Here is a 72,089-nt window from a genome sequence, read left to right on the forward strand (position 1 = left end):
ATTATAGTTAAATCCCTTTAGATTTGCCTCGGTCATCTGTTCCTCTAATGAATTTGATTCTGTCAAATGAGATTATGTGAGTATGGTTCTCTCTGAATTTATGTTTTCTCTTGTTTTTAGGATTTTGTCAGATATGTCATGTAAAGCCCTGTCTAAACTCCCTTTGGGGATCTTTTACCTCCTGTTCTGGACTGCAGAGCAGAGATCCACCTCACTCATTCTGTGCAATGAATTGACTTTTGTAAGTCTTTGCCAACAATGGTTGGAAGAACAAGCATATTGGAGGATCTTTCATATCCTGTAATATGGTTGTCAAACCTTGTGGATTAAAAGGTAGTTACTTGCTATGTTAGCAACATCTTCCCTATGAGAAGGGCTTACCTAGATTGTTTGGTTTGGAAGCCCCGTGAACACAGAAGAGAAGCATTTATGCTCACAAACAAAGGAATGCCAAAAGCCATTAGATGTGAGAAAATACAAAAAATAAAATCTTCTCTTAGAGCTTTCAGAGGTAAAAAGTTTATTTCTGTTTTCTATAAGAAAACTAAAATTTCTCTTTGGCCTGACAATATTTTGATGTTTTAAACTTGCTTGCAATTTCTACCTGTGTTTTGAATTCACCTATGCCTGGCTATCCCTTACCAGATAGCAACCCTCTCTAAAACTTTACTGGTGCCTCATAAATTCTGGCTCCCACTGACCCAATAACAATTCTCTCTAAATCTCAGTGGCAGCTCATAAATTCTAAGTCTGGAGCTGAATTTATTCCCTCCCTTGAAATGTTAGCCATGTAGATCCTTAACCTGCTATCTGCCTTTATATTATGATTTTCAAAATCTTGTTAGCTGTAAGTACCTTAGCACCCACCTCCTTTGTAACTTTTTGTGCTGTACAAATATTTTCCTGAAAATCAGGGGGATGATCTCTAGCATGGGGTCTTGTAAGAGACAGTCCTGGCCAGCTTTTGTCTACACAATACAATCTTGATTTAATTTGATTTAAAATTGGAGTTGGTGGTCTTTACTTTGTGTTTTATTTTAAGATTAACCTTTTTTTTTAAGTTTACTGTAAATAAAACCAAAGAACACAACAAAACTCCTGTTAATGAGCCAGGTGCATAAGAATAGTCATTCCTTACTGAAAGCACAGTATTCATTATAGAAATGATATAAAAGATCTCTCAAATATCAAGAGAGTTTAGGAGGTAGAAATTTTATTTCTTTCAGAATATAGGTAGTAAAATAGTACAAAAGAGAAAATGTGAAGCATGAATATATTAAGTAATATGCAAAAAAAGTCACCAAAATATTTATTACAAAAAATCATATCTACAGAAATGGTTCAAAGAAGCTGTCTTTTTGTCAGGAATAAACACTTGGATAAGAATGGAAGTTTTGGTTCTCTTTTTAAGTAGTTTTACTCACAGTGAATTATCTTTACACTATTTCTGCATTTTACTGGTTGGAACTAATTATAATTCATATACCTTCAAAAAAGGTACTGAATGCAGAAAAATATTATTGCTCATGTTTGAATCACCTACATTATTTGATCTTTCCCTTTTTAAACCAAAAATCTGCATAAAACCATCTCTTAATAAATATCTCTATCTCTGTATATTAGCAGCAACTGAGTTATAAAATTTGCTATGATAACTTGTCTCTTCATGTACTTAAAGACTATGAATTTGCTGCTTAGCACTTAGGTATAATTCTCTATGGTGTTCTCTAGTTATTTTTGTCTCTATGTTTTATACCAAGCTCTTAGTGTGTGCCTTAATTACTCTGTGTAGCAATGTAGGATTTATGTCTTATTTGTGACACTTTGTTTCCAGAACTGTGTCTAAAGGGAAATATTTACAAAATGATTATCGAGGAAAAAAAATCTATTTAATATTATATTTTATTTTATATTTATTTATATGTTTATTTATACATATTTTATTATTTAGAAACACACTTTGATCTGAAACTATAGTGCTACTAGTGTACGTTAGCTTGAATTGGTTGTGAGAAACAAACTAAAAAGACATTTCTCTGTGTTGGTTGGTGATTTCTGGAACCTCAGGAACCTAGTGAATAATGGCAGAAATAAGTAACTCTCTAGTTTGAGACAGAACCACCAAACTAGATGATGTTTTGCTCCTGCTTTCTATCTTGATCATTGGAATCATAACTTTAAATATACATGGAGGACTTTTGGAATTCTGTACTGTTACTTCTTTTAAAAAAACTCAATGAAAGTGAAAAATAATGCAGGAAAGATAGATAATTAATTTCAAACTATTCATTTGTTAAAATAAATATTTTTTTTTAAATCACCAGAAATTCTGAAAAGTTAGAAAAGTTGAAAGCTTTAGAAATAGCCTAAGGCAATTTCTCTTTTCTCAGGATAGTAGACTGTTTCTCTTTTCTCAGGACAGTATACTATGTCTCCAACTCATTCCTCTATAGAATTGGACTGTGTGCAAATATGAAAAATAAGTGCTAAGATGCCCCACATGGCTTAGAAGTTTAAAATCCTGACAGAAGCTCAAATCTGCCATTTTTCTACTTTACAGAATACAAAATCTTAAATTTATAAACTTCACAAACATTTGAAGAAGTGTAATTCAAAATGACCTAAAAAATGAAAAAAATCATTGAAAGATGACCCATTGAACATGAGGACTTATAATATTGAAGCCCTTATATTAAATGTCTTCTTATCATTGTCAAAATTTTCCATGTTCATATTATCAATATATTCATCAAAATTTTGATGCATTTAATAACAAATATCTAATTTCCTATTTTATTCTGTCTTTTAAAAAATTAGTAGTAATCAATATTAATAATTTAATGCTCATTCTTTTAAAGTATGAAACATATACTTTAAAAGCTATGACTATAGCAAGTGAAAAATCCAGCCTAATTTTCATTTAAGACTGGAAGCCATCTCATCACAAAGGCATGAAAAGTTAATTTCTGCTTCATTATAAATTACCTTGATTTGTAACCTTGCTTGGAATGCATTCCAGTGCCTTGAACTCATCCATGTCTGGTTTTCCCTGATGAGATAACAACCCTCGCTGAAACTTTAGTGATGACTCATAAATTCTGGCTTTCCCTGACCAAATAACAACTCACTCTGAAACTTTAGTGGTGCATCATAAATTCTGATGTTGTTATCTAAATTTAATCCCTAGGTGCTGAACCATTTAGACCATTAAACTACTACCTGCATTTGTATTATGCTTATGAAAATCCTGTTATTCGTGTAAGTTCTCAAGACACCCCCCTTTTGCAACCTTTTGTGCTATAAAACTACAGTCCTAGAAAACTGGAATGGTGTCTTCTTTTACCATGGGTTCCAGGAGAGACTGTTATGCTCAAATATGGGACCCCCAAAAGACCACCAGAGACCAAGATCGATGTAAGCACCAAAGAGATGTTTATTGCAATCTAGCTCAATCCTCCACACATACAGCAACTGGTGGCTTAGAGGCCCTGAGCCCAGGGTTAGCAGTTTTATAACTCTTTTGGAGGGCAGGAACCCCACATACATCATAGCATCTCTTAGCAAATCATCACACACCTTGGGAAAATCATAAACAACTGTAAAACATGATTAGGACATTCACTGGTGGGAACAAGTTGGGTAAGCGTGATTAATTAGTACAAGATGGGTATTCATTTGAACAGACTGGCTTAGGCCACAAGGGGAGTGTATGCTGAATTGTATGGTTTCCCAAAATGTTATCAACCACCATAAACTACTGTAAGGGTCATTTGGAATACCAGGAATTTTCCCTGCTTCATGCTGATTGGTGGCTGCTAAGGGGTTGCTATGGATCCCCACCTAGCCTGACTGAGTCACAGACACCAGGCCCAGCAGATGTCGTCTGTTATTTGTAGATAAACAACTCAGCAGGTTGGGTATGAGCCTAGGAGTGCTCTGTGTGTCTTTCCAAGGAAAAGCGTCAAGCCCCCTTCCTTCAACAGTGTTTGCACTGAGGTAGAGGCTGGTTTCTCACCTTATACCTTATGGGTTTTTTATGTATTTTTTTTAGCTGTAGCTGGACACAATACCTTTATTTCACTTATTTATTTTTATGTGGTACTGAGTATTGAACCCAGGGTCTTGCACATGGGAGGTGAGCACTCTACTGCTGAGCCACAGTCCCAGCCCCTTATGTCTTATTTTTATTGGGCATTTTTACTTTAGGGGGTTTCTTCCCAGTTCAAACTTCAATCTGTCACCTAAAAAGAACAGAGATCAATCAATCAATCAATAAAATTTTATAATTATTGTCATCATTTTATATTAATTCCTGAATAATATACAAGCATATGTAATTCATAAACTGAAATAACTTTATATGTAAGTTTAAATTTAAATTAGTTTCCACTTATGGGAAAACAACCTTGTCTTAAAAATAACAGCAGCCTGAGACACTGGGGTACATTTCTCAGATTAAAAAAAAAAAAAAAAAAAAAAAAAAAAAAAAAAAAACAGCACTCAATGACCTGAGATTCTATCCCTTATTCTTGCCTGGATTGGATAATATCCCCTGTCACTCAAAAAAGGGCTCACTTCTCTCAGATCCAATGTTCATGATCTGAAGTCCCTTCCAATCAAGAGAATTTTGTGGGAACTGTCCAATCCTGTGTGTCATAAGGGAGTAGGAGGGTGGGCTTTCGCTTCTTATCTCCTGAGTCCTCCATTTTTGCCATCTGTAGTCTTATACTTTAGAGTCACAGGTTGTTCTGCTATGCAGGAACTGAGGATCCCAAATAGTCCTACTTCTGAGAACCATGAAATGGTGAGTGTGCATTGGCCTAGTAAGGGAGGCTGGGGGAGGAAGACTATTGGAACCACAAGACTGGCTGTGTTGAAAACAGGAGCTAGCAGATTGGGACCTTGGGCAGTCTCTGGAGTGTGCAGGCTTAAGTCCTCCACTGGGCCACTATGTCCTAAGTCCTACTGGGCAACCAGATGGGGAACATGTCACTGGCAGAGACTCTTTGCTGCCTTCCTTAAGCTCAGAGGGCATCCTCAGAATCTGCATAAAATACTATGTGGCAGGTGTGTTCCTGCAGCCCAGTGTCTTACCAGATGCTGGAGATTGACAGGTGAAATAATTAGCAAAATCAAATCTCCAAGGGCAATTTTCCTGCAGGAGAGGGGCTGTCATTTTGTCATTATGGTACCTAATTTCCTTTTGGGCTAGCTAATTTTCATTTTGACATTCTTTTATTTTTACTTTCTTCATTATTATTATTTTGTAAAAGTTAGGTGAACTCAGGGATACTTTACTACTTAGCCATATCCTTGGAAGTGGAGCCAGATTTACAGATAGGTAGTTAGTGTATTTAGGTAAATTGGGTCTAATAGCCAGTAAGATCAAGAATGAACACCATATTGAGGATGGAGTCAAGAATAAGGGGAATTGAAAATGTCCCCAAGGCCCTGAGCCCATCGCAAGGAAATTTTAATGAAGCAGCTCACAGCAAACATGAGGATGCTAATCCAAAAGCCCTTCCTGACCATATTACTCCTTCAGCCCACCTGTCCTCCACACTTTGGGTCTTCCCACCTACATTCCAACACTGCAAGATAACATAACAAAGGACAGGAATGTGATAGAAATGAGGGATAGCTGAAGGAAGACCTTAGCTATAAAAAAGCTAAAAGACCTTAGTTTTAAAAAAAAATACCTTTCATGGATTCTACCTCTTTGGCCCCCCTTTTTCTTCTTGGGAGAAGTCTTTTCTACTGTCCTTTAATAAAGCTTCTACTTTTCGCTCTAAACCTGCCTTGGCACAGTTCTCTGGTGTTATACTTCAGCATTTGGGAAGCAAGGACTCTTCACCCATAAACAGCCCTAACAGGTTTAAATTTATTTTGAGAAAGGCCCTAGCTAAGTTGCTGAGATTATTTTTGTCATGGTTTGATTTATCTAGAATTTTCTATTGCAATAAAGCATACTGTTTTTACATATATATGTGTTCATATGGGGATCTTATTTATATTGTGATTCTTTGATGATTATTGTAATATTATAATTTCAGAATATCTATGAATAGTAGGTCATGATAAGTTCGTTTTTTGCTCTTATAATTGAAAAGGTTTTTGACTAAAGTTACATATAACTTTGTAGATGAATTTTTAAAATTTATTCTTATTGCATTATTGCTGAATTTAATAGTCAGGTTTATTTTGACATAACCATAAAACATGGAATATAATTTGCCCCCCTTAGGTATCCAGTAGTTCCCTTTTGCCTATTCTCCTATTTTCTTCTATCTTATATTTATTTGTCATTTTTTAAAAAATTATTGCTTTATAGAATACACATAAAAGTAGACTTCATGTGATATGTTCATATTTGTACATAGAAATTTGGTGAGATATATTGTTTAATTTGAAAGAAAATTATCATCTTTATAATGATGAGTTTTATCCTCTGTACATGGGATGTATAATTCAGTCTTTTATGTGCTTTTTGTGACTTTAATTTTCTCATAATTTTTACATATTTAGTTTCTAAAAATGTACACATATGAAATACCACTTGCATAAGGCACCTATGTAAAATTTATGCATAGTGTTTTATGCTCTTTTGTAAACTGGATATATTATGGAATGTAACTGGCTCTAGTTACCAATTTTCCTACAGATTATTATTTATCTCTTCCATGATCTATATTGTATTGAGCCGTGTCCTTGGGCTTCAAGTGTTTGGGTGAGTACCATTGAGTACTTATATGTTATTATGATCACATATGCTCTAATTTCAGTAAGTCTCTGTGATGGGGAGTATCATGTATATTCAATAGCAAACTAGTTTCCACAAATAGATACTAATTTAAACTCCTTTTGAGTTAATGATTATTGATTTGTTTTAAATGTTTATCAATAGTACTTAATTTTTCCCATGATGGTTTTTTTTGTATTTCTTAAGTTTCTAAAGTTTTTGAATTTTATACTTAATAAACATATCTCATGTATAAATTTGTAGTTCAAACTTCTGTCATTTATATCTTTTTGGCTTAAAAGATGAGAAAAGAATGTAAAAATGCAGCTAGCGATTGATTTCAAGAAAAAGAAAAAGTTTTAAATTATTTTTTTAAATTGACATTTTTCTTTCCTCATCTTTTATTATAGATTTTTTTGTATGATGTTGTCCATGGCCCAGATCTCCTATTTTGAGTAAACCTGTGGCCTGCAGCTTAGAAAAATGGCTTGCTTTCTATAAAACTTAGAATTGCATGGCTTGGGGGAGTTTTTTAGAGGGAGGTTTTAAAGAAAATCAGGATGAAAGAAAAAGAAAGTAAAAACTTGACCCCTTGCCCCCCATCTTGCCAATGTGGTCCAATCTATTCAAGGAGGGGGGGGAGGGGAAGAATACTTAGGAAAATACTACAGACTAATTTAACAGAGAGGAAACACCAAGCTGTTTTTCACTCAAACAATTATTAGTGTGCCTAACAATTTATTGAAAGTTATTAGTGTTATAATCTCCTTTATTTGAATTGCTGTATACTCTAAAGAAAAATGCTTCTAAATATATCTATTATGCTATCTCATTAATAGATATATCGAGAAACCTATTTAAAGGAGACCTACTGGTTTACTACATTTTGACAAATTTTACTTAGATTTTCCCAGGCAGTCTTGTCCCACCCACTTTATCCCAGCTACCCAATAAACAACTACATTCTCCAAGAGTGACAACCTGATGTGAAAAAGAGTTGGGTTTGCTATCAGTGAATCTTCCTTTGGGAATTTTTTTTAATGTCTGGAAATAGTTGCATCCTGATAAGAAATGATGGGATAATGTGTGCCTGCCAAGTAGCCCAGTGGATTTTCACAGGAGGAACACATGGAGCATGACCTGCACTTTAGAATCCCCCATGATGCTTCAATCCAGAGTACTTATTCCTTCCCAGGTCACCACAGCTCCCTTCTCTTGGGTGGTGAGATGAGACCAATATTCTCTTTTCTCTCTGGTTGTTTAGATGCAGCTACATAGATCTATGTACATAGTTTTGTCATTTTAATGTCCCAATAGTATTTCCGTAAATGATTATACCACTTATTCATTGATGAGTTTTACTGAGACAGACATTGAGTCCTCTGGTTTTCAGCTGTGTAAATCTTGTGGTCGATGCACACACACATTTCTGCAGGATAAGTCCATTCCTAGGGGTGAAATAATTGGTGATAGATGATGCTTATTTTGTGCCTTAGTGGAGACTTCTGGACAGTTCTCCAGAGGGGTTGCTCCCATTCACACTCCTCCTAGCAGCAGCTTCCACACTGTCAGCAGAACTTGAAAACATTCATCTCTGTTGCTTTACAGCTCTCCACACATGGTGTGCCATGTGATGTCCTTTGACCTGAGTTGAACTTCCCAGGTTTGCAGATGGAATCTGCCTCACATGTACATTCCTTATTACCCTGAGTTGGGTTTACATCCTGGAGAACAAAGGTCATGTGTCAGGCAGGTCTTATCCCTTGAAGGCTTAAGCAGGATTGGGCAAACCTCTGTTAAGGTGAATCTTGCTTCTATGAAGCGATGCATTAAGACAATAGATGAGTTGGAGATAGAAAGGGCCAGAAAAGTACAATATAAATACATGTTACTGAACCATTTACATATTTATCTACTTTAACAACATTTTGGTGCTTAAAAAAATCAGTGGCTCCCATTTTCTACATAACTTAGTTTATTGCTTCTTTTTCCAACATTTTTTTAGATTTAATTTAATTTTATTATTGGTTCCTTTTTGTTATACATTACAGTAGAATCCATTTTGACATAATTATACAAGCATGGAATATATTTTGTTCTTATTGAGGCACCAGTATCTCTCCTTCCCCTTCCTTCTCCCCAGCCCCTTCTCTCTATTGATCTTTCTGTCATTTACCCACAGTTATTTTATCTTATTTTTAAAAATTAATTTCTTGTGGCATACATGATGGTGAGGTTCACTGTGGTACACTCGTATACTTAGAAATGGTGTGTCCTCTGAACATAAACCTACATTTCTTTAGGAAGATAGTTTGATTTCTGTGACCTGGCTGAGCATTTCTGTCTCTCCCGCTATCTATACCTGAAGTCAATAGAAGCCACATCCTGATACCAAACTCTCCATTACTCCTTCAAGAGACAAGACCAGCGGTGTGCTGAAATGGTACATGCAGATATCTAAAGACTCAGGAGAGCCCTGTTATAATTCTCTTTTACCCAACTGTTTTCAAAGTAAGAAATAAAGGTAGGGAGAATAACAGCCTCATCCCCAATGTCTTGGTGGCATTTAACATCAACAGATTTTTGCTGAAAATTAAGATTTCCATAGAAATGATAATCACCCTCCTGTGACAATATGGAACTCAGAAAACCTGCAATGGTCAGCAAGCATTGAGGGTTTCATCCCTGGAATAAATTTCTAAATAACCCTGAGGAGAAAGAGGGAGGGAGGAAAAGAAGAAAGTTTAGAGTGTGGAAAGTAAAATCTGCAAACTTCACAGTTTCAGGATTATCTTTTAATTGTGGCCATCAATCAGCACACATCTGGTCTCTCCCAGTGCTCAAGAAGTTCCATCCAAAGCCATATGATCCAACCAACAGAGAATCTGTGGCCTATTAAGAATCCTCAGGGCAGGGAGCAATATGGAAGGAAGTACCCTGTAGGTAGTTTTAGGAAATTACCTAAAAATAGGATAACAGATCTCCTTTCAACATATTCTAGGAAAACCCAAGAGGAAAGCTACGCTTTTAATTAACAAGATAAATGCTGCTGTGTCCTGTACCAGGTCAGGCATCAACTGCTAATCTTTTTCGAAGGGCTTTGCTTTTCCAAATTATTTTATTTCAATCTATATTTTTACTAATGCATGAAACCGACCTGCAGTTAGTCATTTTATGAACATGATTTTATATTCTCTTTAAATGAAGACCGTTTAAAGTTGAGCATTTAGAAATATATTTGCTCCATTAATTGGTGCTGAGGGACACCCACAAATGTCTTTATGGATAGCTGATATTTTTAAGGTTTAAAATGTTTCCATTTCTTCTTATTGAGGGGGTTCATTCTGACTGTTCCTAAAGTTCTGCAGCTGAGGAATTAAATGGCATTAGTCTTTTTGAGCTCCAATGTGTTTAGAACAGTGTTCAACTGTGGTAATCCCTGTGTCGCGCTGCATTTATTTCCCATTAGATACCTAAATGGTTTCTGCTTCTTCTCAGGCAGATAATTGCAGTGGGGTTGGAACCAGAGAAAACAGTTGAGCTGATGCTGAGCGGTGGATATAAAATAAGTGTCACCCTGGTGGAAGTAAATAGACTCTGAGACTATAATCTCTGCCCTCATTTATTTTTGAAACCATAAATGCCCCTGGGGAAAGCTAGTCATTTATTTGTCTGCAGAAATATTTATCTGCAGTCATGTATGGTTTTTAACTTGGTGTTATTTCTGTTCATTCCCTTCTTGCATCCTCTGTCTAGTCCCACTTTAGTTTTTACTCTAAAGACAGATTCCGTCGCCATGTGTTTCTGGGCCATAGTCTCCAAAATTCTTTGTGTTTTAAAAATAGCGGTGTGTCCATCACTGGTTTTCCCAACAGAGTTCCTCAGGTGATCTAATGATCAGAAACATCCAGCTGACGCACAGCGGGAAGTACGTCTGCATGGTGCACACGGGAGTGGACAGTGTCTCCTCTGCCGCCGAGCTCATAGTGAGAGGTAACAGGAACGCCTCCTGGATTTCCTACCTTCACATCTTAGCTGATCATTCCTTACTGGAGGGAGAGCCGTGATGAGAGGGAATGTGAACATGCAAATTATAGTGTTGATTTGAGTCCTCCTCTTGCCAGCAAATACGACAATTCAGATGAGTGTCAATTCAGAGAAACAAGATTCTTGACTCTGCCCTTCAAATAGCTCTCACTGTGACGGGGATGGCTGCCAAGCTGATATGTTCTTGAGCATGCCATCAATCATCAATCAGCATATGGATTAAATAGGAGAGAGAATATGGGGTGTGTGTGTGTGTGGGTGTGTGTGCTTGCGTGAGAGAGAATATGGTGTGTGTGCGCGTGCAAGTGAGTGTATGTCCTTCTAAAAGAATCAGGATTATTTATTCAGGATTCCTGAGAAAATTTGCCAACCTAGGCTACTGTCCAGAGTACTGTTGCTATTGGGATGGAAAATGACCAGAGTGAATCATGAATTAAAACATCACTAGATAACAAGCTGAGAACTACAGAGGTAAACCACTGGGTTTAAGGGAAAGTCAGTGTATCCAAAGCCAGGGGCACTGCATTTGGGAGGAGCAGGAATCCTACATACAGTCACAAGGGAGCATGGGGGATTATGGCCTTCTATCCAGATTTAAGATCTAACAATGGAAATATGTGTCAGGGGATATTATTACTAGGTACCTGGCCTTTGTCACTAAGCACTTTCTAAACGGGGACCTCATGGAGGTACTGAAGTGGTCACGGGACATACTCTTCACTTTGGTGGAAGTGGGTGACAGTGGTATGCGTACTCACCTTCTTTAGGTTCACCTGGACCACCAGGATATGTGAAGGTAGAAGAAATCACAGACACCACAGCCCAGCTGTCTTGGAAAGAAGGCACAGACAACCACAGTCCAGTTATCTCCTACGCTATCCAAGCAAGGACACCTTTCTCTGTGGGCTGGCAAACTGTTACAACAGGTAAGGGGAGAGGCAACCACTGTCCCTGCTTAGGAAAGGATTTCAAGGCCTTGCTGGGCACCACAGACTCTGACAACTCTGAACTGTTCCTTTGTAGTGCCTGAGGTCATCGATGGGAAAACACACACAGCTACCGTAGTGGAGTTAAACCCCTGGGTGGAATACGAATTTCGGGTTGTAGCCAGTAACAAAATCGGAGGTGGAGAACCCAGTTTACCCTCAGAAAAAGTAAGAACTGAAGAGGCAGGTTAGTGTTTCTGTTTTCTGAGTAATGGGTGAAGAGATGTCCCTGGGTGTGCATCTCCAGTTCCCTTGGCCCTGGTCTCCAGGCCCAGTGGGGACTCCATATCCATAATGCAGTGTCACAATTATCTGACTTTTCTAATGAAATCTGCCATATGGCTTTAGTCAACCCATGTAAGTGACTCTGATGTTGTATGACATTTCCAGGAGTTCAATCCCTCCTAAACTATCATTAGTGCATGTTGAGTGAATACATTTTTGTCATTTAAGGTTATAATTACTATCTGACATCATTACCCTGTTAGTAGGGAAGAGCTGTTTTCATTTAAAACAATCATTGACAAATTGGCAAAACAATGGCATTTGGAATTTTTGCTGCTAGGAAATCTCATTCTGTCACTGAGCTCAGTGAACACACACGAGCTCAAACAATTGATGGGTATTATATTTTGGCTTTTCAACTGTTCAATTAAGTAAGAATTATTGTTATTAATTTCCATGTAAGGTAACTATTAATATAAATGGCTTTATGATCCTAAAATTATCCTAATTTTAAGACTTAGAAGTGGAATGCATACCCAGCATCACATTATTGAGACAGCTGAGGGGACGTAAACTTTCCTTTTCATAATCTGCATATTAATTAATATTAACTAATAGAATATTTGAAACAGCAAGCATGTCACTTTAGGAGCTAACTAAGTCCAGATAAAGTCCAAGGATATGTCTCCACATTTTAGTGACGCCATTTGATTGGCACAGTGCACGTGGTACATGTGGCAGGTACTAGGAGACATGGGGGCCGGTGCCTGCCTACAGCCTGCTCATTTGTTCACACCGCACGTATTCAGGAGTGTCTACTGTGTGCTCAGCACTTTGCAGACTTTGCAGATACAGCTATGGGCATGACAAAGACCCACCTTCAAAGAATTTATATGCTAGCTGTGTCATTGAGTTTACTAAAGGAAAGTTCTCAGCAGAAGTGTGAAAGTCGATGCCTGCCTGAGGTTTATAAATACCTCCTACCAGGATGGGAGGGTCCCAGTCTGTATCCTTCCTCCATAAAGCCACTGTTGTTCTGAAACTCATGTCTCTGCTTGGAATAGCCACAGTTCAGGGTTCATGCTGGAGTGGTTTCCCAGCGTCCCTGGTGAATCCATTTTCCATATTTTATTAGCCTTCACACCAGTCACAATGTCCCTTTCAAATAAGTTTCATTTTTATTACCTCTTGAGAGGTTTTAAATGTTTTATAATTTCAGGTAAAATAAAATCATCTGATGATCTCACCCAAAATATTTCATAATTTCATGCAATATACATTACATTGTTACCTAAGGCATCTGTGAATGTATACATATGGGATATATACACGCACGTGTGTGTGTGTGTGTGTGTGTGTGTGTGTGTACATTAGGTCGTTACCTAAGGTATCTGTGAATGTGTGTGTGTGTGTGTGTGTGTGTGTGTGTGTGTAATGTGTCAATGATGAAGCTCCTTCATGTATTTTAAAAGCAACAATGAGTCTTCTTTTGGATAAATATTGCTACATGCAAAGAGGGTTTCATCTCTTTCTCTCTGACCCACGCAGTTCCAGAAGTGCCTCCCTCTGAAGTCAGTGGAGGAGGCAGAAGCCGGTCTGAACTGGTGATCACCTGGGATGTAAGTGTCCAGGCAGCACTTCCCTCATGAGAGTGCTCCTATTTTCATGATCCTTATGGCCTCCTGGGTGGTGTCCATGCTGTTAGTGATGCTGCAGGGCTGGTACTGATGGTGCTCCTTCTAAGGATGCTATAGTTGACGCTAGTGCTGGTAGCACTGGTGGTTCTGGTGGTAATGGTACTGGTGCTAGTCCTAGTAGTAATATTGGTGATGGTGCTGGCGATGTTGGCGATGTTGGTGATGCTGGTGATGCTGGTGATGGTGCTTATAGTGATGTTCCTGATTTGAACAGTGTACTGATACCGGTGGTGCAGATTCTGGTGCTGCTGATACTAGTAATGGTGTCAGCGCTATTGGTGGTACTGAATGTGATGCTGTTGCCATGGTAGTGCTGGTCCTTGAGCTGGTGGCACTAGTAATGCTGGAGGAATGGTCCTGGTGGTGCTGGTGCTCACGATGCTCTTGTAATAGTACTGATGGCACTAGGGCTGGTGGCGGTCATAACTGTGGTGCTGGTGATGCTAATGGAGATGTTGCTGGGGGAATGAACTGGGTACTGCACATTGAGTCTGTGCAGTTGCTGGGGGTGCTGGTGGTTCTGGTACTGGTTCTAGTGCTGGTACTGGATCTACCAATAACACCCGTGTTGGAGGTGGCACAGGTGGTGTTGCTTCTGGTGCTGGTGCTATGGTGATGCTGATGCTGGTGGTCCTGCTATGAATGAGATAGCTTTGGCTGCTGCTGGCTCCTACCCTGCTGCTGCTGCTGGTGGGCCTGGCGCTTTTGTTGGTGCTTATGGAGGCAGTGCTGCTAATGCTGCTGAGAGTTGTCGGGTTGGTGACAGTGGTGCTGGGGATGGACTGGTGATGTGGGGGCTGGTGGTGGTAGTGGTTGTAGTAGTGGTGCAATTGGTACTGGTTTTTTTGGTGGTGGGTTTTGTGGCACAGGTGCTAGTAGTGGTGCTGAGAACACAGGTATTCATGGTGTCACTGGTGTGCAGATGTAGTTATTCTGGTGTTGGTGCTGATGGTGCTGATGGTGTGTGTGCTCATTTTCATGGTGCTGGTGATACAGCTGGTGGCACAGGTGCCGCTGCTGGAGGTGTTGGTACTGGTGGTGTAGGTCATTGTTTTGGTGGTGGTACTATTGATGGAACAGGTGCTACTGGTTCTCATGTCTCCAGTGCTGGTGACACTGATGCTGGGAATTGTGGTGCCTGTGTTGGTGGGACTGGTGGTACTATCAGTGGTGCTTGTGATGTGGGTTCTGATGCTGGCGTTGCTATTGCTGCTGATAATGGTACCGCTGTTGCCACTACTGGTAGCACCGGTAGCAAATATTTCAGTGCTAATCACTGTTCCTGTCATTTTGCAAAAGTTTTCTTATTTCATTCTTGGAACATTTATATATTAAAACACTGAGGCACAAAGATAGTAATTTGCACATGGACACCTGGCTGCTAAACAGAGGGTGAGAGTCAACTCCTGGCTGCTGACTCTTGAGGTTCCCTTACTGCTCTCCTTGCATTTCTGGAATGTCCTGCTGATGATGTCACACATCCCCACAGGTGCTTGAGTCTATATTTCTTTCCTGACCATCTTTTATCCTTTGCTTTTGTCAAGTTAGGGGGAAAATGTAATTAACATGTATGAAATAGGGGGGGCTAGCACTAAATTTATTTATATTAATTGAATATGTTAACAAACAAATGAAGCATCATGAGCTTGTGATAAATGCCAATAGAATTTTTGGCATGAGTCCATGCATCCTTGAGTTCAGTAAGCTGTATTTACTTTCTTTTGCTTTTCTTTTCTTTTCTTTTCTTTTTTTGCTCCTTTGTACTTAATCACTGTATCAAGGTATGATTTCTTTCCATAAAACCAACACTAGGGATTTGATAATTTTTATTTGACTTAAAATATCTAGTATGTTAGACTCAGAGTATGGGTTATTAGAAACCCAGACGTGGACTTAAAGACACTCATATGTCAAATAATCTCTGAGAAGTCTAGCTCAGTACCTCGGTGCCTGGTAAGAGTATTATATGTCTCTTAAAAATCAGCTGAATTAAATGTGCCCCTGTTGTTCCTCTTCTTTTTAAAATCTCCGACTTGATATGGTGAAGGTTATTATTTGATAATTCATAGGAAACACTAAGGATGAGGACTCATCACTTTGCTATGCCCTTGTCTTTAAGGGTGACACAATGTACCTTTTCTTTACAGCCAGTCCCTGAAGAGCTGCAGAATGGTGAAGGTTTTGGGTATGTGGTTGATTTCCGCCCTCTTGGGGTTACCAACTGGATCCAGACAGTGGTGACATCCCCTGACACCCCAAGATATGTCTTCAGGAATGAAAGCATCATGCCATTTTCACCCTATGAAGTCAAAGTGGGTGTCTATAATAACAGAGGTGAAGGCCCATTTAGCCCAGTGACAACAGTGTTCTCTGCAGAAGAAGGTGCGGGAAACAAGTTTGTATATCGATAAGCTTGTTGTGCTCAAACCTGACTAGAAAATTCTCTGTGGCTTTAGGGGTATGTTTTTTTCCTCAAGTCAACAGTAATCAAACTTGTGGTTATGTCCCCAGGGCAGGTCATAAAGATCAACCATAACTGACTTGAAGTATAAGACTCGAGAGACAGAGAATCTAACAATTGGTTGCAACCCTGTTCTTCTTGGTTGAAGAATAAAATAGTCCCTGGAAGCTACCCTAGTTCAAAGTTCTGTTGTGGTTTCTGCAACTGAGAAACGGTCACTAGCAAGACAGAAAGCGAGGGCCAAGATGCCATCCAAGAGATGTACAATGTGAACCTTTGAGGGATATGAGTACCTGTCATTCTGGCCTCATTGCATCATTCTGCTGTGTGCACACACACTTCACTTGAAAACCATTGAGTCATTCTCTCCTATTAAATCTGCTCCACATTCTGAGACATCTCAAGATCACTCTAGAAAATGATAGCAAATCACTATTTTATAGATGACTGCAACTGAATATTGGCCACCTCATGTGGTTCCACCTAACAAAGATGTTAGGGGCCAACCTGTATTGCATCTTTGCCATCTGCCAGGAGTTACCTAATTAGAATTTTCAAATGAAAAGTCTCCCATCTACAAATTAGAAAATGAAAGCCTGATGAAAGAGATGAATAAATCTGCCAAAACTCCTGTAGTAAGAGCCAGGATTTTAACCCAGGGCCATTGGCCTTAAGCATTCTGAGCTCATGCAGTATATCCCAGTGTCTCTCCTAACCTCAGAACTGGCAGTAAATTGAAAAAAAAAAAGGTCCACAGTTATCATTCCTAAAAATAGACTCCATATTTCTGAGGACGGAGGACGGCCACCCTTATTCTTGTCTTCTCATTTCCCATTGAGTTCTGAAAAGGATAAAAACAGGTATTATAGGCATCTTTGCAAAAGAAAGACTCTTGCATTCATAACCAGACCCCGTTTCCAAGAGCTTCCAGGAATTACAAGGGCAGGTTGTGAGTCTGGGAAGTGATGGAAATTAGCCAGCAGGAGGACATCAGACACTGTCTGCCCTCAGCATCTAGGGCCTGAGAACTGGCTGTGGGAAGTAGGGAACAGACTTAGCCTTTGGCCTATTCCTGTGCCCCTCACCTCCCTTCTCCTGAATCATCCTTATCACTCTGAGGAGTTGGTCAAAGGGCTGTCTGTTCACACATAAGAAAGATATTTAGTTGCCTAAGAAAAAAATGAGGGGCTTGTTGGAAATACACTCAGACATTTCAGTGAATCAGAGGAAGACTTTATCATTGAGCCTTATGAGATTCCCATGAATCCCCAAGAATGTTCATTATAAGGGGGTGTTCTTACTGGAGATCACATGGGCATGTCTACCTACTCCTTCAAAAGAGTCAGTATCCAAATTCACACCGCCCCTTGTGTGAAATTAGGCACTCAGTGCTTGCTGAGTAAATGAACTTTACTTGAACTTGACTTTGACTTTGTTTGACCCAAATAAGAAAGTAGTATAGGAGTTCCCAAGCAGCTGGTGTGGGGTGAAAGAGAGGGGAAAAAGGGGTAGAGAGAACAGAGGGAAGAAGGAAATACTGAGAAAGAGGTGCAAGAGAGGAAGGCACAGGTTGCTGTGGGCGCTGAGCAAGGAAAACCCCTGTGGCACTGTGGCCACCTCGTCCTCAGCAATAGATCAGTGTCTGTGTTTTCAAGACATGGTGCTTGTTTTCAAATATTTTTATGGGATGACTATAAAAGTTTCACTTATGTTAAAATGCTTTCTCAAAAATAAGGATGTCAAAGGATTGTTTTATTCAACTGCAGAAATGATCATTGGTTTTCAATTTCTATTCCTAAACAGAGCCTACAATGCCCCAACTGAAGTTTCTGCCCATAGCCTGTCTTCTTCAGAAATTGAAGTTTTGTGGAACACCATTCCTTGGAAGTTGAGCAATGGACATTTGCTTGGCTATGAGGTAAACTAACTTGTGTTTGTATGCTACCACGCTACTTTGCTTCTTTCACTAAAACTTCTTCTGAACAATGACAACTTATATGAATTCTGTTCTGGGTTGCTCTTTTCTTACCCACACATTGTGCCATCTGATTATTAGTACATACCTAATTTAACCCTGCCAGGGGCATGAGTACCACCTTAGTTGGGGTGGAAAAGGAACAAAACAGTGAATATGAAAGGCAGTCATGGGCACTGTCAGCCAGATCTTATGATGGATTCACTGAAAACTGAGGGTGAGATTGAAAGGCTGTGGTCCTATCATTGGATGGCTATGTCAGTAGAAAGTCACCTTCCTCCAGCTATGGTCTTATGTCCTTGGTTGTGAGATTCTCTCCTGAATTCTAGAGAATTCAGCTGCCCGTAGTATAATTTGTGTTTCCAGAGACCTTGATGTATGGTGAAATAAGATGAAATATCCAAAAGAGAGGGCATCATAAGACCTAATATAATGAAGTATGAATAGTTCATCTGAGCAAGAAGTGTTTGAGGAAGAAGGATGACACAGCTTTACAGACTTCCAGATGGTAGGAAGGTTTAACCAGGACTTTGGAGGGAAAGAAAATGAATGTAGAGGTACTGAGAACATTCCAGATTGAGCACAGCATTTTGGAGGAGTAAAGGAGTAGAGGCTGTGTACAAAACCAAGGTTACACTGAAGATGATGCCCACCGAGGCATAGGAGAGCAGGTCACAGATGAATTTGAATGTAAGAGGAACTACGTGAAATGTACCCCATATTTCATAGGGAACAGTGGAATTAGGAAGTGGTGAGATAAACACATTTTAAGACTTATCTAGCAATGCTGTTATAGAGGTCATGGTTGTGACTTCATCCCCACCACGCACTGCTGGCTTCTTAGGAAACTGCCCTCATGTGTAATTGCTGATTCAGTGGCAGACTAACATAGCCATATTAGCATGACACAGCCATGTACCCCTCCACTCCCCAATACAGTCTCCAGTGGTTGTATCCCAGTGACCATGTGACCAAAGTCAACTGGTCTGCACAGTGAGCTGACCCAGTCAGATTCTTGTGTGAGATATTTAAGTAAGAAATACAGAGGTTATAGTTAATGAGGGTCATGTGGTCATATGTCATATTTGTAGCCAAGTTCACACTTCTTAGGCCATTGGCATGTAGGAAAAAGTATGTCTGCAAAGATGAGATAGAGCAGATATCTCCCCACTTCACCCTCACAAGGTGAGAAACAAGGTCCCTACAACCTTACAAGAGTAAAATAGAAGAGCTCTTTGACAACTGCTCAATTCTCAAGTGGACTTCTTACATCCTTTTTCATAGTGCTTTGTCCTTCTTGACAGTGAACTCCCTTTCTATCTGAGCAGCTTCAAGAGAGTTTCTGTTCCCTATAACCACATAGCATTGGCCTGAATAAATATTATCAAATGAAACAGACAGCACTGAAGCAGTGAGGCTCTGCATACAGGCCATTCAGGGGCAATACCTGAATTTGTAATTGAAATTGAGCTCCCAGTTTTTGGTTCTTGGCTTTGTTTCTTGAGCTTTGGGAATCTTATTAACAAAATGAATGCCTGTACACATATTGTAGAGTGTTGTCTGTGTGTTTTCTTCTAGAAGTTGCAATGTTCCTGGTCTTATTCCTAAGTCTTTATTCCACTTTGAGTGGATTTTTGTGCAGGATGAGACATAGACTTCTGTATGGCAAAGGAAGTAACTAAAAACATGGAGAGGTGGGAGAAAGTCTTTGCCAGCTACTTCTCTAACATGGGATTAATAACAAGAATATATAAATAACTCAATAAACTTAACACCAGAAAAAAAAAGGAATGACCCAATCAATAAATGGGAAAATTGACTAAACAGACATTTCTCAGAAGAAATGCAAATGGCTAACAATATGAAAAATATTAAGAATGTTCAACATCTTAAGAAGCAGAGAAATGAAAATCAAAACTACATTGAGATTTCATCTCACTCCAGTTAGAGTGGAAATCATCAAGAATACAAATAATAAATGCTGGCAAGGATGTGGGGAAAAGGTACACTCATATATCATCAGTAGCACTGCAAATTACTACTAACCAATTTGGAAAGCAGTATGGAGATTTCTCAATAAACTAGGAATAGATCCATCATGTGACCCAGATATCCCACTCCTTGGTATTTATCCAAAAGAACTAAAATCAGTATACTGTAGTGATACAGCCACATTAATGTTTATAGCAGTTTGATTCATAACAGACAAGAATGGCTAGAGCCCAGGTGTCCATCAGCAAATGAATGGATAAGGAAAATGTGGAATACATATTCAATGGAGTACTCGGCCTTAAAGAAGAATGAAATTATAGCATTTTCTGGTAGATGGATGGAACTGGAGAATATCGTGCGAAGTGAAATCAGCCAGACCTAGAAAGTCAAGGGTCCAATGTGATCTCTCATGTGAAAGAGAAAAGGGAATTTAAAGAAATGAACACATGTGACTCTCCTCAGTGAAGGAGTTGGACTGAGACACAGTCCCACTATGGATAATTGCCCTGTATGAGCCATAATGGCAGAATCATATCCCCAATCTGGTTGTACCTTGTGAAATACTGGAGAAAAATGAAGGAGAGGTTACATAGAAGAGAACTGTGGGCTTATAAGCATTGTAGGGGTCTTGAAAGTTGATGGTAGTTAATGGAGAGCTTGAGGGCAAGGAGATGCTAATTTTTTTTCCATATCAATTTAAACTGACAAGGACTCATCCAGGTAAAAATATTCTATATGAAAATGGAATGGTATCTCTTAGCCATGTCAGGAAAGAGTATTTGGCTGAAGGACATTAAAGAATGCTAGTGGAAACTCATATTTTCTAGTTAAGGCTCTACCATTTTGGAATTAGACAGTTCTGCATTCAAAACTAGTAGGTTACTGTATAAGCTCCACAAGGGACAGGAACTCTGTGTGTTTGTTTAATGATATCTCCCAAGTTCACAGAGCAATATCGGGCACATGGGTGACATGCACAAACTATGTGTTGATGGAAAAAATGCAGTTTGGGCTTTGCTATCTCACTGCTGCATGTTCTTAAGCAAGTCATTAAAGCTCTCCAAGGCTCAGTTAGAATAGAGTAACAGTCGTCCATAACTCATAGCATCATTTGAGAATTGCAGCCATTGTTAAAACCACCCTGAGAGACTTGCAGCTTCTGCTTTTTTTCTGTTTATATATTGGGCTTCAGGGTGAGATTTCATTGAAAGAAAAAGAAAACTGAAAAGCAGCAAAGAGTAGAAGAATACTTTCTACTTTACACAAGGAAAATACACTCCCCGAGTGACTCTCATGCCTGTTGCCACTAGGGTCAGAGGCAAAAGATGAGAAGGAAATGGAACTTTTCTTGGTATCAATTATGGGTTAAAATGCATTTCATCTTGGGGCTGGGATTGTGGCTCAGCAGTAGAGCGCTCGCCTTGCACATGGGAGACCCTGGGTTCGACCCTCAGCACCACATAAAAATATATAAGTGAAATAAAGTTATTAAGTCCAACTACAACTAAAAAATAAATGCTTTTTTTTAAAAAAATGCATCATAACTTATCTATTTGTATAGAGAGTAGCAGACAAAATATTCAAATGTAACATGTATACTGTATTGAAAGGAAAAACAAGGATTAAAAATTTCTTCCCCAAGTGCTTGGTAGAATATATGAAAAGAAAGAGAAGCTAAGAGAAAGATGTACTAATTAGAAAAAAATCTCAAATAATTTATGTAATTCCACCAAGTTAAAAATATGTCTTTTGTTCGTTTCAGTAATGATTTAAAAATTAACCTAGAAAAATAAATGACTTAGCAGAGTATTTAATTATCAGTCCTGTGGCTAACTTTGTGGGTTGCAGTTTCCCCAGTTTGGCTTTAAAATCGTTAATATCTCCTACCTTTCTCTCATCTTGGCGTGAGTTGATCGTGTGCCTCGCAACATGCTGAGCACACATCATCATTAGCATCTAGACTAATTTTCTTTCTGATTTGACCAACCAGTAGTTGAGCTCATTTCCCTAGACTCCAATTTATTTCATCTGCTGTGCCTTTAAACTCAGGCTCAGATCTTTCCTGGTGCCCTTCTGGATAGGAATAAGAGAGGCAGACCCACAAAAGAGGATCCAGAGCCATTAAGTTCATGGAGAGTGGGCACCAAGAGGAGAGAGCGCTAGAGTTCCTGCCTGGAATATACCATGGCTTTAAAGTCCTTTTGTGCTTAGAAAAAATAAACTCTAGTTCACAATAATCTCTTCGCTGTTTCTATGAAGAACTCCAAGGTTCCAAACAAAAAGAAATGATAACAAGATGGAAAAGATAATTACTCTGATTGATCTATGTGAGGTACACGCAGGCATTAGAGTATTACGCTGCACTCCCTAAATATGTACCATTACTACATGCTAATAAAAGTAAACATTAAGAAAGAATAAACCTTGGGAAGAACAAATTTAATAAGCAAATGAAATAAGTCAACATTTGCAAAATAATAAGAGTTGAATATTTGGGGGGAACCGCATAGGATTATTTTTTATGTGTGACAGAGGAACTTAAGAAATGTAATATATCAGAATGCCAAACCAAACTTTCTAGATGCCTTCCTCCAGCCTCCTGTTCCCACAACTGTATGGAATGTGCACAGGGCCTGATATTTTAATCAGAGTAGAAAAAGATGTTAAATATTTGAGTACCTTTTTTTTTTCTTTTGAGGATATGAAAATTCCACTTGAAGAAAAGCTATGTGTCCGGGATCTCATCTCCTGCTGTCTTGCAGTGAATTCAATTCATTGTGGCATGAGTTGAATGTACATAGGAAAATTGGGTACAGACAGCTGAGATATTCTTACATCAATATCAAAAAAGTAAAATGTGTTTAGGTGAATAAAAGGCAGACTTTGGGAGGGACAGAGGCTTGGTGATACAGCAGGAATGGTTTCCAATACCATGGAGACAAGCAGAGAGGAGAGGGTCCAGTGTGTAGCAGGCTTCACTCTGTGTGGGGGATTCTGGGAATGACCCTCACTGCCCATGTGCTGCTGTGTTCTTTGTTAGAAGGTCCCTACTAAACCCTGGCACAGCACTATAAATGGTGGGGAGTAAACATCCCAGTCTCTCCTGAGTCCTGCTGATTAAACCCAAAGAGAAGTCAGAGGGCAAGGACATACACAATACCTCTCCCCGGGCTGAGAGCAGAGGAGGACAGACCTGGACTTATCTCCCTAAAAGACATTCAGATGCATTTCCCCCTCTGGCTTCTGCTGATTTAAATGTGCCCAATCTAATAGCTAAGTTAAAGTGTTCATCTCTCTAGAAATCTGTAAATATACATAAAATTATTTTAGTCTATTAAAAGAGTTTTTCCAACTTAACACCTGTTTCCTTCAAGCCTAAAAAAAGGTTCTACTTTTAAATACATTAGTTTTATAAGCTATATTTCATTTTATGTTTAAATTAAATGAAAGATCTGATGCAGTGATATTAAGGAGTACTTGGAGCAGGAACATTAGTTTTGGGAATAACCAAATTACTCACAGAAACTGAAATCATATTTTTAGTTTTGACATTCTTCAAGTTTGTCTCTGTTTATTTATCCAGAAAAAAATATATTGACTTGTGAACTGGTTTTATTTTTCTGAAGGAAAAAAAATACCATATTATCTCATCAGAAAATTGAATTACCAGTGTTTATAGATGCAGAAAATTTGAGAACTTGAATACTGAGTTTGGTAGATCTCCATGGTCAGAGGAAGGAAACATTTTTAAACTGTTAAGAGTGAAGCCGTTTAAGTCATTTAGTAATTCGACAATATGGAGGGTTCTATCCCTAGCCACCATTCATCCATAGGAGACATGGTCCAGGAACCCCAGTGGTTGCCTGAAACCACAAACAGTAAAGTTCAACTTGTAAATTTGGCACAATAAAGAGATTAATGGCAATAATTAATAATAAAATAGAACAATTATAACAATATACTATAATAAAGATTTTATGAAAGTAGTCTCTCAAAGTATCTTTGTGTATGTTGTTACCCTTCTTGCCTGTTTTTGAAAGAGGGCAGCTGAGACCACAGAGGGAAAACCCATGGATCAGGGGGACAGCTGTGTGTACAGGTCCGCTGTCAGCAGTAATGACCAGAACCTAGAGGCCCCTGCCCATCACGACCTGCATTATTGCTGTCTACTCTGTCAGGAAATGAGGTCCTTCCCTCCCAGGCCCCAGCCTCACCTGTAAACCCCAACTCAGGGGCTCAGGAACGGCTCAGAGGAGCAGACTGGATCCCTCAGATTCTTAGGGATGAAGCATGGTTGAGAACCTAAGGCTGTCTTAACCAACCTCTCCTGTGCCTTTTATTGTTCCCTCACTAAATTCAGAGTTTGCACCATGAAAATGCTCATATCTTCAGCTCTGGAAAGATCTCAGCCATTTTTTCCTCTGAGCGTTGCCTTTTCCTTTATCTCTCCTTTGGGAACTCTGTTTGGAACTTTGCATTCTGTTCTCAATGCCACAGCTTTGCTTTGGTAATTTTCATTTCTTTGCTCAGGCTATGTCCTGGGCTCATTAATTCACCCTTCCACTATTAGTCTATAGCTTTACTCTTATTACTGATTTCCTTAATTTTTTAATCATTGCATTTTTTCAGGTCTACAAGTCCTACTTATTGTTTTTCAAATTGGGCTGATCTTTTTTCTTTATCTCCTATTCTTACATAATAGATTCAATCTCTTGTCAAACAGACTTGGACATTTTAGGTATAGTTATTTTATAATCCATTACTCATCAGTGTATTTAGCTGCCCTGCCTCTAGTCGTATCTACACTGGCTTTTTTATTAACAGGGTGTGTCTTGTGTTTTATTAACAGGGTGTGTCTTGGTAATGTGCGTCTCTCTGATCATCCTTTGTAGATGCCACCTTCATATTCTGTCAACTTTATATTCACCCTTTTCTGCACAATTACATTTTCAAAGTTTGTTCCTCCAACATAGACATCTTTCCTTTCCCATCCCTGTATTGTGATTGTGCCCATAAAAATCCAAATTAGCATAGAAATATTCTCTTCTCTCAGTTGGAGTACTTTTATTATTTAAATCCAGAACACAACTGAGAGGAAAATGGGATATTTGTCTTTCTTATTTCTTTCTTAACTATTCCACCTTATTAAAAAAACGATCTAGCCCTATAGAAGCATTTTTGAACAAAATTTCTTGGAACATAATGGAATTCTTTCAGAAAATTGGCAATATTAGTGGCACGTCTCTGTTTCCTTATGTTTTAGTTACATGAATATTTATTCAGCTCTTTAAGGAAAGCTGTTTAAAAAGATTATATAATCAGTCTTCACTAACTAGTATCATGTTCAACTTTGTCACAATTTTTCTCTGTGTCTAAATGTTTCTAATACCTCTCAGCAACTAAGATCTAAAAATAAAGCTCTCCTTCTGATGCATGGAGATTGGTTAAAGTACTTTAAAACAGGCCGCTATCAAGAACTTTCAAGTACTTTCTATAAACGGATTTACAAAAAGAGATTCCACATTACCAATTATAAATTATTTTTATGTCTTCTTTAAATCAGCCTCCTAAGAACATTTTCTTAGGCAACTTGTGTTCAACCAGATTGATATGTCAGAAAAGGAACAACCCTGACACTGGAACCTGACAGGGGAGGGAAGATTGGGCGGTCCTGATTTTACCACCTGAATCCTCCCTGCTGCCGTCTTACAGTCATATTTATATGCTACCCCGTCTATGCTGTATCCCAAGATTCAGGTTTTGTGTCTGGTACATTTTATTATAATTATTGATCTGTATCATTCTTAGTTAATAACTAGACAATGCTCTTAGGAGCATGGAAATCTTCTTATCATTTACGGCTCATCTAGACCTAACAACACACAGTGTTTTCTCTTGGTGAGTCTACCATATATAAAAGCTTTTAGTATCCATTAACAGGCTATTTGGCTATGGCATTAGAAAAGAAACCATGTATCCTTTTCAATGCTACTTGTTTGGGCTCACATCCTCCCTTTGAGATTCTTATTAAAACTAATAACCCTTCTCTGAGAGAAATTCACATAAAGGCATCCATAGATCAGCATTTTGTGTGAATATAAGGGTACATATCCTTCCATGTGCACATACATAGGGATATTTTTATCTAGCACAATATATAATTTGCTTTCACTTATCATTTAGGGCCTTAACACTCACCCAGTGGTGTTTTAAGAGAGAATAAGTTGTAGTGTGTTTTGTACAGAGGATTGACACTTGTAATCAGCTGTGGCCCATAAGCACATTTTGTTTGATCAACACAGTATTGGTTTTGAGTCAACCCTAAATTTAGGACATTTTACATGAAAATTAGAACTCTGCTTTTTTAAAATTAATTAATTAATTAATTAAATAGAAAGTCTATCCTCCTCCAATCAGGCAAAGCTGAGTAGCTCCATTATTAAAAATCTGCTCTGTCCTATGTCCAGCTTCCCAGTCCCTTAAGCCTTCTTTCCTTTCCTTTTTCTTTCTTCTTTTTTTCCTTTTTGGCCACTGAGCTATGTTCTTAGTCTTTAAGTTTTTGTTTTTGTTTCTTGTGGTCACAAGCCTTTACCATTTCCAACATTCTGTGCACTCAGAAGCAATTATTGCCAGTTTCATTGAGCTCAAATTGCTTTTTAGTTGTATAAGTTATAATAATTATTTCCTATTTTTATATTTTGCCTTCAACAGTAAAACATAAAGGCCAGAACAAGGTGGCCACATACTGCAATGAAGAGAGTAGAGCTGGGCATGGTGGGCACACCTGTAGTCCCAGCAGCTCGGGAGGCTGAGGCAGGAGGATCGCCAGTTCAGAGCCAGACTTAGGGACCACAAGGAACGTGGCAACTTACTGAGACCCGGTCTCTAAATAAAATACAAAATAGGGCTTGGGATGTGGCTCACTGGTTGAGTGTCCCTGAGTTCAATTCCCAACACCAAAAAGAAGAAGAAGAAGAAGAAGAAGAAGAAGGAGGAGGAGGAGGAGGAGGAGGAGGAGGAGGAGGAAGAGGAGGAGAAGGAGAAGGAGAAGAAGAAAGAACGAGCGAACAGAGATTGTCTATATTTATAAAAGTAAGAAATATGCTTAAGCCCTTGTGAGAACCTAGTAGATCTGCTGTTGTATTTACTATGTGGCCCCTGCTTTAGATCAGCAGATAGTAATACCAGGTCTTATCTACACAAAGAATATGTAAACTTTCCTAAATCATTTATTTGCATAAATTTTTGTATTTACTTTGTTTACTTATAGACAATCTGTATGTTCAAAAAAAGAAAGCATACAAAATTTTATAGTAAAATACTTTATAATGTGAATTGTAAGTACTTAAGAATGTATTTTTATTTTATTCTCTACCTTTTTCCTCCCTTCAGCAAATATTCTCTTATATTCATATTTTTTCACCATATGTTTATATATCTTTCTCTTAATTAATTAATTTATTTTAATCAGGTATAAATGACAGCAAAAGGCATTTTGATTCATTGTTCACAATTGCAGCACAACTTTTCATTTCTCTGGTTGTACACCATGTAGCATCACATCATATGTGCAGTCGTACATGTACCTAGGTTAATGATGTCCATCTCATTCCACCATCTTTCCTGCCCCCATGCACCATCCCTACCCTCTCTCCCCTTTGCAGGACCAAAGTTCCTCCATTTTTCCCATGCCTCCCCCTCCCTGTTATGGATCAGAATCCACTTATTAGAACATTTACCCTTAGCTTTTGGGGATTGGCTTACCTCACTTAGCATGATATTCTCCAACTCCACCCAGTTACCTGCAAATGCCACAATTTTATTCTCTGTTAATGTTGTGTAATATTCCATTGGGTATATATACCACAGTTTCTTTATTCATTCATATATTGAAGGGAATCTGGTTTGGTTTCACAATTTAGCTATTGTGAATTGTGCTGCTATAAACATTGATATGGCTGTGTCCCTATAGTATGCTGTTTTTAAGTCCTTTGGGTATAAACCAAGGAGTGGGATAGTTGGGTCAAATGGTGGTTTCATTCCACATTTTCTAAGGAATCTCCATACTGCTTTCCAGATGGGTTGCACCAACTTGTAGTCCCACCAGCAATGTATGAGTGTGCCTTTTCCCCCACATCCTTGCCAACACTATTGTTTTCTGTATTCTTAATAGCTGCCATTCTGACTGGAGTAAGATGAAATCTTAGAGTAGTTTTGATTTGCATTTCTCTAATTACAAGACATGTTGAACATTTTTTCCTATATTTGTTGATTGAATGTATATCTTCTTCTGAGAAGTGTCTATTCAGGTCCTTAGCCCATTTATTGATTGGTTGGTTGGTTGGTGTTAAGTATTTTGAGTTCTTTATATGTCCTGGTATGTCTAAGATCACTTTGCCTGGCCCAGGATAATGAAATATATGAAAAATATTTTAATGCCCATTCCTATTGAAAATCAGCCCTTTTAACTGCTTTTACTCCCTCTGGTGCAGCTCTGTGTGCACTGTTAGTCACCTGACAGTGGCTGGCACTGCAGGACAGTCAATCTAATAATGTTTTCCTCTGACAGTTCACTTTCTTCCAGGAAGGAACCTCAGCTGTCCATAGAGTTCGTGCCTTTCTGCCAGTGTTCTGGACTTGACCTTGGGCTCAGTTGGTTAAGAGTTGAGAAGGCAGGCAGATTTCCCCTTCCTTCTCCCACTGTGATATTGTAGTCTTATCATGCTCAACACTCTAAATTTATCTGCTCTGTCTGTGTACATGTTTGTCCTTATTCTCCTCCTAGGGTTCCTTTCCTGTGTGTACACTGCTGTGCCACAGAGCCTAATGCAGCACCTGGCACACAGTAGATCCTCTGGAAGTATTTGTCAAATAAAGAAGAAAGTAAATCGCAGTCCTCATTTTAATGAAAACCACAGAATGAGGAAGGTGGTGCTTTGTCCAGCCTTCTCATCTGGTGCATCTTCCTCACCAGGTGCGGTACTGGGTCAGTGTGGAAGAGCAGGAGTCCTCAAGCAAGGTGAGAGTGGCCGGAAACAAGACCTCAGCCAGGCTCCGGGGACTGAAGAGCAACCTTGCCTATTACGCGGCTGTCCGGGCATACAACAGTGCAGGCACCGGCCCCTTCAGTGCCACAGTTAACGCGACCACCAAGAAAACCCGTATGTATTTTCCCACCTTTTGAATATCTAGGAAAATAGTCTGTATTAAAAATGATGGCATCCTTCAACATTTTCAGTGGACTAGTCAGGTCATTAATCCCACTGAGTGATATAAACCTGGTCCAAACCCTTACTCAAGCCCCACATAGTCTAGTCTTCATGATAGCCCTAAATATTTAAGTGGAGGCTCCATATGAAAATGAATAAGCACCTTTTGATAAATCTTATGGTGCACTGTTATTTTTAAATGGGATGCATTTCAATGGGTTCATTTCCATTAAATTTTAGTTCCCCCAAATCTTGGGTGTTATTGATAAGCAGAAATAAGTTTAATAGCAACGACTTGGAAGTGGTATTTTTTTTTCGCTCTTTAATTTTCTTTCTCACGTTATTCAAAAGATGGCAATATACTTTAACAGGTAATGCTCAGAGATTCTGGTGCACACGTAGATATTGATACTTTGAAAACTGAAGCAGAGATAGATGTGTCACCTTCAAAGCTGAGTTTCTGTTGACTGTGTGTTCACAGGTAAAACTCACCTGCAGTAATGAGCAGTTATGATTTAAGTAGCCTATGAGAAATCATCAGTTTACATTTTGGAGTGTTCCACGGAAATTTCAGTTGAAATGTTCTCATGATGCCCAGCTGATCGTGGTGTCTCATTGCTGCTCTATCACAGCACACCCATCTGAGTTGTGCTGTTTATTCTTTTATAGCCAAAAATGACTGAGAGCATTCATGAGCCAAGCCATCCATGTTCAGTTCCTTCTTATTTTCGTTTTACAGGTGATAAGAAAGGGGAGCGAAGAAATTAGGGGATTTTAGCACATTAATATTTTTGCTTGCAGAAAACCATTTCCTTAATTTAATTTTCAAAATTTACTCTAGTAAATTTATCTGCTTAATTGATTTTACAAAGGAGTGAGGCAGTGATTATGTTTTGTCACCAATTTCATTAGTCCACTCCTGCGTTCATATGTTATTTCCAAATTTATTTGAAAGCATACATTTACTGGCTAAAATGTCTAACAACTTTAATTACATGAAGTTGGATATAATGGGCCAGCATTGTTATTGATAGTTTAAAATATATATAAACATAATCCTACTGCTTTAGATGTTAATTGATAAGCATCAATTTTATCAGGGAAGTTTGCACATTTATCTTTGCATTATGTATAAGGGGGGAAAGAGCATGGCTAGTAGCTTACCAGCATAATGAATATCACAGAGCAAAAGTTTAGCAACAAAACATTTTAGTACCTTCACAAGCAGCAGCTCCTATGGCAGTTGAACATTATCCTTGCCTGATCATGAGGGAAGGCTAACCAATATCATGCATATCATGTGGCTGCTCTTAGAAAAAAGGAGAAGATTGGCTTGGAAATACGTACACTGAAAACGTTCTGTATTTACAACTTTTTACTAAATATGTTTGTCTTTCCCAGTAACAGTTCTGAATTAGTAAAACATATAAATACACCATTATTTATATATTGAAATTCTGATTGTGAAGATGTATGCAGACAGCTTTGTTGAGCTCTTTCTTCAGACTTGATAATCGATGTGATTACTCATTGGGAAATATGGTCGCACAAGATGGTTTAATGTCATGATGGAATTGGTGAAAAACAGTGAATTGGGAAGACAGTTCACAAAGGAAGAGGCCGATTATAAGTTAGTGAGAATGTAACAATAACATACAATGAATGAAGTAAAATTGCAAGAAGAAAAAAACCTTTTATAATTTAGATATAGCATATAAATAACCAATTTAAAGTACAAATTTGTCCATAACAGTGATAATGATAATTATACTATGAATGACTAATACTTAGTGAGCAATTTCCAGTCACAGTTCCAAGTACTTTTCCTGTATTGATTCTTAATTCTCACAGCGACTGCATGGCCTGGAAGTGGTGAGGATCCTCACTCTAGAGATGAAAGGGCTGTGGCACATAGGGCTAGATGACTTTACAGAAAAAGCAGAGAACGTGGCAGGACAGCCATACAGACCCAGAAATGCTCTTAAGCACTCCTCTAACCATATGATTAAAATATTCATGACTCATGTGGTGCTAGTATCTATTTTGAGTTTGCTCTGTGCTTAGGAGCTGGGTAAGGTAATCACAGATAGACAGGGTTTCTGTGCTGATAGATCAGTCCTCTGATGGGAATTTCAACAACTGAATAAAATCTCTTCAAAATTATGCCCTCCTGGTGCTTCAATTTGCCTACACTCTACATGGTGACCTGCAGATGTTATTAAGGAAAAGTTTGCTACAATGTGTGGGAAATCCATAAAAGATCATTAAAACCCCTGGGCATATTAAATGGTACATTTAATTTTTAAATTTTATGTTAACAATTGTTCAAACATGTGCCAAAGTAGAAGTAAAACTGACTCTTTTAAAACTATTCCTACTAATCATCCTAACCTTTGACAGGGTCCAGCTCTGAATCCTGTTTAAGAATTATAGTAATGCGCTTGTGAATATTACTAGGAAGAAAATGATCTGTATCCCTGGTGCATAAAGAACTAAGATGGCATTTGTTTTTTACGTGCTCTCTTTCTCACCCTTCGATATGTCACCCTTGAAGGGAAAGAGTCCTTCCAAACTCACTCACCAGTCCAAACCTAGCACTCATTATCTGTGGAAAGGCTGGCTGAGTGGATGAATCCTCAAAACCTAGGTCAACCTGGAAGTACTACCATTAATCGGGTGAGCTTCTTCTTGTCGGCACGTTGCAAATTCGGAACACACACTGCAGCCTTTTACCACCTTGCTTCCAAGGTGCGACTATCACCTACTCAGAATCCTGGAATTCTATATGCAAGGCTTATATCAGCACAGAGCATAGGTGATATTTCTGATTAATGTAAAATAACACAAGGATTCTCAAGGATAGTACTGTAGCTTCCATTAAACACTTAATTTTTTTGATAGCCAAATACTTGGGCTTTTTAAAAGCATTTTTAAGTTAACATTGATTAGCCTCTTGAAGTAATCTAAGTTGTGTTTCTGTCACATGCAACCCAGAGAGTGAGCTCTTGACAACATCATCGTCAGTGAGGCTGATGAGGAATAGTGGCAGATGGCTTCAAAATGGAGAAATGTCGTTACTTTCTAAAAGGAGACTTTGTCAGAGTTTTACATCCAGAATTCACAAGAAAGAATCTGTAGGACCAATATTTTGCTTTGCATAACCGAAAATTCAAGAGGTAACTGTGGTTGTCAGTGTGGATGGATCCAGGCCCTTGACATCCTCAAGAATTATCTAATAAGAACTCAAATTAAACATTTCTTAAATTGAGCTCTCGATTGCACTCCCAGCCATTACAAACCTGTATCTTCTACAATTTCAGCAAAAGCAACCCCCATTATTTCAGTCCCTTGGGCCAGTGGATCCCAGTCGTCATTAACGCTCTTTCTCTCATACCCTACAATGGATGCAGTATCTGACTTTAAATTTGCTGAGAATCTACCACTTACTGCATTAACCCTAGAACACACTACCCCATCTCTCCCATGGATCAGGGTATTGGCCTTTACTGTCGAGATGTTCTGCCCTGGGTCAGAGTGATCCTAAAGGTGTCACACTGTTGCTCAGACCTCTCCAGTCCCTTTCCATCCACTCATTTATTTTTTTTATTGGTTATTCAAAACATTACAAAGATTGCCACTCTTTATATAAATCCTTAAAATACCCAAAAAGGTCTTCTACAATCTATCCCCACTTCCTGTTCCTGCTCATTTTCTCCTGAGCTGACTTGCCATTTCACTTTTCCTGTGGGGCCTTGACCTTTGCTGTCCAGATGGCCAGGAGACACTCCTGCCTCTCTTAGGCCCTCCCTGCAGTATGTCCTCAGTTCCCCCTGAGTCCATGTTTAATCAGCAGCCCTGCGTCTCCTGATATCCCCTTATCCTGCTATGTTCTGGGGCACCACTTAGAGCCACGTGCATACCACATCTTGCATGTGGTCATCTGATTGCTGCCCCCACTCCTTGCTGGAGTCTCATCTCTTTGAGGCATAGACATTGTCAGGTTTGATCATTATTTAACTCCTGAGTTCTCCCAAGTAATCAGAGCTGTTGCCCAATGAGTATCTGTTCAACAGTGACTCTCTCCAGGTCTGTTTCTCTTCCTGGTGGAATTGGTTTAGTTTAGTTCCCTCTTCAGGGTAGCAATATTCCTACCAGAATGTTAAGGACTGTTTTCTATCATCCGAACACTCTGGGGAGAGTGGGCATCTTAGTTTCTGAGTTTTGGATGAGTCATAAAGTAGATGTTTCTGTTTCAAAACATGGTGTCCATTTCCTGTGATCCAAAGATTTAAGTCCATTTATAATACTTGAAGTGATTCTGAAATGAATCTTTCTCCCTGTTGGACAGAAAGTAGCTTTTGATTACTTGATTTCTGCCCAGTGCCACATTTTTGGGCAGCTTGCTTACTAATGTTGATGATCATCTCAATGGAAGTCCGTGCCGAGTGTATTTTTCAGCTACTGCTGACAGCATTCCCTTTCATGAAAGTCATCTTATTACCATCAGGTGTCCAAGAGAAGGAGCTGAGAAACATACTGAGTTCTGTATAATTAATCTCTGCAAGCATATGTTCTTGAAATCCCATATTTTTAAAGGAAATGCCAGGTACAGTCACCAGTATGGAGACATTATCCCTGAAAACTCCACACAACAATGTTCTTCAGATGAACAACCTCTATTTTTTATTAAATGGAGGAAAACATATTTACTATAGAAAATTTGCGGGGGGGAGGGGGAGAAAATAAAATCACCCACAATACTATCCTGTCGTGCAGAAATAAGATCATTAAAATAATTTGTCTTTTCCTCCCAGACTTGTGTTCCATGGATTATTTCTCTTACATAAAACATGTCTTGAAGGTTATGCTGTGTATTTAGTTATCTCTGTATCATAGTACTATATCTTATTCTTTTGTGATAACACCCCACAAATTATTTAGTCATTTTCCTATTGTAGGAATGTCTTATATTCCTCACTTTATTCGGTCTTAGAAATATCATAGTGGCCACTTTTTGCATGCTGAGTTTACAGAATAAGTAAATTGATAGGGCTGATATTGAGGAGTGACAGAGGGCCTAAGAAAAACCCTCCAAGATAAAACTATTTTGTTATGTAACATTTAAAAGTATCCACATAATCTTATAGCCTGCCACTCAGTGTTATTCTACAAATCTTAGGAGATGCTGCCTTTATACAAAATAAATTCATTTGTTGCCACGTTTTCTGTCTTAGCATACTGCAATAATAGAAATTGAACTGACAGAGGAAAAAATCTATAGGATATGATTGTTGATAAATAATTTCCAAAAATATTCAAAATGCAGACCACACATCAAGTTAGGCCCCAAAACATTTGAAATTGAGTCAGCCTATTCTGGGTTGTGTTTCTGCACAGAACAGTAAAATGAGAAGTCCTAGGAGAGATGCGCTGTCGAGATCCCCTGCTCATTCCCACTTCACACCTGCTCTGTGCCTTTGAAGTTCACAGTGCGCCTTCAAAGCTCTATAGCCTACTGGCCATATCAGTCACATAGGGCCAGTTCAGTGCAGTTCCACAGGTCCCCACTCCTCAATGGCTTACAACTAAAAGAGTGTCTCTTTCCTACTAGTCACCAAATGTTGATCATGAGTGAGATTCAGACCTGATCTGTTCCATCTTTACTCCATGGCCAAGACTTTAGGAACAGCCACTCTCACTGATGTGCTGGTCTCATGGCAGAAAGAAGAAAGGCCAGTTCAGTTCCCAGCACTAAGAAAAAAAAAAAAAAAACAGAAGAAAGGCCAGCCACGCCCTTCCATTTTTCCTAAAAACTCCCTCATTGAAACCACCTGTTTCTTATTTGCTCTTATTTCACTGGTGAAAGCATATCCAGTAATGAAGCCTGAAGTCCCCATGATGCCAAGGAACAGGGTGGTGCGTCCTCTCCCCAGAGAGGGCAGCAGGAGCCTCACAGCCCCACCTAGTGCCAGGTAGAAAAGTATAAGGTCATCAGGGTCCAGAATTAAACAGAGCTGTTTTGAATCCACATAACACCCCTTCCTAGTTAACTATCTTAGGATTGTGTTAAAATTTTTAATTGTACTGAATTATATTCATAAGTTGGAATTTACCATCTTGGCCATTTTTTAATGCACATTTGCAATAGGGTTAAAATAAGGTTAAGGGCACTGATGCAGCTGTGTGAGATGGTCAAGACCTTCTCCACTGCACAGAACTGAAGCTCTCCATCCATGAGACCAGGTCCCATTCCCCTCCCCAGCTCCAGGCAACTGCCATCCTACTTTCCATCTCTGAATTTTACTATTCCATGTTATCACATATAAACAGAACCACACAGTATTTCTTTGTATGATTGGCTTATCTCATCTAGCATAATGTCTTCCAGGTCCATCCATGTAATAGCACATGTCATGATGTCATTCCTTTTGTTTTATTTTTGTTTTTTTTGGTACCAGGGATTGAACCCTGGGGCATTTAACCACTGAGCAACATCCCCAACCCTTCCTACTTTTTGTTTGTTTGTTTGTTTTTTGAGACTGGTTCTCAATAGGTTGCTTATAGCCTTGTTGGGTTGCTGAGATTGACTTTGAATCTTCTGTCCTCCTTTCTCAGCCTCTAAAACCACTGGGATTACGGGCATGGGCCACCATGCCTAGATCTTCATTCTTTTTAAAGGCATATGCAAATAGCCCCCTTTTGTTTATCCATTCATGTGCTGATAGATTGTGAAAATGATTGTGTTAACCTTTTCATTGTTGTAAATGAACATGAGTGACAAGTATGCATCTTTGTTTATTAACTCTGAGTTTTTCAAATAGGCACCGTGACAATGCAGGGAATTTTTAAAAAGAATATTCTGGAATTTCTCACACATTATGGACATTTACTATGCATTTGTTACTAGCAACAATAGAACCTTGAAAATGGAAGAAAGTTCATCTGGCCCAGAATCTCCCAGATAGTGTCATTCTTCCCTGTCATAATAAGGCAGATGATTATTCATGTGATTGTAAAATTCTAAGTGAAATATTAGTTTAATTTACTTTAAATACTATCAAACAATGTAATTAGCACATCCAGCTCATTATTATGTGAATGTTAATGTTTAGAATGTGGCTGAAATAAATGTTTATGCTTTTAAACAAGTGCGTTTTTCAAAAATAGCAAAATGATCAAAATGGAACATGTCTCTCTGGTGCTCAGGAAACACTGACATGATTTGAAAAGAGCTTTGAAACCCTCTGTTTTTCCTCTTTCATTTTTCAGATTTTTTTTTTCTTTTTGTCATTTCAAAGAGTATTCATTTCAGGCTGAACTCATTCAAGTCATCTATTTTGGGACTCACACAAGACAAATCCCAATTTTCAGTCCTATGTTCTGCCAGCCTGCTGTTGGGGGTCAGTGTATTTACCCAAAATTACTCAAACTTTCTATAACTTGTAAGCACCCATATTTTGGTAGGCCAAACCATGCTGAATGAAGGATGTTTTCTGAGCTCCATCAAATCAAGCTGTCCTTTTATGGTGCTGTCAGCCACAGGGAATCACAGGCGCTGGGAAAGTGTTCTAACAAGTGTGGGTTCATAGCATCTGGACTGGGCAACCAAATCTCTAGTATTTCAGTCCTAAGCAATTGCCCATATACATTCTTACAGATGTCTTATCACAGCATTGCAGTGTAGACAATCTGAGCTGATCTGTTAGTATCACATCACAAAAATTTAAAGGCAACAGAACAGTGTTAAAGAGGACACAATCAACCAAAGAACCCACCAGGAGGACAGTCTTGAACGGTGTTATTAGCCACATAACTGCACATGAGAGCTTTTTCCATCTGTAAGTCCAGCTGTATTTCCATCCTGGCGTGAGTCAATGATGTTTAGAAATTCCTCTGGAGAGGTAATTGTTTATATCACTTTCCCATTACAAATTCAGTTAACCAAATCACATTCTGTGCTTAAATCCACAAGAATAAGATATTTCAGCATGTTTTGGGCAGTTGTGATGCTGTTGAAAAATGAGTAATATGTTTGCTGTTTTGCAATTGACAAGGAACTGAATCCCTAATGTCCCATCCATCCATATTAGGGAGTGCTTCTGACCACGTCCACCCGAGTCCCCCAGAACCAGTTTCCTCTCCAGGTTGCTAAGCTGTGGGTCCATGTTTATAAATCTATGAGAGTTTCATTAATCCTCTAATGGAATTCTCATTAAATTTTTAGTGTTTTGCCTTATTTTTCTCAAAAATTGATTTGAACTCAGAAAAAAGACTTTAAAATATGGATTCTCTGTGGCAATTTTTCACATGTGTAGCTATTACTTCACGAGAATAAATCTTATTTTTGAGTGCCTCTCATTTTGCCCATCTCATCTTACAACACTGGCTTGAAAATCATCCACACTTCATTTCATGTGACTTTAATCTGCTCCTTTGGCAATTTCTCTCAGCCTCTCTGTGTGTCAAAACAAGTCCAAATGCCTGCCTTTCCTGGTTCACCCTCAAGCATCCCTCTAGTGGTGGATAAAGGAACTTGTGTATCTGTATTGTCAGTTTGTCTTCTGGGGGACTTGAAGTGCATTAAATCCTTAAAGTATGTGTTGAGCCAAGTGTGGTGGCACAAGCCTGTAGTCCCAGCAGCTTGGGAGGCTGCAGCAGGGGGATTGCAAGTTCAAAGTCTGAGCATCTTAGAGAGGTTCTAAGCGAGTCTCAAGATAAAACATAAAATCAAGAGATGGGGATATGGCTCATTGGTGAAGCGCCCCTGGGTTCAACCCCTGGCCCCAAAAAATTAAAGTAAAATAAATTATGTGTTGAATATGATAACATGCAATTTCTCACAGTTTAATTGAAATGCCCCCTTTAAAGGAAGTTTTTCTATTCTGTTAATTTTTCTTTTTCCTGATTCCATCTACATACCATGCCTTACCAGAGAGTCCCTGCAGTCGCCTCGGTGCTCAGCAGGTATCTGCTCATGTAAAACAGTACTCCATGCTCAAATCAGTTTTAATTTCTCCTTTTTGCATTGCAAGCTCCCAGTCAGCCTCCTGGGAATGTGGTTTGGAATGCTACAGACACTAAAGTGTTACTTAATTGGGAACAAGTAAAAGCAATGGAGAATGAATCAGAAGTAACAGGCTATAAAGTAAGTTGAATCATTTGCAACACTGTATTTTCCCTTTTTCACTTATACTTTGCAAATCTTTAAAAATTTTGATGATATTATTTCAGTAATCCAATTTTGACATAAACATCAAGTTTTTCATAAAAGGGTATACTACCAAACTCTCTGAATTGTTAAATACAGATTTACATGAAATAATGCTGCTCACATGGGAATTGTGGACACGATGTTTGTGCATTGTGTTAATCAGCTTTCTATATTTCTAACAAGCTCCTCCAGGGGAGAAAGCTGCTCTTCCCCACCTCCTTGATTTTGAGAGCATAATGATCCTAGTGTCTGCTAATCCATAATCCAGGACCTATGCATGGAGCTGGGAATGTGTTTTTGTATTCTGATGTGGACAGAATGACAAAATAATTTCAGAGCAACGAGAGTATGTGAAGAAAGTAAAAGAAGGTAATGTAAGAATGAAGTGTATTTGTTCGTGCGTTTTAGGTATTCTATAGGACTAGCAGTCAAAATAGCGTGCAAGTGCTGTACACAAACAAAACTTCAGCTGAACTTGTGCTGCCCTTTCAAGAGGACTACATTATGAAGTCAAGGCTACCACAGATGGAGGGGATGGCACCAGCAGTGAGCAGATCAGGATTCCAAGAATAACCAGTAAGTTGGTTGGACTCAGCTTCCCCTTGACCTGCGTCAGTGTTGTTAGCCACCAGGAGCCCATCAGCCACTGCCCCTCCCTCCACCCACCCTTTCCTCCCAGCATGCCCTTCATGTGAACACAAGGTGATTTTGCAACATGAGCAAGTAAAACCAGGAAGAAAAACTCTAGAGTGGTGCAGAACAGGGAAAAATATGAGCACAGAAAGGAAAGACATGGAAAAGTAGTTTAAAACCCCATTCATTTGAATTATTTCCCTTATTTATTGCACCTATAGATTGCCTAGAATAGAATTCCCAAAGCAGTTCTCATGGGCAAGCCTGAACCCATGCCCTGTTTTTAAGACCTCTGATATTCCAGTTGTATGCCTCCTAAAAACTATATATGGATCTTATCAATTCTTTCAGTAGGAAAATCAGCATTGGCAAAGTCATGAAACTTTTACACGTGGCACACAAAAAAAGATGACATTTTTAAAGAAATGTGTTCCAAGTTTCAGAGGAATTTCATGCTCTTTCCTCTTAAAATCCTAATGAAAGCTATTTCACCATTGAAAGTACACTTTTAGGGGGCTGGGGTTGTGGTTCAGTGGAAAAGAACTTGCCTGACATGTGTTGAGGCACTGGGTTCCATTCTCAGCACTGTAGATAGATAGATAGATAGATAGATAGATAGATAGATAGATAGATAATAGATAGATAGATAGATAGATAGAAAGAATGAATAAAGGTTCATTGACTACTAAAAATATTTTTAAAAAAATAAAGAAAGTAGACTTTTAGAGTGAAGAGGAACAAACCTCAGCATACATATTTTTATCAGTGACCATGGAAGAGAACTTGTATCTTCACTTTGAAATCCTGTGTCTGGAGTTTTCAGGCCTCAATTTAAGTAACACGGAGCCTACTCTGTCTTCATAGTCTATTCTACAATCCTCAGTGACGTAGATAACTTTGTTCCCTGTTTTCATTTATCGACTGTGGTTTAGTCTATATAGTAGCAGGTGACCAAGACTGAAGCAAGTTTCTTTAATCTTGAAAAAGAAAATGACTGAAGAAAATGGGAGAGACCAACCCTTGCAGGAATTCTCTCTTTCTATGAAATCATAACCTGCCACACTTGAAGTAAAAGTAATAAGAAAATGGGGGCTACCTGTCTGTAAATAAGTATGTAAACAACTATTTCAGACTGCAGAGATTTGTACATCTGTGTGTGCTTCAGGAGACCCAAACAGGATCAGGTTGCTAACTGTTATCTGCTGAGGCTTTACAGTAGGGAATGGTCCTTGCTTCTTGCATTGTGCAGGGTGTCAGAGTTAGCATAACAGCGTGGACAGAGGGGCACTGTTCAAAGAAGCAGCTTCTGTGCTTTTGCGGGGACAGACGCCACCGTGGCATTTTCAGGCTGCTGAGTCAAGAGCAGCCTTTTCGTCTGATGTCTGTGGACTTGCTGAGCTTGCACAGACCAGTGCCTGCACGAGGCCGTCTCTGAAAATGGAGCTTTCATCGATTGCATTTTAAAAGATGATGTCTTGTATTAAGTACGATAATTCATCTGCATAAAATAGAAACAAGTAGATTTTCCAGACATTCATCCAATGACGTTTTCTTTCATTAAACCATCAAGTTATCTGAAATTGTTTGTGACCAGGTATCATTAATGGCAAAATGACTGACTTGGATTTTTTTCAATTTCAATTAAAGTTAAATAATACTAGATAAACAAAGCTTAGATTCATTTAAGAAATCCTAAACACGTCGGTATTTTTATGGATACCCTTGGTAACACCTATGTATTACACTGATCGATAAAATAAGGACTTGTAGTCCCAGGTTAGGTTCATGCCATGATTTGATTTTGACAGGAAACCCATCACTTTTGTCTGCGTCTTAGTCCTTCAGAATGCTGTAAGAATACACCCTGGACAGGGTGTCTTATAACTACAGAAATTTAACTTTTCACAGTTCTGGAGACTGGGAACTCTTATATTAAGATGCAGCTAGTTCTGTGTCAGTTGTCAAAAGCTCATTTCCTAATGTCACAACACTGGAGCTAGGATGTCAATGTGTGATTTTCAGGAGACATATGCATGCATTCTCTACCACTCTGACTACCTGTTAATACAGTCCTCCTTTATTTTTTTATTTATTCTAATGAGGTCTATATGACAGGAGAATGCAATTTGATCCATTGTATACAATCGCAGCACAACTTTTCATTTCTCCAGTTGTACAGGATGTAGCATCTCACCATATGTGCAGTAATACATGTACCTAGGGTAATGATGTCCATCTCATTCTGCCATCTTTCCTGCCCCCATGCACCATCCCTACCCTCCCTCCCCTTGGCCCAATCACAGTTCGACCATTTTTCCCATGCCCCCCCCACTATGGATCAGCATCTACTTATCAGAGGTATAGTCCTTCTTAATGAGCTGTTTATCATCTTTGACAGATATGGATGCAAGAGGATCCACATCAGCCATCTCGAATGTTCACCCCGTGTCAAGTTATATACCTATGGTACTATTTTTCCTTGTAAATGCCCTATGGTGATATTTATTCTTTTTTATTATTTACTGGAAAGTTCATTGGTTACCATAATAAGTGCTTTCATGAAACACAGTGATTATGCATGGTTTTTTTTCCAACTTTGTGTTTTTAACTTTCTACTTCATTATAGGTAAAATAAGAGTATAATAAAACAACAGTAAATCCTTTTAGAGGAATCTGAAATGCCTTAATATTTACTTGATAAACCAAAGGAATTTACATGTTACATACTGCAAACTTTTGATACAAATGTTCTTAAGCTATGAGTTTAAGCACTGCCTATGGAGAAAAACCTCCACCCCGACATACACACACACACACACACACACACACACACACACACACAGAGTTTCTTATTTGCATTGGAAAACTCTTCATTTATTCCAAAAACTCTTTTCCAGTTATGAAAGCATTGTTTGAAGAGTTAATAAGTATTATTTTAAAGATTTAAATGATTTAAACCCCACGGGTTGAAAAATACATTTAAACACTTACCCTGCTGGAAGCGGGTGGTGTTTGTGATTCAGGAGTGTTTTTGGAAAATGCTGCTCTGGAGCAGAGGAGGGTGACCTGGTTCAGTGTACTCACTACTAAATGTCTGTGAGACTCTAGAAATCACTCTGCTCTCTGTACCTCTCAATTATTCATCTACAAAATGTGGAGGTAATAATAACCATCTGATCTGCCTCTGCCCCATGAATTAATGGTTAAAAGATAAAGAAGGACCCACGAAAGGGCTTTGTCACCCCAAATGCCATGTCCCTTTGCGAAATACTTGCATGAATTTCCCTGAGCATTTGAAAGTCATTTTCTAAACTTGCATTCCAGTATGCTTTTTCCTTCAATGATAGAAAATGGAAATAAGCACATTTCATCCTTTCTCAAAATTTAAAACAAAACTAGAACAGGAATTGTTTTCTTCACACCTGAGAATAAACTTACAGGCTTTATTAAAATGCAGTTGAGAAAATAAGTAGCACCCTGAATGTCAACCCAAATGTTAAACAAAATCCACACAATTCTTCCTTTCCAATTTCTGATTCCATTAAAGGACCCTCTCTCTTTTGGATGGCGGAGATTTTTTTTTTTTTTTAATGAAATCTCACTGCCTATTGCAGTGAGTCAGGCAGGCATTTTAGTTCCTGAGTTAAATTGGTAATAGAACCACAGCGATGTTGCTGGCTTTGATGTGTATGACTCAGTCTTTCAATATGTGGTTTTCAAAGCATCGTTGGAGACACTGCTTCATAGCAATATGTAAAGAATATATGAAAATCAGCAGATGAGTGTTAGTCATTCAAAATCAGTTTTTTTTACCTCTTTCCTACCAATTTCACATTTTGCTGTAACTTGTTCGTCTTTCCAGAGATATCAGAATTTGAAACCAACAAACAGTTCATCTCTCAAGAAAGATAACGAATTAGCAAAATTCTAATACCATTTTATATTTAGATTACATTTAAGATAAACTAATTATATACAAAGGAGAAAAGTATGACTTTCTCTGTAGTGTCTGTATATACTGTATATATCTAGAAAAAATCTGAATGACAAGTAGATTTCATATGACCATTGTTATTTCCAGTCAAAAAGTGGGGAAACATTCTCCAATACTTGTATTTTATTCTACATGTAATGGAGTTGTACCTTTTTATTATCTAGTAATTCCTATAATATGCTCCTATACTTTTCATTTTCAAGATGATGACTCTTGTTCCATGTTATTTCTAGCAGTATATCTCCATGAGATTTGGACATTGTTTCATATTGAAAAGGATGAAATTGATCTTTAAATTCCTGTGTGTGTATCCTATGGTTATCTGTATGTATTATTTTCTATTATTCTAATAAAATTTATAACCTTCAAGTGCTCCTGCATTATTCATTGTGGTAAAAGAAGAATAACTACCTGGAAAAGCATTTTGTTGCTGTGACCTAAAGATCTGGTAAGAACAACTTAGAGAAGGAAAAGTTTATTTTGGCTCAAGGTTTCAGAGATTTAGTCCAAGGTCGGTGGACTCCATAGGTGTTGACTGAAGTGAGGCAGAACATCATGGCAGAAGACAGTGGAAGAGGCAAGCAGCTCAGAACAACCAGGAAGCTCTATTCAAAAGGGATAAAACATAAACCCTAAGGGCATGCCCCATGACCCATCTCCTCCAGCTGTATTCTACCTATCTACAGTCACCACCCAATTAATCCATTCAAGTGGATTGATGCACTGACAAGGTTACAGCTCTCATAATCTCATCATTTCACCTCTGAACATTCTTGAATTGTCTCACATATGAGTTTTGCGGGGGACATCTTGTATCTAAACCATAACAAACTGTAATAGCTGCACTGATGCTATCCTTTCTTGTATTTTCAACCAGCATTAACTTTTCATCTTTTAACAGGACATCGTTTAATTATTTTATACCCTACTGATTCAGTAAAATGAGCAATTTGTAACAGTGATCTCTACATTAAAGCTATTTCAGCTGTAAGGTGATGAGAAAGAAAGAATAAAATTTACTTTATATCGTTAAGATATCTAATTTCTTTTTTTTCTTTAATGAACCAGTTTTTTCCTCAAATTGTTATCAATTCATGACACTGTTCACAGACTGTCTCTTTGGTATCAATGTTATAGTACTATAACATTGATATTAGTGCTATAAAAAAGATTTTATTTTTTAATTAGTAAGCATTCTAAATGTTATTGTTAATATAAGGAGAATGATAACTAAAATTCTAATTCAATCATTTTCTTTCTTGAGGATTGAATTTGTGTAAAATCCAGTGAGGAAACTGTAGGGGTATGTGTGTGTGTGTGTGTATGTGTGTTTAAATTTAAGGGGAGTTGCAATGGGTACATTTGTCTACCTTTTGAAGGGGAAATAATTAGAAAATATGCAGACAGCGTATCTCTAGCAGTCCTGTCCAGGGCTAATGGACATGCAGAATCAAGTTCAGCCTGAGTCATGCTTCCTGGATTGTGGTAACAACTTCACCAGTCCTGATTGTGCAACCTTATTCAAGTTTCCTTGCTTCTCTGAGCTTCACTTTCCCTACATGCAGAATGGGGACCATGGTAATGTTACACTCACGTGGTCATGAGATCTTTAGCCAGTGAATTGAAAGCTTCCTCTTACTGGGGCTGGGAGGTAGGAAATGGAATGAGATGAGCAAGTCTGTGCATTAGAGCTCAGCTTCATTCTTCCCACCAATAGGAAATGAGCAACAAGGATGGCAGAACTTGGTTTCTCTTTGAGCTCTTTTTCAATGTCTGTTCACCGTGAAGAGAGCTGTGATTCCAAGAATTTCTAGAGGATGGAGTAAAGCGATTCTGGGATCAGATTTTTTTTTTTTTTGTTAAGATGCAAGGTTGACAATGTTAAGTAACGTAAATGTACTGTGTGTGCCAGACACAGAGCTAAGCCTTTACCTGTGCTAAGTTATCTGCCTCTGATCTCACTGGGGAGGTTCTCATAGCCCATTGTACAGAGTAAGAAACAGGCTGAGGAAGATTAAGTGAAGGTCATAGTAAAATGGGGTTCAGGGAAGATTTGGTGCAACCCATAAGCTCTTAACATGGGTAGGCTGTTAGTCCCTCTTGAAATCAAATCCATAAGCTATAGACTCTGAGTAAGAATCTTCAGGATGAATTTGTGGTGTACTTTATCTTCTATTATGGATCACAGTTCAAATTAGGGAACTTGGGTATCCTTAGTTTTCATTATCCATTTAAAAAACATTTTGGAGATGGCTTCTGCTGTTTTTCAAAAATTTCTCCATTTCCAATGAAAACCAAACAGTATAACAAACATAAAGAAAATGTTAAAATGAAAGGACTGTATCAATTTTTTTTAAATTTTAAATCCCCCCTGCCATTTTGTACTCTTATAATGCCAGCATTTTTATTAAAATGAATCCTAATTGGGTTCTTTTTTTCTAAAGTATTTTACCCTTTTAAAAACTGAAAATTGCCCTGTTATTATTCATTGTAATTTGGATACATTTCAGCAAATATTGGAGGTAAATCAACTCACAACAGCAATTACAAAATTAGCAATTAGTAAATTTTACCATTCTTTTGAAAGAAAATATGTAAACAGATTGGAACATCGCTCATTTAAACTGTTAGGTTTTTCTGCTGTTCAAATGTAAACCCAGTGCCCTAATTTAACATGTCTTGCTTACATGAAGGAAGTAATTACCTTGTGAACTTGCACAGAATTAATGCACTGATAAGAGAATTAAACTTGTAAGAGAAGAATGCTTCTCTTATTCGTCAGTGTTCATTCTTTACTCCCACTCTCTGCCTGTTGAAATTATCTTAGAGCCTTGATCATTAGTAAGTGGGAAAGGAAAAGAACTAGATACTGTATAATTGGGTATTACCTTGAAAATTTCAAAAGAAAAACAGGGAAATGATAAGGATGGCAAATTAGCAGATGTACTTTGGCATCATACAGTAGAATGTGACAGACGCCAGCTAATAAGGAGTGCATCTCATGGAAACCCCATTGGGATGTCATCGGTGCATTGGCATTTCCAATGTATCCAGGCAAAAAGGACTTTCCACCCAAGGCGACATTGGAGGATGACACCAAGATGCACTCACTAGGGTCTCTGTCTGAGGTACAGTACTCTCCTTGTACAAAGTTCATCTTCATTGGCTCAGTACCTACTTGTGGAATGAAACCAGTAAATTTCTCACCATTTCTTCTTACCCTCTCCTATTTTCTTCACTTTTTTCTTGTCTCCCTTGCTGACCCTGGAGATTATAAATGTTGATCAATTGGAGAAGAAGACTTATTATATACCATATTGGAAACAGTGGTAAACAGACCATCTGTACTGAGGAAGTTAACAGATTTGTGAAGAGAGTCGATCCCAGTGGTTAATAACAATTGTTTCTAGATGTCTAGTTAGAATCCTAATCATGTCCTTCCATAAGTGTGTGACCATAAGCAAGCAGGTGAATCCCTACAAGGAAAGAATCTTCATCTCTGAAATGGCACTAATGGACAGACCTGTCTTGTAGGACTGTCACCTGAGCTGATTCATCATTGTCTCATGAGTAATCAAGAACATACTCTAGTAAGTTAATAACATCATTGTCATTATTATTAAGGCTTAAGTTCTGGATGAGTCTTTAAAGACCAACCATTGCAGTATCTCCCTTAAAGCACGTTCCATTCCATCATTAGGAACTAATGATGGAGCTCCTCTCGGGGAGCTACCTTCAGTAATAAAAGTGAAGAAGGTACTGGTGTTTGGGAAGACTGAGGTGGTGTTTCCATAGCTTCTAACACAGGGGTGGGAGCATGCCCAGAACTCAGCCTCTCCAGCTGTTGTCCTTCATCCCTCAAGGCAGCTCCCAGACGGCCATAGCTCACGATGTGGCCACTGACAAGATTAGCAATGTGACTGACCCAGAAAAATGATGAATAGGAAACTAAAGCTTTACTTGTGCTTTAAGAGTGCCTCTGCTTTTAAGTAAATAGAGCCAACATATAACTGAGCTAAACAAGCACCACTCGACCTGGAAGGGCTGGTCTAGTCCACAGAGAAGTCCTGTACATTAGTCCTGAAAGCCTGATTACCTGGGAGCATTAACAGTCTTGGCACAGAGGAATGATATTGAGGAAAAGGATCTAGTCGCCTGAAGCCATTGGAGAGCACCTCACAGAGGCCCCTTTTCAGAAGAGCTTGCTATTCTTGTGTTCTTACCTGGGACAGGCTCCCTCAAACTGCTGGGACCACCCCCACAAGAGACAGAGAAGCTCCCCCCAGGCATAGAAGCTGAAAAGGCCAATGTCTTTAGCCTCTCCCTTCAGCAATTCAACAGCTGCCTCTGTGCACCTCTGACTATGCCCTTTTTGTGCAAAAGAAAGCCAGCCTCTCCTTGTAATTCTCCTCTTCTGTAAGGGAAAATGCTACAAAACGCATAAAGAATGGGGTTGGCGTGCAAAAATATAATTGCCTCATTCCATACTTTGAAAGATTCAATTCACTGTAATAAAGTAAATCTCAACAAGGAGAGAATAATGGGCATGAGTCAAGATTTGAACCTTCTCAAGTGAAGGATAAGGGGAGAATGAGTGGTAAGTCTACTTTCCGATGTACTAGTGACTGAAAATATGTCACTCATTTTCAACTGACATTTACCTTTTGCAGAAGTCAAAGAGAATTTTTTTAATGCACAGCCCCCTATGTCCACCCATGAGATTCATTAGGTACCACAGAAGGAATCCTGTTTGCAACCCCCGTGCTCTTTAAAAGCAGGTAACAGGCTACAGGTGTTGCTCAAGGTGGTGGAGTCTCCTGGGTAAGCATAGACACTGGAACTTACTTAGCATGCTCCCATGAAGCTGCCTGGGACACACCGCAGACAGGAACTTGCCAGGCAAAGATTTTCCAGATCTGAGCAACAGGGTTGGTAGGAAGGAAGTTATGCAGAGCTTTGAGGTCTGCAGTCTGCTCTTGGTATGTTATATATAAAGTGCCCTCTTGAAGTTATGATAGAAGAGAGTCTGAGAAATGATTCTGGGCTTTGGAATCAGCCAGCCAGCAAGTAAGTTCTGGAACTGACACTCAACTGCCTGGAGCACTTAGAGTAAGTTGCCAAATTTCTTTCTTCCTTATTTCTTTCCCGTGATACAAATATTTTAGAGCATTTTGGACTTGAATGCACAGGTAAGATAATTTGTTTTTAAAACCTACCAAGAGACTGGTGCTCCCTAACAACAAAAGTGAGGGTAATTTTAAAACCCTGTTTTTGGTAAATATATTTTTAGCAGATAAAGCCATATATATGAATTGAATGTATTACTGAGGTAGTATGTAATGGTAACAGGTGAATATATTAGGTAGTGTTCAAATCAGGCTAAACATATCCAGCTCTTCAAGCATGCAACTCCTTCTTTCCCGTGAAGATCTTTGTCCAATGCTTCTATTCAGCAGCTTTGTCAAAAGTCAGCCCTCTGCGGATGTGTGGTTGACTTCTGGGCTATTCCATTGCTTCCCGTCTTTGTGTCGTTTGTGCCCGTCCCCCGCTGTTTGGATCACTACATATTTAGACTGTTTTGAAGTCAGGTATTCTGATACCTCCTGTTTCCTTCTTTGTGCTCAAAACAGCTTTGGCTATTTCACATTTTTGTTTTTTTTTTTTGTTTTTTTTGTTTTTTTTTTCATGCTTCCACATAAATTTAATCACTTTACGTTTCTTTTCCTGGCATATAAAATGGAGCTGAGATGCTCCTGCCTGGGTTGGTGTGATCATTAAAAATAATCTGAGGGCTGGGCTGGGAGGTAGCCCAGGCTGCGAGGTTGCACTCAGCTTGCGCCCAGCCTGGGCTTCGATCCCCCAGCGCACGCGCAGCCCCACCCCACACCCCCCACCGAGGGAGAAAGATGCTGGAGCAGCGGGAGGAAGCCGGCTAGGGCTCCTCAGCAGCCGCCGCTGGCTGAGGAGAAAACTGCACCTCAGCCAGGTGAGTAGGTAAGGAACCTGACAGAAACGTCCTAAATGGTAAAACAAACAAACAAATAAACAAACAAACAAAAAAAAAAAACACCGACGGAGGGGCCGGGGCGTGGCTCGTAGTGAGGGCTCAGTGAACGCTCGCCGGCACGTCCACCTCAGCCCCGAGAAAAATAAATAAGTAAAGGTATCGGGCCCTTTTACGACCAAAACATTAAAAATAATAATAATAAATAAATAAAAATAAGCAGAGAGGCCCAGGGGCCGGCGAGGGGCCCGGAGCCAGCAGAGGAGCCAGGGCGGGCATCGAGAGGGCAGGGGACCAGAGGCCAGCGCCTCCGACACCTCCCTGGAGCAAGGCTGAGGCGGGCCCGGGGCCTCTGGGGATGGGGCTCAGGAAAGCAGGCCCAAGGGGTCCCAGGGGGTCCCCCGGGGTGGCCCGCGGGAGCCCTCCTCAGCCCGAAAATCCAAGCCCTTCCCAGAAATCTGAGCCCTTTGCAGGTGGGAAGACGCCCTGGGGCTTGGGAGGTAGAATTTACATCTTGAAAAGGCCTCGTCAGCAAAAGCACTAGGCAGATTCCATGCAGTCCCTCCAAATAAGTGACATTCTTCACAAAACTAGGAAAAATAAAAAATAAAAAATCCTTAAGTCCATGCAGAAGTGACCCAGAATAGCCAAAGGAATCCTAACAAGTACAGAGAAGCAGTACCTGGTCTGAAATTATATTACAGACCTGTGGTTGAATGAATGAATGAATCAATCAATCAAATTAAAAATTAAAAAAGCAGCATGGTATGGTCACCAAAACAGACATGAAGACCAATGTAACAGAATAGAACACAAAACCTACACCCATCTGATACTTGACAAAGGTGCCAAAAATCTATGTGGGAGAAAAGACCTCCTATTCATCAACTTGTGTTGAGAAAAAAATTGAATAGCTATATGTAGAAAAAAATGAGACTAGATCCCTATCTCTTACCCTGCACAAAACTCAAAATGGAACAAAGTTGAGGAATTAGACCCAAAACCTTGCAACTGCTGGAAGAAAATATAGGGTTAACACTCCAACATATAGATGCAGGCACCACTTCCTTAACAAGACCCCCCCCCAGAGCACAAGAAATAAAACCAAGAATCAGTAAGTGGGATGCCATCAAACTAAAAACCTTCTGCACAGAATGACTGAGAGTGTGAACAGAGCCTGCTGAACAGGAGAAAATCTGGGTCGGCTACTCCTCTGACAGGGGACTAATTTCCAGAATATACAAAGAACTCAAAAAACTGAACACCAAAAAATACATAAGTAACCCAGTCAATAAATAGGCAAAAGAACTAAATACAAACTTCTCAAAGATTAAACGCAAATGGCCAATAAAATTTATGAAAAAAAAAAGTCAACATCTCTAGCCCTCAGGGGAATGCAAATCAAACTACACTAAGATTTCACCTCCATTCAGAATGGCAATGATCAAGAATGCAAACAATAGCACATTCTTGGGAGAATGTGGGGGAAAATGTACAATTGTACATTGTTGGTGAGACTGTAAACTAGTATAACCACTAGGAAAGAAGTAGGGAAATTCCTCAAAAAATCGGGGTGGAACTACCATATGACAGATACCCATTCGTTGATATTTAAAAAGAAACGAAACCCTAAAATCAGTATACTAGAGCCATACAGCCACCTCACAATAGCTAAATTATGGAATCAACCCAGTTGATGTTCAATAGATGAATGGATTAAGCAAATGTGATTGAGATACACAATGGAGTTCTCATTTACCATAAAGAATGAATTTGTGGCATTTGCTTGTAAATGGATGGAAATGGAGACTACCTGGCTAGGTGAAATAACCAAACTCAGAAACTCAAAGGTCGAATGTTTTCTCTCATATAGGGAAGCTGGAGTAAAATGAAGGAAAGGAGGGGGAAGGACAGGATAGCATTAAGATACAGGGAAGATCAGTAATCTAGTAGGAGGCAGAAAGGCAGAGTGGAGGAATGGGAAAGGGGAGGCAACATGGAATGAATTCTTAAACAACCATTTTCTGTGCATATGTAAGTAAACTTCACGTTTATAAGTAAAATGTGCCAACCAAATATAAATAAGTGGAGGAAAAGGAAGTTAACAGAGTAAAGAAAACAGGGGAGGGGAAGAGGACAGGAGGGAGAACCATGAACTGAATTCAAATTCCAGGCAGGCATGATTTTGTTGGGATGAACCCAACTACTATTATGTAACTATAAAGCTGTGATTTAAAAAAAAATTGTCAGTATAAAAATATCACTTAACTTGCAAGACAAATGACTGTCAAATATATTCTGTAGATACACTGGGCATTGGATAGCTGTCTAGTCTAGAATCTAATTTCATCCTTAAAAATTATTGAAAATCATAGATAGTTTAGATAGTTTTCTAGAAAAGGGTAAACGTTTTGGGAATGCAAACTTCAGAACAATCTGTCAGTGGTACTTAGAAATTGATTCTAGACAATCATGGGTGAGGTTTGGGATGACAAAAAAGCATTAATATGAAAGCTTCGTGTCTAAAATAAATAAGAATATGATATGAATTGGGGAAGCGTGAGAGGTTTACATAATGAACCCTTAATAAGATATATTTTCTTCCTTCACAGTATTATGTATTTTCCTATTTCCAAGTTAAAAAAAAAATCTTTTCTGTTACGTATCCATATCCTAAGATGGGTAGTGTTTATTTTTTCAATGAAATGTGCCTTTAACATTTTGCTACTGGCTTATAAAAGCATCTGACGCTGGCTTATTTCAAACTACTTTATTTTCTTAGAAATTGGGTATGTGTCTGAATCTTGAAAAGAGTTCCATAAATACCGTCACTTACAGGAGTTACGAGAGCTTGTTTATTATTGTTTTACTTGTCTACTCACATAACAGCCAGTGTCTCTAGGGCAGGGAATTCATTTGTTTGCTTTGGGCTTTGTGTTTTTGGCATATTATATGCAGCTTGATAATTGGTAGGCAATCAATAAATAAAAGCATTATTAAAATGAATCTGAGAATGGGAGTTCCGGATCATTTTCTTCCATCTTTCAATCAGAGGTAATCTCCTTATTCCTATTTCCTTCTAACTGACATCCATGCATGAATCATGGGAAAAGACATGAAATGTCTATTCTCTTAATTAACCAAACACTGCAGAGTTTCTCTTTTCCTCCAGTGAAAGACAGATGCTGAACTCAGAATCACAAGTGATCAGGCACAGTGGGGGTGAAATGTGCCATGCCTTCTCTCATCAGCCCAGATGATTTGCTGAAGTGTTCTTGTGTCTGATGCCTATTGGGATAAAAGACACTAGATTCCCTAATATGTAAAAATGAGACTATAACCATCACAGCCACTCAATAAGGTTGTTATGAGAATGAACAGCAGGACTGAGGTCACAAGCCAAGTGCAGTGTGCATACACAGGAGTTCAATAAACAGTCGTGATTCACAGTGACTTGACCTTGTGCTGCAGGGTGCTTCAGATCAGGCTCCTATTGAATTTGGGGACAGGAAATCAGTTGTGTAAACAAAATCATTCTGTTCTTCAACTCGCCTAGACTTTCTCAACATAAATAATAGTTGTTTTTTTTTTCCTTTCCTCTTGGATGATTGCCATATTTTCCTTACCTTGTCCATCTATATGTACTCTCCCACTAAAAATAGTATATTTAAAAGAAATGTTTAATGGGGACATGGGACGTAATGCAACATCAAGTGTTTGTGTGTGTGCAATTTATGTTATGGTCTTATTCCTCTTGAGTGTGCCTCCTGTGTCCATTATATGGCTCTTCATGCTGGGGCTGGAATGTAGCCCTTAGCCAGGGAAACTATAGCTGTGTCCTCACAGAGCTTCTGTTCTGTGAGGAATAGGAGGCAGGAGGCCAGTGAGCCAAAGATAAATTGAAAACACCAGACAGGGAAGGAAACAAATGGATGTGTGGGCAATAGGAGGAAAGAAGGACTTATACCTAGCAACTTGAGAGGCTGAGGTAGGAGGATTGCAAGTTCAATGCCAGCTTCAGCAACTTAGTAGGCCCTAAGTAACTTAGCAAGACTTGGTCTCTAAATAAAATATAAAAGAGAGGTGGAGATGTGGCTTAGTGGTTAAGCACTCCTGGGTTCAATCCCTAGTACCAAAAGAGAGAGAGAGAGAGAGAGAGAGAGAGAGAGAGAGAGAGAGAGAGAGAGAGAGAGTCTCTAAACAGAAGCTGGCTTATCAACACAAAGGCTTTGAGGCAAGAATAAAGATTGGATGGGGAAAATAGACCAGATTAAATAGATGAGAATCCAGAGAGTGTCTAGGGCCTTAAAGACTGTGAGAAGGAAGTTGGGTTTTATGGCCCAATAAAATAGGAAGCAATATAACATTTTATGCAGAATTTTTTTTTGGCACCAGGGATTGAACCCAGGGCATTTAACCATTGAGATACACCCCCAGCCTTTTTAAAAAATGTTTTTAAGTAGAGACAGGGTCTTGCTGTGTTGCTTAGGGCCTTGCTAAATTTGCTGATGCTAGCTTTGAACTTGAAATCCTCCAGCCACAACCTCCCAAGCTGCTGGGATTATAGGTGTGTGCCACTGTGCCTGACTTAATTGGCTTTTTAAAAACATTCTCCTGGCTGCCTGTCGGCACATGGATTGAGTTGGGGAGACCTGCCAGGGGTTTCTTGTGATAGTTCCAGGGGGAACCTGTTCTGGGCAGGGCTCAAGTGAAGGAACTGTGATGGACAGGAATGAAGTCACTTTCCAGAATGGGGGTTCAGTTTAGTGTTATATTGAAGAATTTGATGGAAGAAATGAGAAGATAGAAATAAATAGTGACTGTTAAAATTGTTTTCCTCTTGTTTTTGCTTAATCATCCAAAGTAAAACTCAAAGGACAACACATTTTAGATCATTCCAAAAAATTCCCTATATAATAACCCAATTTTTTCTTTCCTTGGGTCCTTGGTCTTATTATTTGTACCACAAGTGATTAGCATATTCTCTTCAGATAAAATTAAATTTTTAAATTTTTTTAAATTGAGTTTATCTTAAAAAGGCAGTATCAAATTATTTTCAAAATCATAGCACCTTAGGAAACCCAGATGAGTTTTTAACTGTATAGTGTTTCTAAGACTGGTAGTATTTTTCAGCATACCAGTGCTTTCTGGTTATATATAAAAGGTGCATGATCCTATTGAATTTTGTAGATTTTTCAAGTTCTTCTAATTTATTAGCAGACTTTTTTTGTTGTTGTTGTTTTGGGGGAAAAAAAGGCTCAATAAATTTATCCTAATCTTTTTTTTTTTTTGGCAGGGGAGTTACTGGGGATTGAACTCAGGGGCACTAGACTACTGAGCCACAATCCCCAACCTTAGTTTGCACTTTATTTAGAGACAAGGTCTCACTGAGTTGCTTAGTGCTTCACTAAATGCTAAGGCTGGCTTTGAACTGGAGATCCTCCTGCCTCAGCCTGAGCTGCTGAGATTACAGGTGTGGGCCACTGTGCCTGGCTTACCCTAATCTTTCTAATAATGAAGATCCCACTCCATAGAGATAGGTTAGATATTTGCAGTCACAGAATGAGTAAAACCCAGAGGTGCTGGTTTCTGAAATTCCCTGTGTGTAGGTCCCCAATTTTCGACTAACCATCCATACCAGTTTATTTTGGCAAAGTATTGAACAGTCATTAATGTAGTGATTTAAACTAATCTTAACATTTTAGAAAGCTTACTTGGTAAGATTTCTGTCTGCGACATTGATATTTTATCAAAAGTTTTATCTGATGGTGTCTGGCAAAGAGAAGGGCAGCATACTATTGAACCACATTCAGTTTTAATTTGACTAAATACCAAAAAAGTTTCACAAGTCAGCATTACATGTAGAAGTAATAGCTTACTGCCCTTTCACTTCTATATAACACTATGTCAAAAACATTATATCTGCCAATATGTGATTCCGCAAGCGACCTTTGGCATTTGGAGCATGTATTCTCAAGCATCATTAGAGATTTCATGCCAAACCCAATAACATACTTCTGTGTTGTTTTCAAATGCCTCCCAAAGCAAAAGGTTAATGATCAATAAAACGCACTGAAATGGTTCTTTTTGTTGCCATAGCTCATCTATTTCTCTTTTCACTCAATCTCCACGTGCTTTTAATATTTCCTAAGCAGCTTTTGTTTTTTCACTTAATGAAGAGTAACTAATGTAGCATTTCTCTTTTTATAAAATAATACTCTCTAATAGACCTCAGCCTATGGGGATCAGTTATATCCAAGATGCCTTTCATTTGCCCTACGACAGTGGGTTAACTCACCATTTGACAATTGTGTGCCTTTAAAAATTAAAGGTCATGCATAAAATCTCCCATTTGCATGAGTTTGCACAAAATTGTAAAATTTATTTAAATACTATCTGGCTTTGAAAGCTATAGCTCTAGTTTTGGACGATAAAATGTAATATAAAGCAAAACTCAGAAAACTGTGGCCCTCACACAATGTGGCCCACCATTTACTTTTTGTAGATAAAGTTTTATTGGCACACATCCATGGCCATTTGTTTACATTTGTGCTTCAATGGCAGAACTAAATAGTTCCAACAGAGGGCTTTAAAGTTGAAAGTATTTATTTTTTTGTCCCTCACAGAAAGAAAAAAAATTGGACAGTTCCTGATCTAAGTAAAAACAGGGCCTCTGTCACTTCTGAGATTATACAGTCACAAAAATGTAGACTAGTTGACATCTATATTTCATGGAAACCAAAATGTTTGAATATAAAAGTCAATTTGCAAAGCAAGTTATGCATTTTCTTTTTTAAAATGTAAATCCCATTAGTCAATATTTGCATATACCTCAGAAATACACCAAGTACAATACATGTTTTTAGTTGAGGAGAAAGGAAGAAATTTTAGCTTTTAATTAAATAACCTATTATAGTTCTGGAATTACACCACAGTAAGCATGTGATATGTTCTAGTGTATGTGGGTATATTTTTTTAAAAAAATAGATAGGTAGTTACTAACAACTCTGTCCTTTGGTAGCGCTATTACTATCTGCTGCAATATGACTAGTATTTAGTTCTATACTTCAATTAGGAATTTTCAGCATTAGTATTAAAATATTATAAAATAATTCTACTTTATAATGTGAAACATAAGACTATCACAGACAATGTTACCTTGGGCATTGTTGCTACCTGACAAAATGAAGACAATAATTTATTCCAGACAAAATAATGATAATAATAATAATAATAATTATAATAATACTTGGAGTACACTACTTTGCAGGGATGTACAGATGAGGATGGCCATTCACCTCCTCCCTGATGTTAGAACAATTGCATAAAATATCCATCTGAGTTTGGTGCTGTTATACCTGCTTTTTTTTTTAAAGGGGGTGGGGGAGATTAGGTTGAGCTATTAGATCCTAGATAAGTAATCAGATATTTGACATTGAACACCAATGTCTGCCCTCCGCCATTACTGTGTGGTGATTCTTAATAGGTTGAGAGCTTACATTTGAGCTAGAATGGCTTGATCAGATGTATTTATTGATGTTGTGTGGATAAGGTGCTGTAACAGTTTCTGAGCCTTTGAAGAATTACACTAATCTTACTGGACACCATCCTAGATGCTATATAAGTTTTTTTAAATTCACAGGAAATTTAAAAACCATCACTTCTCTGTAATCCTAAACATCAAATAACTCTAATAATTTGTCTTGTTCCCCTCCCTATGAGAAGCATTACTTTTGTAAGTGTCCTAGTTAATTTCTGTGCATATCTATAGGCAAATGTTCCAGAATAATGAGATTGCAAGGTCAAAAGGCAGACATCTTTATTTTTATTTATTTATTTTTTGGCAGTGCTGGGGATCAAACTCAAGGCCTCACACATGCTAGGCAAGTGCTTTACAACTGAGCCACATCCCCAGCCCCAACATCTTTATTTTGATAGGAATTGCTACATAGCACTCCAAAATGGTTATAACAGTATATTCTCAGTAACGTTTTACCAGGATAACCATTTCCCCAAGGTGTAGTTTTTATTGCGATATGTCTTTAATGAGAAGCATTAGCATCATTGGTTATTAATGTTCTCTCAACAGCTGGGTATGGTGACACACTCCTGTAATACCAGTGGCTCAGGAGGCTGAGGTAGAAGCATTGTGAGTTTGAATACAGCCTCGGAAACTTAGTGAGGGCCTAAGCAATTTAGCAAAACTCTGTCTCAAAAATAATAACAACAATAGAGGGCTGAGGATGTTGCTCAGTGGTTAAGCACCCATGGGTCCCATCCTTGGTACCAAAAAACAGAAATAAAAACAAAATTAGTACAGACTATGCCTACGTCTTGATTAGGAACTTAACAAAAAATTTTTCATTGTTGACTCTTAATTTTGATTTTTACAATTGTCCAATAATTTGTATTTAAACCTTTGAGAAGGCAACATACATCATAGACCTGATCTCTCTGTGGTCCCCTGCTTGAGGGAAAACTCCATTGCTATACATATGCTCGTCAACACGCTGATCAGAGCACATGCTTCATTTTTGATGGATGAAGGAAATACAGCATGTGACTCTCAGCTTTACTTTGTATGGATGAAAACATGCAAAACAGCAAACAAGGGTATTATTCAAGTTCTGATTTCTAACCTAAATGGAACATCACTGATGTTACAAATACAGAGCGGTTTCGCCAAGGTTCTTCATATTTTTCACCATACCCCAGGAAGAGTTAAAAAAAATTGTTAAAAGTTCAGTTAAAAAATAGCTTCAGAGATTGCTGGATGTAGTCTTTAAGAATATATCCAAATTCTGAGTATACACAATAACTCCAGTATAAAATGTATATAACTTGTCATTTTTAGAAGATATTGAATTTATATATTCTTCTCTAAGGTTATTAAGTGTTTATCATAATAGATGACTAAGTTGTTGAACCGTAACCAAGAAGTCTACCTCTCGAATTTTACTTTTTTACTTTTTTAATGTTTTCTGGACTTTAAAAAAAAGGCAATGTTCCTTTGAATTTTAGCTCATTCACACAACAAAATTTGACCACCTTCTATATAGGAGGTACAACTCTGAGGAGAAATCTAGGAACTAGGAAAAACAGCTGGTAAGAGAGGCAGAAGAAAGTCTGTTTAGTACTTGGGGAGTTTTGTGAGGTTTTGTTATATTATAAAGTACAGCATTTGAGTATATTAGTACTTCTTTTGCTTTGAGATACTCATACTTGATACTGTCAGAATATCTTTTCTCTTATTGTTCTGGTTAGTAATACCATCACGTCCAGAGAAATACCTTGATCCAAAATAATAAATCCACTCTTGCTGAAGATGAGTGATATTTAATCTGCATTCATCTCAGACACTTTAAGGATCTCATGTAAGCAAAATTCCTTACCCAGGAGAGAAAAATACATTTAAGTCTTGTGCACATGGATTGCACCAGTCTAAAGGCTTTCACTGGAACCAGCATGCTTGATGACTCATTAGAATTAAGGATTATATGCTATTAGATATTTATTAAGATATTTGAAAATTATCAATCCATTATATAGTATATTCATCCAGTGATTTATTGATTTATTCACCACATAGGTGATTGAATTTTAGTGTTGTTATATGATCAGTACTGTGTTGGACATTGCCATTACTCTAAAAATAATTTTATGTAATTATTTAATGTGAGTTTCATCTTAAACCAATCACTAGACCCTCTAAAATGAGGTTCAGTATTTCTGTGAAATTCAGCATCAAACATTTGTGCATTTGCCACATGTCAATCCCTTCTGGTCTTATCAGGACTTAACCAAATAAGAGAAAATTTGTTTCTTACTTTTATCAGGGCTGAAAGAACATTTGATTATGTAATTATTTAGAAACTATATTTCATACAAAGCAAGGAAAAGTCAAAATACACTGTGGAGTCACTCACGTTACCTGCCAATGTATTTTTTTCAGTGAGTTGCAAGGTAATTACATAAAAGACTACAACGGAAGCTGTTTTCCACTCACTGATTTTCTAAAACAAGTGACTCAATCCCTCTTACACCTGTCAAGTATCTGTGATAATCTGGAGCACCACATTAAATAAGGCATATTTAAATTAACAGTTTAATTTTTCCAAGTGGCATCCGTAATTTTTAACATAATAAGCATTACCAACTTTGGTTCAGGTCTTGCTGAGACCGAGTGACACCTGAATTACAAGTAGGAGAGGATCTGTTGTGGAACGAGGCACTGATTTAAAATCAGTACACTCAAGAGATGGTTACAAATGAGATTCCAGCCCCGAAACTGCCTTCTGTGTGACTTCATTATCACATCCGTGGCCTGCTCCTGTGCATAATTAAGTAGTGATAAGAAACACAGAACTTTCTTTCTTCATGTCACAAATGGGTTGCAACTGTAATCCAGAGAGACTGCAACATCTCAGAAACTGTCAGTTTCAGAGTCTTTTAGTCTCTAAGCTAGCAAAAAATATATGTCTCCATCTGGACCTGTCAATAAATCATTAGTTCCTAAAAATATGAAAACAAAAGCATTGATCTTCATTCAATAAAAAGGAAATATACATGAAGAATGGGAGGCGCCTGTAAGCCTAAATTTCTTCTTCAAGGGTAAATTTTAGGATGATCCACATCATCTGTAATCCTTTTCCCTTAAATTAATTTTAGCAATGCCTGCTATCAACTTTAGATTTTAACTCAACAAACAAATAGGGTAAAACGGATCCTTCTGGGTTCAGTTCTGAGCAATGTGGAAGATAAGCTAGAACCAACCCTTCTGTTGAAAAGAATAAAAAATAAACAGAAGTAAAGAAATGCATATGTAGGCCACCAAGAAAACACCAAGCTGAGGCCAATAGTAGAGTCATCGCAAGAAACAGAATAGACTGAACAGGAAACCAGCTTTTGCCTGAGGGCATATGCAAATCACAGTTGTCCCAACTATAATTTTTTTGACATTTCTCCATATAGAGGCTAAGTATTGGGGCGGGGCAGGGGGAATTCTAAAACTGAGTCAAATTGGGAAAGTCAAATCAAAGATCCTCTCATTATTGGGACTCCAACATATTATACTATCCATGTAAGGGTGAATTCAAAATAAGTATGACCCAGGGAAAACATGGAAATTCCTCCAAATTTGGTACTGCCCAAAGAAGGAAAATACTTCCCTTAAAATATGTTACCACAAGGTGACATATGAACAGGTTTCTAACATGAATTCCTACTACATGGTCAGTCTAGAAACTTCCACAGTGAGAAATGGAGATTTAAGTAGCCCTATGTTGAAGACTGCTGCTAGGACCAGTAGCAAATCTCCCTCAGACAATTCTTCCTCATCTGAATCCTCAGAGGACTTCTGAAGGTAACTTTTACCAGTGAAATGGGCAACAGGTAGCCAAAGCTCAGTGGCCACCTGAGTAATTAAGACATCCCAAACTAAATCCAGAAAAAAATGACAGAACAATGTAAGTCACCTGACATATAAAATGCATGAATTGTCATCATTAGGAGGAAAGTAGTAGCCCACTCCCTAAGAAAATGCTTGGCTTCCTAAGATGGCACTTATAAATAAGTTTGAGAGTAGAACCATTATCAGAGAGGCTACTATCCTCAGGGGACTATTTTTTATTTTATTTAGGTTTTGGGACTTGAAATTAGACAAAGATATGTAATCTTGCTATATACTTGCCCAAGGTTGCAATAAGTAACGTCTTTAAGCTTTGTATGTTTGTTTGGAATTGGTCTTATGATGTCTGTATATTGAGTTGCTATGTAATTGTAGACCAAAACATGTATTTGTCACAGCTTACCATATAGATGGGTTCCTGTTGGCTGTAGCACCCATTCCTCCTTTTCCTGACCTAGCTCCATTAAATGGGGGTAATTTACTCCTCTGTGTTTTAAGGAGGATCCACTACCCCCATCATTGTAAGTTAGTCTGATTTATCTTGTGCATTCACCTTGTATAGGGTGATGAAGAGCCAATCTCCAGGTGGGTATGTTAGGCCTTATACTTGGGCTTTTAAAACTGAGTGTCTACCAGGTGTGAGAGAAATCTAAGGACTCATTTGTCAGAAAACAGAAAACAGAAGACTACCACTAAATAGAGAAGAGAGATGGGAGGGAAAAAGAGGGAGAAGGGGAGCTGCACAGAAGATGGAAGGGGAACCTCATTGTTATACAGAATACATATATGATGTTGTGATGAGAAAAAGAAAAAAAGTTTGTCACATTAGATTGGATAGAGAGAAAGGATGGGAGAGGAAGGGAGAAGTAGAGAGGATAGGAAGGCCAGCAGAATAGAATAGACAATATGATCGATGTATGTACATTCCATGTATGTATTATATGTCAAAATTCATTCTACTGTCATGTATGACTAAATAAATAAATAAATAAATAAATAAATAAATAAAAATAAGTACAGAAGATCCAGCAAAAAGAAACTAATCTATTTGGCCAATATTCCATGAGGAGACACCCCCAATGTTTCACTGCTAAATTTGTAACCTTTTATTGGTTAATTTAGTAATAAATATCAGATATACAAGGTAATAAAAGCAGGCATGAAGATGTAGCTCAGTGGTGGAGTACTTGCCTAGCACACTCAAGGCCAGGGATTGATCCCCAGTATTGCATCTACTGATGACAATGAGTTTGTCCCCAAAAGAACATTTTTGTACATACTGTCACTGTTTCTTTAGAGTCATTCTTCTGGTTCATTACTCCACTGTTTCCCTTATTTCTTTTCTGAGTTTTAAAAAGCCTTCAACCCACTAACACTTTGCTTATTTAACACCACTTTATTTATAAATTAATTTACAGTAAAAACTCAAAAAAAAGAAGAAGAAGACAGTAGAGTGAAGTAGTCACACAGTCCTGCATGTACCCTGCTTAAGCTCAGGTACCCTCAGATTGACTGTCCTCCACATGAATGACCTGCACACCCTGGTGGGCTCCAATGTGAGTCTTCCACAGTGTGCTTAACTCTGAGATTGCTAGCAGGCCACCCTCCACGCTAACTCAGACTCACTGATGGTCCCTCCTGTGCCCCTGGTCCTCACCTGGATCCCTACCATGCCCACTTGCACTTGAGGACTTTAGGCCTGAACTACTTCTGAAGGGGAGAGGGAGAGCTAGGCCAGACCGTGTTAAGAGTCATGTAGGAGGTGCTGCCAATCAGTTCATTAATCTCCAGCCAAGTCGAAAGGACCTTAATGTTTGATTTAAACATTAAATTTAGAATTTAAAATTTAAAATCAGCATGCTATAGAGACACAACCACATCAATGTTCATAGCAGCACAATTCATAATAGCTAATCTATGTAATCTATGGAACCAATGTAGATGACCTTCAATAGATGAATGGATAAAGAAAATGTAATATATATATATATATATATATATATATATATATATATATATATATATATAAATGTGAGATATATATATAAATCCGGTGGAGTATTACTAAGCCATAAAGAAGACTAAAATTATGACATTTTTTGATAAATGAATGGAACTGGACAACATAATACTAAGTGAAATAAGCCAGACTTAGAAAACCAAAGTTTGAATGAATTTCCTCTTATGCAGAAGGTAGAGAGAAATAAGAAAGAGAGAGAGAGAGAGAGAGAGAGAGAGAGAGAGAGAGGAAGAGAGAGAGAGGATCCTATGAAAATAAAGGGCAATCAGTAGAGCAGAGGAAGGAGTTGGAAGGGGAAGGAGGAGGGACTGGAAAAGGGAGGGACAATGGAATTAAAGTGACCAAATTCTATATGTATACATGTGACTATATGTATACATGTGACTATGCCAGAGTGAATTCCACCTTTATATCTATCTATAAAAGCAATGAAAAAAAAGAGCAATTAATATATAGGAGGACCAGTTGAGTAAAGAAAGGGGACTAGGGGGAGGGAGGGGGAGGGCAAGGAAAAATTCTGGGGACAGGAGTGGAGCCAATGATACATTTTAGTCGGCTTCTTTGCTGCTGTGACTAGAAGATCTGACCAGCACAATTTTAAAGGAGGAAAAGTGTACTGGGGTGCTCACAGTTTCAGAGATCTCAGTCCATAGAAGGCCGGCTCCATTCCTTGGGGCTCCAGGTGAGTCAGGACATCATGGCAGGAGAGAGTGGCAGAGGGAAGCATCTCACATGGTGATCAGGAGACAGAAAGAGGAAGAGTCTACCCTCCAGATACAAAATATACCCAAAGCCACACCCCAATGCCCACCTCCTCCAGCCACACCTACCACTTCAGTTACCACTCAGTTAATCCCTATCAGGGGATTAAATCACTGATTGGGTTAAGACTCTTCCAACCCAGTCATTTCTCCTCTGAACCTTCTTGCACTGTCTCACAGGTGAGCTTTGCGGGGACACCTTATCTCCAAACTGTAACATGATATTCTGTGCATGTATCCGTACATCAAAATGAACCCCACTATTATTTCAAGTATAATTCACTAATCAAAACATAAAAATAAAAGATTCCAACCATGTTAGCATGTCTGCATGTGTTTTTCTCCCAGCATCTTCTGAGAACAACATTTTAGACTCAGTGAAATTTTCATTCATAGCCAAGGCTCTTGGATCCTGATACAGGAGGTGTTAATATCCAGGTCTCTCACTAAGTTACACCCTTCACCCCTGGATAGATGGGAAACCTTATCCAAGCCCCCTTTATAGCATGACATAACTTCATATGAAATTTCCAGTATAATTCTTCTTTTATCACCCAGCAGTTATCAAGGAAGAGCTGTGCATTAAAATAATATGCACACAGTGAGTGGCAGGATTTCTACCTGGGAACAGGTTAGACTCACACTCTGAGGTCTGTCATGTGTGTGGATAGACTAGACGTTCCTATTGGCTTGCAAATGGAAGCTAGGCTGTTAATCAGCTTTGCGGATGTACAAAGAGACTGTATTTGAATATTTCTTGATTATTCTTGGAAACATAGCTCCAGTGCTTTAATACAAGTTTTCAGCAGCATTACTATATTTTATTTGGACTCAAAAGAGAGAGAAGGTGGTGATTTTTACATTCTCATATAAATACAGTGAGAAATAGTCTGTGGGGATTTATTAGAATTGCATGGGTGATGCTTTTCCTGAATAATTTACAGTTGGTAAATGAAGTGAAGATCTGGGAGAACAGATCATTTTTAAAGACAAGTATTTTACTGCAAGTAGCTGCTGCGGCTGCTGCTGAACACGTTGATGTATTTCTCAGTAGTTGCCGTCAGTCTGGGAAATGATTCTATATTGGGAGACCAAGCTACCTAAGTTCCACATACCAAAGGCCAGGCACTAAAGCATTTTTGGAGGTGGCTTTCAGATTTTGATTTTGGATCTTAATTCAAATCTTCAGTTCCTTCAGGGCTAAACAATTGTCATGAATTCTGTGAAATCTTATGAGATTGTGAAATTTTTGTGAAGATAACAATGATTCTGAAAAATATCCACAGTTTTATTATGAGGGACTCTGGTTGGGGTTCATACCTCATATGCTTCAGGTATCTGAAATGATTCTCAGCAGCTGGATTAACCTTCACTTGACAATTTAAATATGCAACTATGTATTCTATATTTAATAAAACTTAGCTACTAAATGTATATTTGTTATAATTACATAATATGTATATATGTTATATTTATGAGTTTCTTTATACACACACACACACACACACACACACACACACACACACACACATATATATATATATATATATATATATATATATAATGACTGTCTCTGAAAATGATTAAGAATTAAATTATATTGCACTGCAAATAATTTATTATCATAGGTGGTGAATAGTATATCTCTAGTGTGTGTGTGTGTGTGTGTGCGTATGTGTGTCCAAGCAAAATGAGTTCTTCCAATCAGAGGTTAAGGTATAAGGAAAATTATTTTCCGTAGTGGAGAAACATGTTCTTTAGCTGTGGTCAGTTCAGCAATTTACATTAACATACTCTGTTCCTAACATGATTTTGCTATGAGATTGTCCTCACCCTGAGACGAAGTAGGATCTTTTGCAGACTAGGACATACAAGGGAAAATGAGGTCTGTGTACATATTCAGTATATATATATATATATATATATATACAGATGTAGAATGATTTCTTAGCATGAAATGGATTATTTCTGGTGTTGGGTTGATAGTCTGAGAATTTTGCTTATGGGCTTTGAATTACCATGAGGTTGCTGTTTCCATAGATCGAATTTATAGCTCTGCCAATGAGATCCTTGGAGCAAACTGATTAGGTTATGACATTGCTGTAATGCTGATTGTTGCTACAATCAGAGCCATTTTTATACAGATATGCTAAAAAATTATTCACTGGGATGCTAAGCAATTTGAATAAAAAAAAAAAAATATATTCTCCAAAGCAAAATTGAGCTAGTGTTTGTTTTGATTATTGATCCTGTTGAGTTTACCCTCCTTATCTAGCCTGCTCTCAGTCATCTGGTCAGAGCTAAATGGAAATCCATTCTGTTTATTTCTCTTGGTTTCAAGGTATAGCCCAAGACAACCATAAAACTAAGCTTATTGTGTTGGTACTCATAGATGAGAACCAGAAAATCATTTCTTAAAAGGAAGTTCCAGGGCTGGACAGAAAAGTCTTTCCTCAGGGATTCCTATCTCTTTGGTCCTGTCCCCAGGCCTTTGACTTGAAAGTCTAGCTGCTCTGCTCTTTCCTCTGCAGACATCAATGACTACCATGGTTTGAAGTTCAGTCAACTTTTCTGAACCTCAGATGTAGAGAGAGAGAGGCTGCGTACTTCTGAGACCCGCTCTTGGCTGGTCCATGGGCATCTCCAACTGAAAACAACTTCTTGACTGTCCCTTCCCTGCTCTTGGAGTACATGATGCTCCCTTCCATACCCCTGATAGATCCCTCCATGTCAATATCCTGTGCTCATTTCACCACCAGGTTATCTTGAAATCATTGCCTTCTGGATGCCTGGCAATTCCTCCCCCCATATTTCCTCATTTACTCTCATTGTTTGAGTAAGAGTCTCCGTATGTCTGGCCTGAAATCTGGAAATGGTTCCTCATTTCCATGCCAGGTCTCTCTAATCCATTCTTCACTCTCCAACCAAAGAAAGCTTTTTGAAAACTGAACCTGTCCCTACCCCACCTAACTTGTAACTCCTTGGATCTCTTTTTTTTGTCCTGAATCTTCAATAAGGTCACCAGTGCTGCTCAGGGTCCTGTGCTCTTCCTGCCCACTTGGCTCCAGCCACACAGCCTCCTCTCTCTGCAATGCACTGCTCTAAATTGAAGGCTGTCTCTCAGACTTTTCTCCTCCCTGTGTTATTCCTGACCCACTCTTAAACCCTTTCCTGAAAACCTGGATTTCCCCTCAGAACATCTGTGTTGTGATAGCCAGAATGACACTGTGTTCATTCATAGCCCTGGAACCTAGCCCTATGCCTAGTATAGTATATGTGCTTAATGAGTTGAATACATGAGAGGCCAAGGAAAGGTGAGGGTATAGGGACTTTTAGATCACTCGCTTCCAATGGAGGGAGCTTCTTATAAGGTACACCAATTGTTTCACTAAGGTCCTAAGGAGGAAAAGTGATTAAATCTCAGGTAGAGGAATTCACACATGAAGAACTTAGCCAACAGGGACATGAGAAAAAAATCTGTCGAAGATCTAAGATATTCCCCCTGGCTATCTGTATTGGTGCTGCCTTCAAACATCTTGAGAGCTAATGACTATAGAAAAACATATGGTGATGATGGATACTTGTGCGTTCATCATGATGTCGTCTGTTTACATGTGAGACAACTTACAAACCATCACTGACATCTTCATCTAGCTGAGTCTTTTAACACTTCAAGGCTGCTTTGCAAATCCTTGCATCCTTACCTCTTCATCATTTCTGCTGGCTTGCACTAAGAGAGAATAACCTGGGGGCACTCCTGCAAAGGTTGAGTTTCTGTTGCAGATTCTTTGACCCAAGTCATTTGGGCTGGGTGATTTGCGAGCCTCAAGGATTCACAGCATCTAGATTTACAGCATAGTAGAAAGATGCCATTATTGAAAGGTGCATAAACAAGCTTGCCCACTCCTTTTTTTAAGCAAAATGAATCCTTATGCTCTCTGGCCATATGCCCAGCTGTCTCCTGATATGGTGGGGTGGGGCTGAGGAGGACCAATGTATCTTGGGCAGAGGAGAGATTTGGTTCCTACTGTGGTTTGCTGTTGACAACCAAGGGAAAGCACCAATCAAAAAAGGTTCTGTAAAGTCTCCTTGCATTGGACATTTATTAATATCTGATTGTTGAATTTCTTGGTGGACTGATTGGTGCAAAGGGAATGAACTCACATGGTGCAACCACTGTTTAATAATATGCAGAAGTGTTTTTAAATAGCAACAACCAGCATAGATAAGCTTATCAGCAAAATACCAATTCTGATTCAAGCTGTTTCAAGGAATTACATTTGATCCCGTATAAGTCTCATTGGCAACGTTCTGTTGTTTGCCTTGGAAATCTTACTTTGTATTGACGATTTTGAATTTTAGTTGGAATTTCCAATTGAGTTTGATCATTTGCTAATGATGAGATGGATTATCCTTTAAATGAGTGGTTCTCAAAGTGTGGTCCCCAGACCAAGGACATCCTCAGAACCTTGGACTTACTAGAAAAGCAAGTTTCCTTCTCAGAAGTATGGGGGTGGGGTCAGCGATCTGAGATTCTAGAAATCCTTCATTATTTCTGATGTGCCCTCAGGTGCGAGAGTCGCTGTATTACATCATCAGTGTACCTGAGTTGTGTCAGAATACAGTCACTGTGACAATTTCTCAGCAGTGTGACTGAGTACCTCTGTTAATGAGTGTAGGTATTTGTGAGCTCCAAAGCTGCGATCAGTAGTCAGGTGACTTATTCTTGAGCTTCAACTCCCAGCAGGCAATTCAAATGTAGTCTTAAGAGTATCTGACATATGAGTATCTGTCATAGACATTGGTAGTCACTGCTAATTGTCCAAAGCATGAAATATAAGCCTGTGAATGTCAGTGGTCTACTGTATACATCTTAAGGACTCAATTTAAGATGGTGAAAACAGGTTTGAAAAGCTCAATAATTAGCAGAATCTGTGACTGCATTCATGTTGAATTTTTTTAAGTAGGTAAAATAAGTACTGCTACATTTAAAGGTGCCACAGAAGTCAGGTTATTAGTGTGTCAGGGAAGAACATGTCTATAAAAGAAATTCATGGTCATTGTACTGTCCTAAAAAAAAAAGAGCTTGGAAAATTACACATAGAAAATAAAGATTAGGTTCCAAATCATTTTCAATGGAAAAAAAAGATACAGTTTTCCTGGTTACTTCTGAGTTTATGAAATTTTTAACATCTCTTTTTTAAGAGGTCCCAATTCAAAACATCACCACATACAGCAGTGCACACCCTTAACCTTAGCTCAAATTTTGGTTCAAAATGTTTTCACTGTAAATGCATTTCTCTTCTTCAAAGGGATATACTAATTACATGTCATCTGCTCATTAGGTAGAAATGATAGTTTAGCATGGACAGAAAGTTCAAGGGTGAAGCTTCTAACTATTCATAGAAAAAACAAACACTGACAAAGTACAGGATGAACATTCACATTTCAAGGAATTAATCACAGTTCCAGTTATACGACAGGTATGAGAACCCCTGGATATTCACTTTAAGAGTCTTTGTTCCTCTATGCATTTTTCTTTTCACTACCCAGGGGTCCACCTCCATGGTGTCACGGTTAGGTCCACTTTGGTCTCCGTTCTTTTGTCCGCACGTGGCTGCCCTATAGAGCATGCATACATGTCCCACACTCCTTGCTTTATTACTTGAAAGGTCCAGTTCTGGTTCTGCCTGCAGCCATCACTCCCTTCAGCCTTTGGAGGTAGAATGTCAAACATTGTGCTCCATGATGAAGGAAGCTGGCTGTAATTAAGATCATAGATTACATAGAAAGGTGCCTATTTAAGGTGTTTCAGAATGGTCTATGATGTGCTCTCTCGCTGCATGGTCAACTCCTACATACTCAGTGAGTCTTAAATCTGGCTAGATTTATTGAACTCCCTCAGCCCTTCTTTTTGCCAACCTATGATATTGGTGCACATCTCTAATCATAATCCTGTGTTTTTGGCTCTGTCTTGCTAACTACACAATAAGCATCCTGAAAGGTGTGGGAACTGTTCCTTTTGTAGTATGCACATGAAATAAACAGATCTTTGTTGAAGAAATATTTTATTGAATGAATGACTGAATTTCCAGTTCTAGAGGTTATCATGCTCTAGTAAACAAATGGCTAGAGAATCTATATCAATGAGTGAAGAAATAATAAATATAAAAGAAGATCAAATACTAAAATAATACCATTCCATATATAGCTCCCAGGTTAGATGAAAAAGGGTGCATGTTTTTGCATCAAAGATAAAACCATGATAGTTGTAAATTGAGCCAATGCATTAAAAGGAAGATTTCTAAGTGAAGAATTAGCATATCCAATTTCATAGTGTAATATAAGAACAAGTCAAGTAAATTCATAAAATCTGAAGACTAACAAGGATAAGAAAGAAATCACTACACACAATCCAATGTAAACTGTGCTATTCCAGCTAGATCACCTGCTCTCAGATCTAGAGCAAAGATCAGAAGAAATGTTCTTCCACATGGAATTGATATGTAAATAAGAAATAGCTAACACTTGTGAGTATTTGTGATGTGCCAAGTACTATCCTAATATCATTATCGAAGCAAAACTCAAACACAGTTTGTTGTAATTAGTAATCCTGATATTACCACTAGATGTATGACTACTTGGATTGAATGTTTGTATGTGAATACCAGATTTCATGTATGTTTGAAAAATCTCATTTCAATTCATTATTTAAAATAGTAAACTATTTTACTTTTTATTCACCATACGGTCTATTCATGCATCATCTCTACATACGTAGACCCAGGATACACCTATTTTTATCGCCAAACTCTAAATGATGGGGTTTCAAAACATGCTCCCTGAAATGGTGGAAGAAATACGCATGTCACCTGCTTCATGTATTCTTTTCATCACATCATCTTCAGTACACAAAATGCAAAACTCACACTTATCTTATGATTCTACCAAAGCCTAATTTTAATGACAGCATAGATTACTAAAATCATCTGAGTCTGCATTGCCTATTGTTTTGAAATTTCAATTCTATGGTGAGTATACACTTGTTTCTTCCTAGAATAGTGTATTCAACCATCCCCCTGTTGAAAATATCCCTGATCCTATCACTCATTTTATACCTTGCCTGATCTCCTAACTTCCCTATTGATATCTTTTCCCAAAGTGCCTTGTTGTGACTGACTCTTCTTGTGTGCTGACATTCCCATTTACACTTTAATAGAAATTCATTGGATTGCAAAAAGGGCCTTTTGTCCAAATCCTAAACTCACTCTTTTTCCTTACCCTAGTCTGGAATCCTGCCTACTCTCTCTATTTCACTGGAAGTTCTCTTTTACATTCAGTAGTGCCAGGTACAAGATCTCATGCCATTGTATATGGATTTAGAGGATTCATCTCTGCAGAACATAATTCAAAACTATGTATCCAAATCAAGGGAACAATACCCTTGTGTGCTTCAGATCTTGCCTAGTTTTCTATTTTCATACTTACATTTCACCTTACATTCTTATAAATATCCCAGTTGCCCAATACCCGTATTCATCCAGCAGAATGACTCCTAACCCAAATCGAACATGATATGACCCTTAACCATACTCTGTTCCCTCAATCAATTTTCACATAACAGCAGGTCCTGAGTTGATCTTGCCATTCAGGTATGTAGGGAACCCTACAGCTGCTGAGAAGCTCAAAGGTAGATGCAGAAATGATCCCTGGAGCAAATGTAGGCAGCTAGGTAGGACCTGTGAGGTCTAAAGTCATCTTCCATGGCCAACAACCCAGTCAGGATGAAGGGATGTTGCTGAATCAGCCTCTCTCTTCTCAATGCAGGGAAGATGAACACAATCAGGCCTGTGTGGATTGCTGATCCCAGGCTCCTAGGGTATATAGAGCTTTATGTCTTGTGAAAATGTCACAGGAAGGTGGGGCAGCCTCCATCTCATGGGACCCTTGGAAAAAATTATTAGGACAAAGTGGTTGCCAAGGCAGTGACCTCATTCACTTCCCTGAAGGAAGTGACCTAACCTCACTTCCTTGGTGATGGAACTCTCTGAACTTGGGATCCAGGAAACAAGGCACCCAGAGGCAGTTCCAGTCTCAGTGGGCTCACTTGTTTGTCTGTACCAAGGCCAGAGTCATTGTTTCTTGGCACCTAGTGACGTGTGGAGAGCCAAATGCCTTAAATGGTCTGAACAGGGACCTTTCCTGAGAAAGAAGTGTTGACTCATTGCAGGCTCCTGACAACTACACAGAGATGGCCAAGGTGACCAGAGCTAAGACAGGTCAGGCCACAGCTGGGGAACATATTTTTACCCACCACTCAGAGAACAGAGTGGATAGATGCAGACCAAATACAGGGGCGGTTTGTGTGTCTTAGTGGGTGTGTGTTTCAATTTGTCATTTTGTCTCATGTTCTGAGAACATGAAGGAAAAAAGTTTTTCTGTTGTTTTTGTGCTTGTTTTGAAATGGACTGTTGACTAGTGAGTCTTTCTATGTCAGTGGATCCCACTGGGTTTGTGTTTACAGAGAGTAGAGAGAAGAATGCAGCCGTGAATGTGTCCTGTCTAGTGGAAATCTTTGCAGGACTTCTCATGGCCAATTTATGAATGGATTTCTGCTTGCCATGCAGATGGGCAACACCTACCAAGATCCTAAATTCCTGTATTCTTCCTGAATTTTGGCCACTCTCTGAAGGGGTTCGTGGTTTTGTGTCCAAGATGTGTACCACCT

General features: G+C 38.6%; 1 pseudogene; it reads left to right on the plus strand.

Moving 5' to 3' along the window:
• Positions 1-4,796: 4,796 nt before the first annotated feature.
• On the plus strand, positions 4,797-41,674 carry LOC143637799 (contactin-3-like; annotated as a pseudogene).
• The last annotated feature ends 30,415 nt before the right edge of the window (positions 41,675-72,089 follow it).

The sequence above is a fragment of the Callospermophilus lateralis genome, unplaced genomic scaffold (genome assembly GCF_048772815.1).
Source record: "Callospermophilus lateralis isolate mCalLat2 unplaced genomic scaffold, mCalLat2.hap1 Scaffold_190, whole genome shotgun sequence".
Classification (NCBI taxonomy): domain Eukaryota; kingdom Metazoa; phylum Chordata; class Mammalia; order Rodentia; family Sciuridae; genus Callospermophilus; species Callospermophilus lateralis.